At 34.0% G+C, this 72,089-nt stretch overlaps 1 long non-coding RNA gene across 1 annotated transcript; it reads left to right on the top strand.

Annotated features, from left to right (window-relative positions):
• Positions 1-38,694: 38,694 nt before the first annotated feature.
• Positions 38,695-60,547, top strand: LOC116419436. Its single transcript, XR_004229748.1, has 4 exons — positions 38,695-38,933; positions 48,201-48,302; positions 48,918-49,027; positions 59,801-60,547. It is a non-coding gene; the product is annotated as an uncharacterized LOC116419436 (long non-coding RNA).
• The last annotated feature ends 11,542 nt before the right edge of the window (positions 60,548-72,089 follow it).

The raw sequence follows: 72,089 nt of genomic DNA, 5'->3' as shown, positions 1-72,089 counted from the left end.
TTCCTTCTTAATTCTAGATATCAAGAAAAAAAATAATCAAGGGTCATTGAATTTTTTTGCTCTTTTTCTTACACTTTTTTTGTTGCAGTGCCTACATAAGCAAATGACAGAGAATGCTGAGGCAGGATCCATCTATAAAAACTTAAAAAAAAATAAAATCTATTATTAAAGAGAAAACTAGATTATGTTTCCCACCTCCTTAAATTCTATAGTTTATATTTATCTCTCAAGTGCTGTAAGCATATAGAAGGCTATAGACTCCTTGAGGGCAAGGATGGCAGAAACATGGTATGGTGGTCAGAACCCTTTATTCAAATCCTACTGTGATACTTAGTACCTCTGTGACTTTAGACAAGTCACTGACCTCACTGGAACTCAATGGACCACAGTTTTTTCTCTAAAATTATACCTAATGATTTTTTCATTTATTCATCTCTTTTGTTGTTCTGTTCCCTTCCAAGAACCTAGTGGGTCATTAATAAATAAATATTTTGTGAATTGAATGTTGTTTTGCTTGTTTACTCATGTCAATGAAATCCACAGGAAAATTTTTTTTAATTCCATTTTATGTGAATAAGTAGTTTAGTTGTAGCAGGTTGGTTATATAGTGAACAAGATTTTTCAATCAAGAAGAGCTGAATTCAAATCCTGCCTCAGATATTTACTGACTGAACAAGTTACTTTTATCTTCACTTTCCTCATTTGTAAAGTGGGAATCTTCTCCCCAGAATTTCCATGAGGATCAAATGAGATAGCATATGTAAAGTGTAAAAACCTTTAAGTACTATATAAATGCTAATTATTGTCATTATCCTACAATTTTCTTGTAGCCCCTTGAAAGTAGTCAATGGTACATCAAATTATACATTGATGCATTACGATTGTGGCTTACTGAGAGTTCAGCATTGTGTCCTTTGTCAAAGCAACAATTCAAAACTGTCCTAGAATGGGTAAATAGCTACTTCTTGATTTGTGGTTTGTTGAGGAATTTTAGGTAAAAGGTTTACCTTCATAATTCTGAAGAAAGCTGCCAAAAATCAAGCAGAAAGGCAGTAGCTGTTGGCAAGAAGGCTACACATGGCCCCAATATCTCATTTGCTCTGATAGTATTCATATTCTGCCTTTAAATGAAGAATTAGCCTGGTGTCATGGGTCAATGAATTTAAACTGTCTCATACATGGCAAACCATATAGTATGGATAAGAAGAAGAAAAGAACAAAGTGAGACATTTTTGTTGTAGAGAAAAGCTGCTGATTTGGATGGCTTTCTCAAGCTTTCCATTCCTGTGCTCTGTATACTTTTGCAGTTCCATACAGTTGATTAGACTACACACTGTAAATAAGTGGCTAGGTTTCTAGCTAATTCATAAGACATATGATGATTCCAGGTCACAGTGTCAGAAATAGAGACATCCTTGACAACACCTTGTGAAACCTGCCCTATTCTCTTTTATGTACTTGCATCAAGGTTACTGGGATGCTGAAAATTGTATCACAGAAAAGCCATTCACCAGAGGGCAGGGGTAGATAAGAAGAACATCATCAAAAGAAATCTATAAAAAAGAGCATATATAACACAAGCATTCATTGGACTCAGGGCAGTGAATCATCTCTTTTGTGAAAATGAGTTGAAGACTGGAGAAGGAATAAGATTACAAAAAATAAACTTAATAGATATCCAACAAGGGGCTTGGGTTTTAAAAAAGAAAGAAATTACTACCTACTGCTCCCTGTTGGAGAAAACTGATGTGATAAGGGTGGGAGCTAGAGATCATAAGGGATATTCAAAAAAATCACATATATCCCATAAGGACTAGTCCAGACATGAGACTAGAACAGTGAGTGAAGGAACAAAGTTCCATGGGAGAAGTAGAATCAAACAATGATCGTGAATATACTTCAGGCAAATTAGGTTGGATTGAAAAGAAAAAGTCAAGCATAAGAATAGAATTTCCACAACATAAGTCCTTAAGATCATAATGAGAAAAAGAATTGGGCAAGATTGATAACTAGAAGAATAGGGGATGCCCTTTTTTTGACTCCTAAGAAAAACAAACAAATAAACAGAAAAGAAGATTTTTAATAGATCTAAGAATTATCAGGTCTAGCTCCATCTTCATATGTGTCTAAATAATACCCCAAAATCGGCATATCTGAAAATATACTCATTATTTTAAGCCCAACATGCTCTCATTCTTTCCTGTTTATGTTAAGGCACTATCAATCTTCTCAGTTATCCAGACTTAAAACCATGGAAGCTTATTTGATTTCTTCAAACTAATTCTTCTTTCTCCTTTCTTCTTTATCCTTACAGGAACCACACTGGTTCAGCCCTAGGTTAGAGTCTCCTTTCTAGGTATGTATTCACATCATTCTAGCTTATTTTCTTACAATTTTGTGAATAGTTTTTTTTAAATTTCTTCATTCTTTTCATTTTCCTTGTTGCCATTCTTTTCATACATACTTCATTATCTTTTATTCTCTCCTCTTCCCATCTAATCCTTCATCCTTTTATCCTGATCTCAAATTTTGGTCAAGAGAAGTCTCAAATGGAGCAGGATTCCCATAAGAGCTTGAAAATCAGATTTCCTCAATCATTTTTCTTATTTGTAGGACACAATGTAAATTTAGAATATTAATATTCCCATCATAGCTTAACATGTATCAAGAGGTTCACTTTTTATATAACTATGATGAGAAAATGACACATTAACTAAAGCAATGCAATACAAATGCTAGGGAAGTTTCTAATTATAATAATTACATATAGTAAAACAGGATAATAGGTCACACTACAAACTGAAAGTATTGAAATTAAGGACTTTGATGTATCTATCCTTCAATTATGCAAAGAATTGAAAAGACAAATCAATATCTGCTTGCTTCTCCTTGCTGTATATTTTATTCTCCTTGTGATGAAAAGAGGAAGAAAAGAAGGATGCCTACATATTTGGCAAACTTAAGGAATGATATGGTAGAGAATTGCTTTCACTGAATAGGCAGTCATGAACAGATTGCTCATTGTATTGTTAGAAAGAGTTGTCCACATTGATGATAGGACATAATCAGATCATAGATATGAAACTGGAAGAGACTTCAGAGATCAGCAGACCAAACCACTAATTTTACAGATCAGGAAATGAAGTGCAAGGAGGTTAGGTCAAATGACAAAAATAGATACAAAAATAGAAGAGGTAGGATTTGAGCTTGTATTATAAATCCATTGAACTCTTTGAAGAATATAATTTCTCCTTCTTTGGATTTGTGTTATCTTCTTTTTCTTCTTCTCCTCCTCTTCCTTCTTGTCTTCCCTTCTTCCTCCTTCTTTGTCTTGTGTTTTTCTTCTCCTCCTTTTTCTCCTCCTCTTCCTTCTACTCCTCCTCCTCCTCCTCCTCCTCCTCCTCTTTCTTCTTCTCCTCCTCCACCCTATCCTTCTTCTCCTTTTTCTTTCTTCCCCTTAGATTTGTTTGACAGTGGATATTTGATTAAACATGTGCAGACCAATTACTAAAAATGCTAAAATAATTGTTTCCTTATTTCTTTTTTGGAATAATAACAGAAAAATAAGATCCTCCAAGTGCTAAATTTCTAAATATATTTTGTTTGAAATTTCTCCTCACATATGGTTATGTTCATGAGGTCATTGCAATGAAAAATCTAATAGAAAGTTTGAGAAAACCTTTAAAATCCACCTATATCCACATCTACCAAGAAGTATTTGTGAAGAACAACCTGTGTATTATCAAATGCATGAAAACACCTGGAAATTAGAGAGATAGATTTTGAGAAAGAACCTTTTTAAACTTCTGAGGAACTGAAAGATCCCCATGGCCTGATAATGTCTATATCCTGGGAATGAAATGCTGAAAGCCATAGGGCTGAGTCTACATTATACAATTGCTTTGTTTTCATGGGCACCAGACCAGTGACTGTGGCTGCCTAAGCAGCAAAAGTGATTTTGTCCTCTTAGCCCTTTTAGTTAATTGTGCTGTGGAAGATGATCTTTGCAAGTGGAATTCTAGTTTATAGGGAAGAAAATTGATGAGTCTGTAATGAAAATTCTGTGACTTCAGTAACCAGTTATTTGCCTTCTTGGAATTGCTTATTGCAGTGATGCAGTTCTTTTGTTTTCTTGGGAAAAAAAAAAAAAACTCCTGCCAATGAGATGCTGCTTTCTTTCTAGGTGAAGCAAGGCAAGACTTATGGAGGCAGATATATGGGAGAAATAAATGAGGTGAGATATAACAAGGAAAGAAGAAAGCAGACACTGGGAAAAGTATAAGTCAAGAAATTTGAGCTTTCCTTGATCTGGATCTTTTTCTTAGTTTCTCTCTGAAGAGTTATAGAAACATGATAAAACTCCAATAGAAGGTAAAGTTCAACTGGATTTCAGAGAACCCTTCAACTATTTTTCAGAATTTTGGAAAGAATATAAATATATTATCTTCAGTTAACTTATCCATCTCTGTTAGATTTCATATTCTTTTTCTCTTTCATTTTGTGGGTACAATAATTGCCTCTACTTTCTTTTCTCTTCTTAATTCTCTACTAGCTGGCTTCCAAAATCATTATTCAACTGAAAAGATTCTCTCCAAAATTACTAGCTGTCTGTTTATTGCCACATCTAATGATCTCTTTTCCATCTCATCCTTCTTGACCATTTCAGCCACCTCTGACAGTCCTAATCATATTCTCCTTAATAAGCTATTCTTTATGGTTTTTCCTGACACTACTCTCTCCTGATTCTCCTCCTGCCTATCTGTCCTCTGCTCCTTAGTTTCATTTGCTAAAATTTCCAGGTTATGCCAGCTAATTGTGAGTGTCCCATATGTTCTGGTTTGGGTTTTCTTCTTTTCTCCCTCTCTACTCTTTCAATTGATGGTATGATTAACTTCAATGGATTTAATTATCATCTTTATGCTGATGATTCTCAAATTTACTTAACCTAACTCTTGAGTAGTCTTGTATCTTTGAGTCCTTCTTGGATATATTGAACTGAAGGTCCCATAGACATTGCAAAATTAAGTCTATTATTTTCCTCCCAAAACTTTCCTGCTTCCTATTTTCTTTATTACTGTTGGAAATATCAAAATTTTCTCAGGCTGGAAAAGCTAGATTTCACCCTTGACCCCTCACCTGTCAAATCAATTCTGTTCCCAAAGCCTGTTGATTTTATCCTTGTAATTTTTCTAACTTGTAGGATTCTCTCTTTTGATAGTTTCCACCATGCTACATAACCTCATGTATGGACTATTTGCCTGCTGGTTATTTTCTCTGCCATATATACTATCCCACACAGAGGATTCTGGGAAGACAGCAGAGTAAGTCAGAAAATTTCAAACTCTCCAGACTTCCCGGACAAACAACAATAAACTGTGTCTCAGGGAGAATATGGACACAAATAAGACTTGGGAAAAACAGGGGTCCTCCTGGGACAACTCAAAGAAAGAACAGAGGACCAGGTTTAACCAGTGTGAAGTGTAAATATGTTCAGACTACCTCTACAGAGACATAAAACAGGGAATCCTGGGGCTACCTGGGGTCAGAGGGATCTAAGGGCTCTGTCCAAACTACAAGAATTTTCAGTTCCTGGACAATGTGAGGAGTTGGGGTTTGAGTCTTGAAAAACTGAGGAAAATTTGGCTGATTGGGAACACCAGGTCCTGCTGTGCTGTAGAGATGCAACCCTGGGTGAGAAGGAGGATTCACATCTGGTAAATGCAGAGGCAGTGGGGTAAGGGACGCAGCTGGTTGCAGGAACATGCAGGAGGGGACCAATTTTGGTTTGACGTTCCAGTTCAGAGGGGAAAGCTGACAGGAAGCTAGAGACACCATTCTCACCCCACAATTATAGGAGCTTAAACCAATATCCTTATTAAAAAAAATTAACTGGCCAAGAAAAAAGAACCCAGACATAAAAAAAAAAAACTTACTATGATAATAGAGAGGATTGGGATTCATCTTCAGAGGAAGACAGTGAAGTAAAAAAAAGACCCTTCTACCCCAAAGAGTTATGTGAACTGGGTCCCTGCTAAAAAAGACTTTAGAAATGAACTAAAAAAAGACTTGAAAAATCAATTGAGAGAGACTGAGTAAAAACTTCAAGAAAAAAATAAGAATCATCCAAATATTGTCCTATTCTAATCCATCTAGTTGACAATCAAACGGTTTCAGAAATCAACAATTTCAGTGTTGTAGGCTCTTCTTCCAAAATAGATCATTGTTAATTAGTGATGTCTTTTATAAATTCTATGTACAATGTACTGGAGATCAAACATAGCTATCTCTTATTTAGCTTTTCATATTTCAAAACAAATCTTATAAAGATAGATGCTGGGGATGTTCACATCTAAAAAAGGTGTTATGGATTTAATTGTCTAATTTTATTACATTTGGTTCTAAGATTATTTTCTTTCCTAAATACTTTTCTAAGATTTAAGAAAATGGGTACTGATATACAACTGTTTAAGAGTTTGATGAAGAAAATGGGAAAATGTATACAACTATGATGAAATAAAGGAAAATAAATGTATTCTATTTGCCCAATATTAAAGTCTTAGAATTAGAGTTACAAAAACTAGAAGTTTTTGACCACTTAATCATATGGTTGCACATCTAGAACAGGAAGGGACCTGTCACTTATCTAGTTCCTCTCTCTAATTTTACAGAGAAAGAAAAGTGAGGAAAAGAGGATTTATGTCTTTCTCAAGGTCTTATAATTAATAAGTACTAGAGTAAGGATTTGAACTCAACGTAGTGTAATACACTGAATCCATTGCAGTTACCATATCGTGCTTCCTCTTATGTTCTCTTGTAGTTTGAGAAAGTAACTATGTTGAAGGACATTTATTTAAGCCAGAAAAATACTAACTTGGGTACCTATAAGCAGTATGCAGGCATATGCCATGTCTCACCTACATAAGTTACTTCTTTGTATATGTGAAATGGGAAAACACTCTTTTAAAACCTCAGCTATGTAAGGTAAAGATTAATGGGACAAGCAAAAAAGTGCTTCTGAAAGAAAAATACCAACTTATCCCATACATTATACCTACTAAATGTAAGCTCAAGACAATAAGAGCCCAGCCTACCCAAACAATCTGTTTATATATTGTGAAAATTTATACATGTGTTCCTGTCCCCAAGAAACAGTCTCTGAAATCAGGTCTTTTCAATTAGTTTATAATTCACCCCAGTGCCAGTTTTACAGGCCCTTGAACCACTTGGAAGAGGGGGGAGGAAGGCCCCACTATTTATGCTACTGCCAAGGAAATTCAGCGCATCTATCCAGTATCTGGCTGCAGGTGACAGAGGTGCCCTGATGAACGAGTCACTTACTTGTGAAAAGAACCTACCTTTATCTTCCTCTTCATGTTTGTGCTCTGCACTGATGCCTTTTTTCATTACCTATTCCACCTTCCCGGGTTGAGTTTGACAGAAACCATACTTAAGATTTCCACAGGTCCTACTACCTCACAGTTAAATTATTTTTTTTGCGTGTGAAATACACTTGAAAATTACTACTCAATCAATCCAATTTTTTATAATTAGAGTGCTAATTAGAGACTTCATTCCACAGAAAATGATTTGTCTCACCTTTGTGTCTTATCAACTACCCTAGCATAGGCCTCGGCAGGGTTTTGCATGCATGAATATGAAAATCACAAGTTCTGAAAGCTGAGAAATTGGGGCAGAATTGCTTCTGGAAGCCAACACTCTCCTTTTTTATATAGCAGGTCCCCTTTTAGGTGGTCAAAGTGTATGAAAACCTGCTATTAAAGTTTGCCTGGTTTAGAACAACAACAGTATGGACAGGAAAACTGTATTTAGTGGCACAGTTTCATTTATTTCCTAAAATTCTTTTTGAAATCAGAATATTGAGAATATTCAGACAATAAAGAGTTTGGAAGAAACTGTGAGAACCCTTTTATAATCACATAATATGTGATGAGGAGAGTCAACACCCCATCAAAATGTGTTTTCTCCCTCAGTTTCTGAGGTATTTGTAATATGTGATCAAAATAAGTAAATTGCAACAAGTATCAGTTCTAAACAGGAATGGAGGATGTGCATTTCTTTTTTTAACAGGTCAGTCATTGAAGCCTAGATGTAGAAATGACCATCCATTTTGTCTTAGCAGAGGATTTGATTTGAGAAGGAGGTTATTTAATGACGATTTTGTGCCAGGCACTATACTTTGTGCTAGGGACACAAGAAAAAAATGAAACAATCCTGGCTTTCAAGGAGCACATATTCTACTTGATATGGTAGGAGTAGGAGATAATATATAAACATATAAGGTTTTTTCTTTTTTTTTTCTCAAAGAGGACCAATGCCATCATTGGGTGATGTATTGACTCATGGATGAATTGAATTTAAATGAGGCAAAATCGCACAGTCATTCACCCCATTCTCTTCAAGGGTCATCAAAGTCCAGTGACAGGACAGAAGTCAAGATGACTGGTACTAAGCAAGGATGTAATGATGACCTTGACATCTCTGATATATGACCAAGCTCTAATTGCTCCAGTGCCCAACATCCTTGATGGCCAAGGGACGAAATTGTTCTTCTCTATGGGAGCTGGGAGAAATCTTAACATGTTTGAGATACACATCCCCCTAACTCACTGACAGGTTTAAGGACTATCTGTTACCTTCAATCTGATTGGGTGTGTGATATAACTACAAATGAGCTTTGGATGAGAAGTGGGTAAGAAGTCCTGAACAGAAAAATTTGGCAAACCTTCATACCAGAGTTGTTAGTCCATATATATATATACACACACATCCCTTGAATCTTTTGTATCATATATATGTCTTATCTCTTATAACTGGTTATAAGCTCTGTAAGAGAAGATACTATAAGGGCAGTTAGATGGATTAGTACATAAGGGGCCAGCCCTTGAGTCAGGAAGACCTGACTTCAAAACTGTTTGACCCTAGGCAAGTCATTTAACCCCTATTACCTTGCCAAAAAAAGAGGAGACGATATCACAACTGATTTTGTATTTAACAAATGCATTGCAAAGAATTCATGTATGATAATTGTGTGAATTTATTGAATAAAAAACATTTATTTCTCTATTTTTGTGTGTTTGGGACTTTTCAAACTGGTAGTGCTTCAAGTTTCTCTCTTCTCTATTTTCTCCTTTGCATGAGCTACAAAATGCTCCTTCCAAGAAATTATGTACCCATGTCACTTCACTGCTTAAGGACTTCTTAGAGCTCTCTATAGTTTCAAAGGTACAATAACTTCCTTGTGCCTCTGATCACTTAAGCTTATGATTAATACTCTATGTAATCAGGTACCAACCTGTCTTTTCAGCCTTTTTTTTTCATATGACTCTCCCTTAAGGATTGTATGTTCTAACCACACTGACCTTCTTGCTATTCCTTCAATTCAACCCATCACTTTCTTTCTTCATGCATTCATTCAAGCCATCCTCCAGACCTAGAATACTCTCTTCATTCCCATCTCTCTGCTCTAATTGCAGGTTTCAAGTTTCAGTTGAGGGGTCATTTCTACAATGAAGTTTTCCCTGATTCATTTTGTCTTTGATACTTATTTCTTCTGCAAGACACTTTCTTATATCCTTATCCATGCAAATATTTCATGCTATATCCTTCTGTCTCAATGGAATGAAAGCTCTCTAAGGACAGGGATAACTTTATTTTTGTCTTTAATTTCCTCAAAGCTAACACAGTGAGAAGTAATGCAGCATAATACAATACAGAGTGCTTAGAATCAGGAGGTCGCAGATTCAGATTTTTGTCTCAGTTTTATGTTGGCTCTGTGACTCCCAAAAAGTCACCAAATGTCTCCAGGATTCATTTCATCATTTGTTAAATGGAGATTAGAAGTCCTATAGTATCTATCTCACAGGTTTGCTAAGAATCTCAATTGAGATAATTCACATAAAATCTTTAGAGATGTGAAAAAAAAGTTAATGTTTATTATTGTTTCAACAAAAAGGTAATGGAGACAGGTGTTTGGGGTAGCCGTGAGCAAGCCAAAATACTTTGAAATGAAATTTCAAAGAAATGAACTGAAGTATGTCACTAGAAATATGTGTCACTAGGAAAAGAAAGATAAGCTAGATAAATGACAAGAATCTGGATGACTAATTGATATTCACCCAATATCTTTTTTTGTTTCCAAGATTAAATTTCTCTATCTCAACTAGACTGGAAATATAGCAGTCACTCATGGGCCTGATGTTGCTATTGATTGACATTGAAGTTTTGACTTGTTCTGTTTACAACATGAAGGAATTTGATCCTCCTTAGGCAGCCTGGTTGCTCTCTGGTCCCAGAGACTTACTATATTTGTCTGGGATTTATTAGAGGTGTTTACAATTCCCAAACCTATAAAAATAGAGAAATAAATCTTTTTTTTCAATAAATTCAATTTAATTATTATGTATCAACTCTGCAAGTCATTGAGTGCAATACAAAGTCAGCTATGATGTAGTCCTTAGAGTTTATAATCTATTATGGGAGGTAAGATGGGTTTATGATATATGAGATTCAAGATGAATAGGAATGATTGAATGGAATATTTCTCAGTATTGAGTCACAGGATCCCTGTTCCCAGAGCTGGGACCCTGGAGGAGGTGGGGAGGGATCATATAAGCTCTGCAAAGATGAACTTTGATCTCTGGAGAGATGAACATTGAACCCTGGGACACAGGAAGTTGCAGGAAATGATGTGACCTGTGGGAGGCAGCCAATATTGGTGACCATTGGTCAAGGATGGTTATGTCCTTTTAGTGTATCCAATGAGAAGGCTTGCGTCTTTTGCTTTTAAACCCTGGAAGCTGGATGCTGGCCAGGTTCCATGTGCACAGGGCAGAGTTGGGATGGCTCCCAGGTGTGTCTGGGCTTCTCCCTGCAGGGATTAAATAAATGCTTTCTCATTGTACCTGATTATGTCTCTGATTAGTTAATTGGGAAGGGGGTCTTGCACCCAATCTGCCCTATACAGTTTATGGGGGCTTGTCCAGGATCTGGCTTCCCAGAGGGATGGCTGGGATCCTGATTCAAGGTAGGCTCCAGGTTGGGGTCTCCAACCGACCTTGAGATCAGACTCTCAGCCTCTCTCTCTGTGAAGAATGGGCCTAGGAGAGATGAAACACTCAGATACAAACAGAAGGCACACAAGTCTTCAAAAATGAAACCCAGGTGAGAGAGAGAGCCAGGTAACTTATGCATGTGTGATCCTAGAGGTACTGTCTATTAATGGGCCCTTGAATTATCCTTGTGGGCCCTGGGATCATCAAGCCTTGGGTGATCCAGATTAAGGAGTGAGGATCAGATTAAGGAATTCTGTTAATGGTACAGGATAGGGGCCTTCTATAGTTGGCTAAGAAGGTAGGCAACTCCTGACCCTGGTCTGCCAAGCCACTGGTGGGGGGGGCGGGGGGGGGGGAGACAGAAGGGGGTCAGCTGTACATTTGCTGGAGACCAGGGGTGAGATTGGATGCTCTGAGAGGGGGCAGTCCAACTCAAATCCTTGGAGCAAAAAGAAAAAAAAATACACTTGGGTATTTCTGTTATATGTGGGGAAATGGAGAAGTGATTTTTGTCCCTGTGAAGAATGTTTCTGTCATGTTTGTTCTATGAGCTAGAATTTGTTAGGAAAAAAAAAAAAGAAAAAGAAAGGTCTGACTTTCCTGTAGGCTCCAACTCTGGCCAAAGATGAACTTTGGGAAAAGTCCATTGGGAATAATGGTTGGGGAATTTAGAAATTGATCATTTCAAAATTCCAAAGCAATTTAAATTGGGGAGGATCATGCAGGGAGTGAAGATGGTAGTTTCTTTTTTCTCCTCGTTCCCTGACTACAGCAGGGCCAGGTGGGGTTAGAGGGAGAGGAAGAAACTATACTGTTTAATGAAATTCATTATTTGAAATATGATTGCAAAGCAGTTTTATAATTTTGAGAATTTAAAGCTGTATTTGATTGGATTTCAAGTTAAAAATATAGGATATTAAAACAAAATGCTGGTAGCTTACCTTAGGGGAGGTCCTGTTTGTATTTCCCTATTTAGTAGTATCTCCTTACTAAGATTACATACTTAGGGATGTATTCTCCCTACAGAAAGTCATATGTTGCTTTCTAGAAGTATTGGGTAATTTGTAAACTATGAGTTATGCTTTAAAATTTGTCAACTCTGCTGTATATATATATATATATATATATATATATATATATATAAGTTTTATGAAATTTGGCTCAAAGTTATTTATTTGCAAAAGCAATTAATAGTTTAAATGGAGCATCCAGTTAGAAGGATTTTTGTTTTGGGAGCATGTTTAAAGTATGTCAGAGAAGGTTTGAGCACGTAGGCATTAGGAGCAGATAGATAGACATGGGAAGGAAAAGATGGTGTGAGAGAAGGAGGAAGAGAGAGGGGAAAATGGCTTGCTGGAAAGGGACAAAAAGGCACAAGCCCATAGTGAATTTGCCCCATGAGGTCAGTCTCTGTCTTTAGCTGGCAGATTGGATCCCTGGGGATTTGGCACTCTAAAAAGGGCAGCTGTGAGAAGTGAAGGTGGGGAAGCATGGTGGACTTGGGAGAAATGCCATGTGGAGTGGGGCCTTGTCAGGTGACAATCTATTTCTCCCCCCCCCCTTCCCATAACTATGGCTGCTTTTAAGAAACTGCAGTTCCTTGTTGGTTCAAACATTAATTGCTTCTACTGTTTAAAGGAACAGTTTACATTTACAAGGTGTTAATAACTGAATTTTTATTTTTATTTTTATTTTTCAAGTCTATAGCTGATCTGAAAGGTTTGTTGTAACCATGAGTTTTCTGAAAGCACTTTATTTCTACTAAGGTATCCCATCTATCTTCAGCAAATTATTTAATGTTTAAGTGCATAATGGTCTCCTTGTTTAAGGAATATGATTTAAAAAAACCCAAAAACCTAGAGCAGAATTTTAATCTAATCTGATAATTTGATATGGTTATTTCCAAAAGTTTATTATTATTTTTTTTTAGAATGAAGAAAGTATTAATGCTAAATCTGAAAGTTTCTTTTATGTGGAAACAGGATGGACAATATGCAATTTAGAATTTTTCTATGTATTGGCTATTTTAAAAGCAAAATGATCTATGTAATGTTGAACTTAGAACCATCTACTTCTATATGAAAGATAAACTGTATAAACTGTGAACTTTCTACGATGAATCTCTTACTCCGATTCTTGAGAGCTAGATTCATCTGAAACTTTGATTAATGATAATTGCTGTGGACATAAAATCTATTGGGACTGTAGCTGATATTTATTTGGAGTTCCAAATTCAGGTATGACTGTCTGAATAGATCATCAAACCAGTGCTCTACTTTCTGAAAGGAATATGCCACAAGCTACTCAGAAGAAGCTGTTACAGGTGGAAGTTAGTATTTGAGAAAGACTTAGAAGGATGATCTTGGCCTTAGCTGAAGGTGGGATCCTATGTCTGCATCAGAGCAAGTGGTCAGTGGAAGAGAAAAAACACAATACAAGTATATAGATATTTTAATTTGCAGTCCAACCCTAGAGGACTTTCAGGTTGATGCTATTATATCTTTTAACTCTTTTACTTCCTGGGGCTAGTTTCTTTATCTAAAGACTTACTTTGCTCAATTATTTTTGGCCACTCCCACTTTGCCTTTTGTTCCTCGAGAGAAAGCAGACAATCTTATTATGCCCAGATTAGGCTAAGGTTTTTTTTTAGGACCCTAAAAGTTAAACTAATCTGCTTAAAATCTTTTATACCGTATGTTGATGGAAAGTGAGGCTAGGTCCTTGGGATCTCTGGAACCCCAATCCTAGACCCCTGACATTTATTAAAGAGCTATACTGACTTCAAATGCATTTTTCATGTTTTACATGATTATGGGGGGCTATATGGAAAGAAAAATTTTGACACCCAAACAATTCCCCATTAAATATGCAGAAAAAATTATTACTACCAGCTATCCATGGACCTAAAGAGGTTTCTGCTGTTTCTTAAATGAAGGGGAATTCACTCCAGGTGGAGGGAAGCAGGCTTACAGATCAGCAGCCCATGTTGCTGATTGTTTGCCCCTGACCATGGAAACTTTAATTCCCGGAGTCCTACGTTCCCTGGTATAGCTTCCTGGCAAGTAAATTCTGAAAAGGGCCTGAACATGTGCCCCTTGCAGGGACTTCAAACTGCTTTCTGTTTTGTTAACACCTGTACTAATGGGATAAAAACCTTCCCTTGTAAGACTCTAGCGTTTTTGTGGGAGAGATCATAATCACTGAAGGGCACATCTCCATTGCACCTACTCCTTTGAGGAAAGAACAAGGATTTGGGAAAAACAATTTTTTTTTTGGTTTCTATCCTAGGAAAGTTGTTTGGATGAGAGGCATTTATGATAGCCTCATCTCCTCCCCCTCTCCCCCCAGCCTTCTTCTGGGTGGGTTTCTTGGTTATTGTCCCTAGTAACCTCTTTATTAACTCTACTTTTGGTTTATTCTTTCTCTTTTACTCATATTTAGTTCTTGCATTTTAATATACTTGTGAGAATTGCTTCTTTCAGACTCTGAGCTGTGAAATTCCAACCATTTGGTCAACCTGAAATCAACTGAGACCTGATTCTGACATTTAGCACTAGTCACTGTCTCCCCTCTTCAGTCCGGATCCCACTAGGTAGGGACACCTCTACACCCCTTGTCAGCCTGAAGATGTTTTAGAAGATGAAACCTTTTTCCTTTTGGTCTAAATGAATCTGGGTCTGGGCTGCTTAAGGTGGGAATGGTGAGATAATGACTCTGAGGCCCTCAGGCCTCCACAGTGCTGTAGTTCTATGACTGCCAGATGCCAATCTGTTCTGTGATGACTGGGTTTCCAAGACAGATAGTGGGAGTTGATGGAAGCAGGTTCTGATTCCTGCTCATTGTTTTAAGCAGCAATACGCTGTCACCAGCTTGCTTATGCACTTAATTCAGTAGTTCAAGATTTACCTGAGTTCAAGTGTAGCTAATGTGGTTTCTGAAAGCTTCCACTGATGTACAGGTGTTGGTTCTAAATGATAAAGGGCAGATTATAGTTAGTACTGAAGAGGAACCAGCCTGAAGACCTAGGCCACAGAAATGCCCTAGTGGAAGATGTATATATTGGGGTGAGAAATCTTCAAACGGATGAAAAAGAGGTAGGACTGAATGGGACCGAAGTATGTCTCAGTATTGAGTCACATGGTCCCTGTTCCCAGAACTGGGACCCTGGGGAAGGGGAGGACATCATATGATCTCTGGAGGGAAGAACTTTGGACCCTGGGATACAGGATGTTGCAGGAATTTACGTGACCTGTGGGAGGCAGCCAACATTGGTGACCATTGGCCAAGGATGGTCTATCCAATGAGAAGATTCAGGTCTTTTGCTTTTAAACCCTGGGCAAGCTAAAAGCTGGCCAGGTTCCAGGAGCACATGGCAGAGTTGGGATGGCTCCCAGGTCTGTCTGGGCCTCTCCCTGCAAGGATTAAATACATGCTTTCTCTTTGTACCTAATGATGTCTCTGATTAGTTAATTGGGAAAAGGGGTCAATCTGCCTCAACTTTCCCCAAAGTAGAGTTCATCTGGCTATATATAGAGCATCACAAGAGCAGATGTTCTGAAATGGCGATCAACAAATTTTAATGTTTTAAAAAATATTTGGATATAATTAATTTAAATAATAATAATAATAGCTAACATTACATGGTGCTTACTGTGTGGGACATAAAAAGACACTTACCGAAAATGACTACTCAGATCACTCAAAGTAGAAAGTAGAAAGATTGTTTATTAATCCTCATGAGGATGAGTAGTCCCACCACAAGATAAGGGAAAGAGAAAGCTCAAGGTAGGAGGGCTAAAGAAGTAGTAAAGATACACAGCTTTTATACAAGAGATTACGTCACAAGTAAGAGAGCATTGAGAAAGGGGAGGGGGAGTTATCTAATTGGCTGTTGCTATCTTGAGAGATTATAATGGGATATTTCTGTTTCCCTGAAATCACCTGATCAGGCCTTCAGGCTTTATATAATTAAGCAGACAGTGTTTAAACTAATAGTCTAAATATCGATAGATGTCAAATAGTGATAAATGTCATCAGCTCAGGTTAAGTAAATATGTTTATAGCTGACCAAAGCACATATTGTACTTATGCAGGTCACAGAGACACAGACATAATAAAAATAAAATACAGAAAAAGAATTCACACATTCCTGTAAGTTCTTCACTTTATCTCTCTATTCCATACATTACTATCTGCCAGGGACTTTGCTAAATACTTTTTAATTATTATCTTATTTTATCTTCACATCCTCCCTAGGAGGTAGTATTAATGTTATCCCCATTTTACAGATGAGGAAATAAACAGAGATTAGATGTCCTGTCAAGAGCCACACAATTAGTAAATGTCTAAGACTGGATTTGAACTCAGGTCTTTTTAATAGTAGCCCTAGCATTCTGCACAGTGAGCTACCTAGCAGCCCGATGTGTATTTTATGCATTTTAAAAACATTATTCTGAAAAATTAGTCTATGTTTTTCACTACATTAAGATAAAGCACTACCATACACACACGCACACACACACGCACACACACACATACACCCACGTACATACATAACTCCAGAGGCCATTCAGTATTTGGAGTGAATCTTCTAGGGGAATTTATGGAAGATTTTGAGCTCAGAGGAAATTATCAAATGGAGACTAGCAATTTTTAAAGAATTTTATATAAAGGATTCCTCTACTAGAAGAGGTTGGAGTAATTGGTCCAAGAATTAATGTGGAAAGAGATACTGGAGCCAGATTGTTAAGACTTTAGATGCAATGAAGTGGTATGGTTAGGTCATGTATTTGGAAAAAAATTTCTCATTTGTGTGGAAGAGAAAATAAAGAGTAGAAAGAAAAGAAAGAAGATGTTTCAACAATGTTCTTAGCTTATAGTTTAAATAGAAATGTAATTTTTTTCCATGAAGAAATGCACATTTTTGTTCAGTAATATGTTTACTTAGAATCCTAAGATTTATAAAACCCTTCTCCATAAAAAAACCACAGTGCTAATATTGTTATGCCCACTTTATGGATGGCCTGGTAGAAGCTGAGAAAAAATAAGGGACTTCCTCAGGTTCACTCAACCAGTAGTTATCACAATAATAGATATTTATTAATCATTGAGATCATGACCTACAGAGGCCTATTTGTCAAGGCTAGTTGAAAATAAACTCTATATGACTTTGTACTACTAAAAGTTTTTTTTTTTTTTTTTTATCATTTATTACTCTCCAAATCAAGAAAGCTTAGCTTGATTGAAACTGGAGTAAACATAATTACTATGATCGAATGCCTGGAGGTCATTAAGGGAAATAAAATATATATATATATATATTTTATATGTATGTATGTATTGTGTATGTATGTATTATGTATGTATTATACATATATATGTGTATATATATATATATATATATATATATATACAAGCTGATATTTTTGAGACATTGGAGACAAATCAAAGGATTGTCTCAGTCATATCAATGTTACTATAAGCAATGTGAGACTGGCTGGTTATTTTCTGTCTTTTCTCTATAATTTTTTTTTTTTTTATCAGAGAACTTCAACAACTAATAGCATTTTCATTTAAGTTTTATAAATTTTATTGATGATGACTTTTACAACATATTTTCTTACACACTACTTTTTTATTCATAAAATCTTACATCATAACAAAGAAAAACTGGTAAACAAAATTAAAAGGTACAAATTAGTCATTCAATGAGTATTTGTTAAGTGATTACTATGTGTGAGGGAGTATCTAGACTATTCAGGGAGGCCTAATGCCTCTGAGGTGCTTCCTTGTTCAGAATTGCTCATCCACCTGTCATCCAACTCTTATCTGTGGTTCCAAGCAGCTGTAGTATGTGCAGCAGCTATACCCATATAAAAGCATCAACAGATGGGCTAAACCAGGCTGAAAGTAACTGACAGGTCTCCATATAGGTGAGTTTGGGATCCTCTACCCCAAATATGTGAAGAATTTTCCAGCTGGAATGAGAAGATGAGAACAATTTGTCCCAGTGGCCATGAAGGTGGCTGCACATGCTGTGGAATGCTTAGAGCTTGGTCAGATATCATATTATGTATCATAGTCCATCACCAGTCATCTGAATTCTTGTTTTTTCACTGAGCTCAGTATCTCTGGAAGGGAGAGTGAGACTAGTGACTCTGTGAAACTCTGTGTCACATTAAAACAAATTCATTTGAAAGTCAAGACATCACATGGCTTTTCCAAAATGAAGGACTAACAGTAACAAGTATGTATAAGGCACTGTGCTAAGAGCCTGAAATACAAGGGGGAATATAACAACAAACATGGCCTTTGCCCTCAAGGAGGTCACTTTATTACTGTTGTCTATCCTTTGTTCTCTAAGAGGACCAAGACACGAGGGTAGTGATACCATGATATGCACCTGAGGGAAGGCTGTACAAGGTCAACTGCCTCATTTTGTGCTTCAAAATCCTATGGGTTCAGTGGCCAGATACACATCAGGGCAATTGAGAATGGCCCTGGATGAAATGGGAGATTTTGGCTTTTCTAAACCAAGGTCTTCAACAGGTCTCAGTTTGACTGTGGTCACACCCATTCAAAGATTGAGCCTAAGTAGCAATTGAGGTAAGAAAAAAGAAAGGTCATATTCTAATGAGATAGATAACATGGAAATAACTAGATACATTTGAGATATATACAAACATAATACACACACACACACATATATATATACACATATACATATATATATGTACAAAAAATAAATTGGGAGGCAGTCTGAGAATAGATACTAGCAGTGCTGGGGTAGTTCATGGGGGAGAGGGGTAGAATAAAAATATCTACCTATAGAAAACAGGATTTGATATGAGTCTTAAAGGATACCAGGGAAATTAAGAGACAGAATACTTGAGGTATAGAAAGCAGCAAGATGTGAGGAAGTATAGACGTGAGAGATTCAATGTTTTGTTGCTGGTTTTGCTGGATTGTCAAATGAATATAAGTATAAAAGGACTGGAAAGATAGGAAGCAACTAGATTGGGAAAAATTTTTAATAGAAAACAGAAAAATTTTGACCACGAAGGTAATAAGGAGAGACAGTATTTTATTGAGGAGGGTACAGGGAGTAGATGTGTGTGAAATGGTAAGACTCATGCTTTAGAAAAAATTACTTTGGCAGCCAAGTGGAGGATAGATGGAAATAAGGATAGATGAATCAAGGAGATGAGTTCAATAGTCCAGATAAAAGGACGTGAAACCTTTTATAAAGATTATGACTTTGTGAGTGGAGAAAAGATGCTGTGAAGGTTAAAATTACGGTATTTGGCAAAGTGATTGGAAATGTTGGGGAAATGACAATAAAGTATCGAGTACATGTCTAAGATTTTTAAGCTTGGGTGACATGCAGAATAATGTGGCCCTTTTTGGGGAAGGTAGTAAAATAAAGAATTTCTTGACAAAATTCATAGGTTCCAGTTTGGGCATGTAAAAAGAAAGCTGGCAAGATGTAGGAAGGAAGACTATGGGTTCTTTTGGGACATATTGGCTTTGAGATATCTGTGGGGCATCTAATTGGAAATGTCCAAAGGATACTTGAGGGGATGCAGAACTAGATCTTAGGAGACAAACTAAGGTTGAATATATGGATCTGGAAATTATCAATAGTGATTGAATTTATGGAATCTGATGAAGTCACCAAGTGATAACAAATAGAAGGAAAGGGAAAGAAGAGAGAGCCTTGTGGAGATACTCAAGATTATTGGGCATATATAGATGATAAACAAGCTAAAGATACTGAGGAGTGGAGAACAAATAATGATACTGATTGGAAAAGTTTATAAGGAAATCCTAGAGAGAAGAGAGTAGCTTAGTGATCAACTGCCTATATATGAGAAGTCTCTTATCCATAAACATCCTGCAAACTACTTTAGAAGATAAAATCTTTCCTGAGAGGCCCCTTCCCAAGCTTGTATTGTTAATGGCCTTTCCCCCCTCCCCCTTCCCTTTAGTCATCATGAGTTTGTACTCCTCTCTTTAGGGACTGAATTATTCCAGTACAATATAAATTCACTGAGGCTAGGAGATATTTTCTTGTTTTGTCTTCATATCATCAGTGCCTAGCAAATAATTATCCCCTAATTAGCAATATTGACTGGAGTTACAGTTCACTATTTGTCCTCTGAAATATTAAGATCTGGTACAAAATAGGCATTTATTAAATTATGTTGATCAACTCATTGATTGAAACAAAAAATGATTCTTTACAGTTAATTTGAGTTTAATTCCTTTAAAACTCACATTTACTTAGAACTTCCTAGTTCATAAGTCATTTTTCTCATAACAAATTCCATTTTATGGGAGAGGACAAAAGAGGAAGGCGGATTGACAGAAGTCAATTTTTCACTTTTTTATGTTATTAGTGGTATATTGATTAAGGAAAAAAGTAAATGAAATTTTGAAATTATAAAAATTAATATCCAATAGTTCTGATGGTGAAACATTTTGGATATAAATGCTGATGAATACATGTTTGACAAATTTGATATATGTCAGACATTAGCCTGTGCTTCCCTACTTCATAATATGAGTAAAGCATTAAATACCCTAAATATGCTACCCATTCACTTAAAAAAACACTAGTAAAAAAAGAAACAAACCAAAATCACCAAAGAAATACGAGAAAACTCCACTGTTTTACTAGCAAGATACATTGCTGATGACATAATGGTAACAAAATAAAATTTGAAATAAAAAACAAAATGGTTCCTTCTTGTCAATATTTCAGTAAGGTATTTATTTTTTTGAGAACACATTTCTGTTCTTGGCTCCCTGAACTATATGTCAAAAGCACAGTGAGCATGAGAGCAAAAAAAATATGCAGAAATATAGTAGATTTTTCTTAATAAACAAGTCAGAGAAAAATATTCCTTTCATCCATTCCACACCGTATTGGCTAGGTCCAGGCATTTGACACGACAAGTAAGATAACTTTCAGCTTCCAAGTTTATGTTAATACAATGTTTTCCTCTTAAAATTGTGAAACTAGTATTTGACAATGTTTTTCTTCATTTCTCATCTCTAAAACATGGATAATAATAGCACTTCATTTGGTTGTGAAAATCAAACAAGTATAAAAAACTTTGTGATCCTAAAAACACTATTAAAATGCTTTTTTATCATCGTCTTCATCACCATGCTCTTACAAAGAACATCTCAAAAATATTTGTTATATCATGAGTAAAGACAGAAGCACCCTATTCACATGTTCACAAAGCATATGATTATCATTTTATAATATTCTATGAAACTTACTTTACTGTACCATATAATTACTATACTTTGATGAAATATAATAGACATATGGAAAATGATAGGAGTTTTGATGAAATGAACACCTGCAGCAGGCTACCTTAAAATGTAATCTTCAAGGTGACCTATTGCAATCCTTCTGCCTACACAAAGATATTTTTATTAGTTCCTATGTTATTAGCAGAGGTGTAAATAATTATATGGTAAATATTGCTCATCATGGATCACAATGGACTAATAAAGTGCTTCAATGATTCATGTCTTTTTTCAAATGTCCCTGGATGCATATATTATCTGATACCCACTTTAGAAAATCTGAAGTATTTGGATTCTAATATACTTTTTAATAACTAAGTAAAATTTATTTCTTTATTCTGAAAGTTTCAAAGAAGATCAGTCTCTTTGCTTAAATGTTTATGGTGAAGTTGAAGCATATAAAGGATTCCGACATCACATCACTACACTTTTGCCTATCATCTGTCCTTTTTTTTTTTGCTACATACATAGGAATTATGCTTCTGTAAAAGGAAAACATAAAAGGAATTAATATTTCAGAGAATTTGATTAGCATTTTCTTTCTATATCTGGTACTAATAAGTATTTTTTTTTTGGTCATAATGAAGTCAGCAAAGATAACCTGTTAAAACATGGCAGCTAGGAAAAAGCCTGGAGTACTAAATAGGGAACAATAGTTTGGCAGTCAGAACAGAATTCAGAGTGCTACTTTGGAAACTAACCATATGACCCTTGGCATATAACTTAAGCTCTGTGAGTCTTACTTTCTTCATTTCTAAGATGGAGATAATAATACCTGAACTGCCTAATACCCCACAGCATGGTAAGAAAATCCTTTTTATAACCCTTAAATCATTATACTTAGGTGGAGCAGTGGACTAAATAAGGCAGTTGGAATCAGGAAGAAATGTGTTGGAATATTCCTCAGACACTGGAGATCTGTATAATACTGCTGAGGCTCTTAATCTTTCAGTTTTCCAGTTCCTGATCTGTAAAATAGGGGGGAAAATAGCACTCACTTCAAAGGAGTATTGTGAGGCTCAAATGGCTTAATATGTGTAAAGTGCTTTGCAAACCTTAAAATACTATTATAAATATTTATCATCATCATCATGTTGTATGCAAATAAATTATTGAGAGGCAGTGCTAAGAAATGAAACTTTACCTGGAAAAATGTTTTCTTGATAATGTAATATGTACAAAAGGGGGCGGAGGCAGAGCTAAGATGGCAGAGAGGACACATGTTTCTCTCTGACCTTCTCTACAACCCTCAAACTAATTAGTAAATTCAGCCTCTGAAGTAGCTCTGGACCAGCAGAACACACAAATATTGGGAGTGCAACAAATTACCAGCAGAAGATAATTTCAAAGATCACCAGAAAAGTTCTGTTTTAATTGGAAACGGGAGGGAAGCAGCCAAGCACAAGCAGCAGAGCACAAATGCCAGAGAAAACAGTTCAGAATCCCAGGACAGTGAACCATGAAATACCAGAAAGTCATGAGGCCTGGCCATGCCCACCCAGCACTGGGAGTGAATCAGCACTGACCTAGCACAGCCGTGACCCCTTGAAAAACCTCCCCACCCTAAAAATAGTCCTTAACTTTTAAAAAAATGAATAAAAAATAAAGCGAACTCTGACAATAGGCAGCTTCTATGATGAATGAGAAGAACAGATTTCAAACCCTGAGGAGATTAAAGTCAGATTGGCTCCAGATGAAGTCCCAAAAGGTGATAAAATCAGATCCCCATCACACAAGGCTCTCCAAAAAGAAATTAAAAAGGATCTTAACAGAGAGCTAGAAGAAAAATAGGGAAAGGAAACAAAAATTGTGCAAGAGGGTTTCAAAAAGGTATATAACTCATTAAAAGATAGATTTAAAGTCAGGAAAAGACTGTAATAGTCTTTTATTACAGGAAATAGGAAAAATAGGAAAAGAAAGTAACTCCCAGAAAAACAGAATTTGTGAAACAGAAAAAGAAAATAACTCCTTAAAAACAGAATTTGTGAAATGGAAAAAAAAATTCCATAGAACAACACAACTCATTTAAAAATTCAATTGGATAAATTCCAAAAGAAGTTTAAAAAAAAAAAAAGTAAATGAAGAAGATAATTCACTAAAATTCATAACTGAAGAAATGACAATGAATGACTTAATGAAACAACAAGAATAAGTAAAGCAAAACCAAAAAAAAAAAAAAAATAGAAAACAATGTAAAATACCTAATTGGTGTTTCCTAATTGGGAAAACAACTGACCTGGAAAATAGATCTAGGAGAGACAATCTAAGGATTAGTGGACTCCCTGAAATCCACAATGAAAAAAAAGAGCCTAGACACTATTTTTCAGTAAATCATCAGAAAATTGCCCAGATGTCATGGAATCAGAAGGTAAAATGACCATTGAAAGAATTTATAGAATGTCTCCTGAAAGAGACCCCAGAATTAAAATCTCAAGGAATATCATGGTTAAATTTCAGAACTATTGAACCAAAGAAAAATATTATAATATTTTTATTATTATAAAAACAATTAAAATACTGAAGATCTACAATAAAGATTACTCAGGACCTAGCAGCTTTCATGTTAAAGGATCCAAAGGCCTGGAATATGATATTCTGAAAGGTGAAGGGACTTGAAATGCAGATAAGAATAAATTGCTCTGCTAAAATGAGCACTTTCTTTCAGGGAAGAAGATGAACATTCAATGAAACTGGTGAATTCCATTTCTTTTTGATGAAAAGACTAGATCTAAACAAAAAATTTGATCTCCAAATATAAATTCAAGAGAAGCATAAAAAGGTAAAAAGGAAAAAAACTCTTGAGAACTATTTCTGTTAATGTGTATGTATAAAGAATGCAGGTATAACTTGATTTTACTATTATTATTATATATATATATATATATATATATATATGTATGTATATAAAGATACTGCATATAGAAATGGGTTTGTAACAGAAAGGAAAAGGGTGAAGTGGAGTAAAATGATGGAAATTACATCTCATGAAGAGGAAAAGAAAACCTTTTATAACTGAGGGAAAGAAAGGAGGGTAATGACTATTGTGTGAATCTTTCCTCAGATATGTCTCAGAGAAAGAATATTAGATCTATTTGGTTTACTGAAAATCATTTCTCACCTTATGGAAAAGTGGGAGGGGAAAGGGGAAAAGGGAAGAGGGAGGGTAAATAGAAGGGAAAACAGAAATAGTAGGAGAAAGGTATAAGAAAGGGTGAGGTTCTCTAAAGGGGGAGGACTGCTTGAGGAAAGTAGTGCTCATAAGTAAAATACTGGGAAGGAGGGAAAGGAGAAAAGGAAAGAGAAAAGTATAATTTGGGGTTAATAAGATGGCAGGGAATACAGAATTAGTAGTTTTAAGTGTAAAGGTGAATAGGATGAACTCTCCCATAAAAAGTAACTAGATAGCAGACTGAATTAAAAGCCAGAATCCTACAATATGTTGTTTACAAGAAACACATAAACACATTTAAACAAAGAGCAATACATACAGAGTAAAGGTAAAAGGCTGGAGCACAATCTATTATGTTTTAGGTAAGGTAAAAAAAAATAAAAAAAAACAAAAAAACAAAAAAAACAGGGGAAGCAATCCTGATCTCAGATCAAGCAAAAGCAAAAATTGATCTAATTAAAAGAGATACGAAAGGAAACTATATCTTGCTAAATGGTACCATAGATAATGAAGCTACATTAGTATTGAAATAAATGCACCAAAATTAAGACAACTCTAAGATACTACTACACACCTGTCAGATTGGCTAAGATGACAGGAAAAAATAATGATGATTGTTGGAGGGGATGCGGGAAAACTGGGACATTGATGCATTGTTGGTGGAGTTGTGAACGAATCCAACCATTCTGGAGAGTAGCTTGGAACTATGCTCAAAAAGTTATCAAACTGTGCATACCCTTTGATCCAGCAGTGTTACTACTGGGCTTATATCCCAAAGAGATTATAAAGAAGGGAAAGGGACCTGTATGTGCACGAATGTTTGTGGCAGCCCTCTTTGTAGTGGCTAGAAACTGGAAACTGAATGGATGCCCATCAGATGGAGAATGGATGAATAAATTGTGGTATATGAATATTATGGAATATTACTGTTCTGTAAGAAATGACCAACAGGATGATTTCAGAAAGGCCTGGAGAGACTTACACGAACTGATGCTGAGTGAAATGAGCAGGACCAGGAGATCATTATATACTTCAACAACAATACTATATGATGACCAGTTCTGATGGACCTGGCCATCCTCAGCAACGAGATCAACCAAATCATCTCCAATGGAGCAGTAATGAATTGAACCAGCTACGCCCAGAGAAAGAACTCTGGGTGATGACTAAAAACCATTACATTGAACTCCCAATCCCTATATTTATGCCCACCTGCATTTTTGATTTCCTTCACAAGCTAATTGTACAATATTTCAGAGTCTGATTATTTTTGTACAACAAAATAACAGTTTGGTCATGTATACTTATTGTATATCTAATTTATATTTTAATATATTAAACATCTACTGGTCATCCTGCCATCTGGGGGAGGGGTGGGGAGTAAGAGGTGAAAAATTGGAACAAGAGGTTTGGCAATTGTTAATGTTGTAAAGTTACTCACACATATAACCTGTAAATAAAAGGCTATTAAAAAAAAAAAGAAATATATGCACCAAGTGATGTAGCATTTAAATTCCTGAAGGATAAGTTAAGAAAGTTGCAAGGAGAAATAGACACCAAAACTATAATAGTGGGATATCTCAACCTTGCTCTCTCAGAACTAGATAAATCAAATCACAAAATAAATAAGAAAGAAGTTAAAGAGGTAAAGAGAATACTAGAAAAGTTAGGTATGATAGATCTTTGGAGAAAACTAAATGGAGACAGAAAGAAGTACATTTTCTTCTCAGCAGTTCATGGAACCTATACAAAAATCAATCATATATTTGGACACAAAAACCTCAAATTCAAATGCAGAAAGGCAGAAATAGTAAATGCATTTTTTCAGATCATGATGAAATAAAAATTACATTCAATAAAAGGCCAGGAGAAAATAGACCAGATAGAAATTGGAAACTAAATAATCTCATCTTAAAGAATGAATGGGTGAAAAAGCAAATCCTAGACACAATTAATAATTTCATCTAAGAGAATAACAATAATGAGACAATATACTAAAATTTGTGGGATGCAGACAAAGTGGTAATAAAGGAAAAATTTATATCTCTAGATGCTTACTTGCATAAAATAGAGAAAGAGAAAATCAATAAATTGGCCTTACAATTAAAAAAGCTAGAAAAAGAACAAATTAAAAACTCTGAAATACCAAACTTGAAATTCTAAAAAATAAAAGGAGAGATCAATAAAATTGAAAATAAAAAAAAAAATTGAATTAATAAAAAAAACCTAAGGGGAAAAAAAACAACAAAATAGATAAAACTTTAGTTAATTTGGTTAGAAAAAGAAAAGAGGAAAATCAAATTGCTAATTTCAAAGATGAAAATGGAAAACTATCCACCAATGAAGAGGAAATTTGGACAATTATTAGGAGTTACATTGACTAACTTTATGCCAATAAATTTGACAACCTAAGTGAAATGGAGGAATACCTACAAAAATATAAATTGCCCAAATTAACGGAAGAGGAAATAAATTACTTAAATAGTCCCATTTTAGAAAAAGAAATACACAAGGGATTAATCAGCTCCCTAAGGAAAAAAAAAATCCCAGGGCCAAATGGATTTACATGTGAATTCTACCAAACATTTAAAGAACAATTAACTCCACAACTATATAAACTATTTGAAAAAATAGGGAATGAAGGACTCCTACCAAATTCCTTTTGTGACACAGACATGGTACTGATACCTAAACCAAGTAGGTTGAAAACAGAGAAAGAAAACTATGGACCAATATCCCTAATGAATATTGATGCACAAATCGTAAATAAAATATTAGCAAAGAGATTACAGAAAATTATTCCCAGGATAATATACCATGACCAAGTAGAATTTATAGTAGGAATACAGGACTTGTACAATATTAGGAAAACTCTTAGTACAATTGACTATATCAATAACCAAATTAATAAAAAAAATATGATTATCTCGATAGATGCAGAAAAAAGTATTTGATAAAATCCAAAACCCATTTCTAATAAAAACTCTAGAAAATATAGGAATGAATGGACTTTTCCTTAAACAGTCAGTAGCATCTATTTAAAACCATCAGCAAGCATCATATGTAATGGGGATAAACTAGAACAATTCCCAATAAGATTAGGGATGGAGCAAGGTTGTCTACCATCACCATTACAATTCAATATAGTATTAGAAATGCTAGCTTTGGCAATGAGAAGAAAAAGAGATTAAAGAAATTAGAGTAGGTAATGAGGAAACCAAATTATCACTCTTTGCAGATGGTATGATCATATATTTAGAGAACCCCAGAGAATCAGCTAAAAATCTATTAGAAGTAATCCACAACTTTAGTAAAGTTGCAGGATACAAAATAAATCCACATAAATCATCAGCATTCTTATACATCACTAACAAAATCCATCTGCAAGAGATATAAAGAGAAATTCCATTTAAAATAACTGTTGATAATATAAAATATTTGGGAATTTATCTGCCAAGGGAAAGTCAAGAATTATATAAACAAAACTATAAAACACTTTCTGCACAAATAAAGTCAGATCTAAATAATTGGAAAAATATCAAGTGCTCTTAGATAGATCGAGTGAATGCAATCTGGATGACAATACTATCTAAACTAATCTATTTTTTAGTGCTATATCAATCAAACTCCCAAGAAACTATTTTACTGACTTAGATAAAATAACAAAAAAAAATTCATCTGGAAGAACTAAAGGTCAAGAATTTCAAAGCAACAAATGAAAAAAAAAATCAAATGAAGGTGGCCTAGTTGTACCTGATCTAAAACTATATTATAAAGCAGTGGTTATCAAAACCATTTGGTACTGGATAAGAAATAAAAAGACTAGTTGTTCAGTGCAATAGGTTAGGTTCACAGAACAAAATAGCCAGTGACTATAACAATCTTCTATTTGACACACCCTAAAACCCCAGCTTTTGAGGTAAGAATTCACTATTTGACAAAAAACTGCTGGGAAAATTGGAAACTAGTATGACAGAAAGTAGGCATAGACCCACATCTAACACCAGGTACCAAGCTAAGGTTTGAAATGGGTTCCTGATCTAGTCATAAAGAATGATATTATAAACAAATTAGAAGAACATAGGATAGTTTACTTCTCACATTTGTGGAGGAGGAAGGAATTTGTGACCAAAAAAGAACTAGAGATAATTATTTATCATAAAGCAGATAATTTAGATTATATCAAGTTAAAAAGGTTTTGTACAAACAAAACTAATGGAGACATCATTAGAAGGGAAGCAATAAACTGGGAAAACATTTTTACATCCAAAGGATCTGATAAAGGCTTCATTTATAAAATATATAGAGAATTGACTCAAATTTATAGTAGTTCAAGTCATTCCCCAATTGATAAATGGTCAGAGGATATGAACAGACAATTTTTAGATGAAGCCATTGAAACTAATTGTAGTCATATGAAAAGGTGCTCCAAATCACTATTGATCAGAGAAATGCAAATTAAGACAACTCTGAGATACCATTACACATCTGTCAGATTGGCTAAGATGACAGAAAAAGAGAATGTCAAATGTTGGAGGGAATGTGGGAAAACTGGGACACTGATACATTGTTGGTGGAACTATGAATACATCCAACCTTTCTGGAGAACAGTTTGGAACTATGCTCAGAAAGTTATCAAACTGTGCATTCCCTTTGATCCAGCAGTGTTACTACTGGGCTTATATCACAAAGAGATCTTAAAGAAGGAAAAGGGACCTGTATGTGCAAGAATGTTCATGGCAGCCCTCTTTGTAGTAGCCAGAAACTGGAAAATGAGTGGATGCCCATCAATTGGAGAATGGTTGAATAAATTGTGGTTTATGAATATTATGGAATATTATTGTTCTGTAAGAAATGACCAACAGGATGATTTTAGAAAGGCCTGGAGAGACTTACATGTACTGATGCTGAGTGAAATGAGCAGGACCAGAAGATCATTATTTACTTCAACAACAATACTATATGATGATCAATTCTGATGGATGTGGCCCACTTCAACAATGAGATGAAACAAATCAGTTCCAATAGAGCAGTAATGAATTGAACCAGCTACACCCAGGGAAAAAACTCTGGGAGATGACTATGAACCACTACATAAAATTCCCAATCGCTCTATTTTTGTCCTCCTGCATTTTTGATTTCCTTCACAGGCTAATTGTACACTATTTCAAAGTCCAACTCTATGCAGCAAAATAACTATTTGGACATGTATACATCTATTTTATTTAACTTATACTTTAACATATTTAGCATGTATTGGTCAACCTGCCATCTAGGGGAAGGGGTAAGGGGAAGGAGGGAAAAAGTTGGAACAAAAGGATTTGCAACTGTCAATGCTGAAAAATTACCTATATATATACATTTGTAAATGAAAAGCTATATAATAAAAAAAAAAGAAAAAAAAAAAAAAAAGAAGGGAAAGGGACCTGTATGTGCAAGAAAGCCCTCTTTGTAGTGGCCAGAAACTGGAAACATGAACTGATGCTGAGTGAAATGAGCAGAACCAGGAGATCATTACATATATGGCAACAATAAGACTATATGATGATTAATTCTGATGGACGTGGCTCTCTTCAACAATGAGATGATTAAAACAGTTCCACTTGTTCAGTGATTAAGAGAGTCATCTATACCCAGAGAGAGGACTGTGGTAATTGAGTGTGGAAACAACAGAGCATTCTCACTCTTTGTGTTGTTATTTGCTTAAATTATGTTTTCTTTCTCAGTTTTTCTTTTTCTTCCTTCTTGATCTGATTTTTCTTGTTCAACAAGATAACTATATAAATATGTATACATATAATGGACCTAACATGTATTTCAAATATGTAACATATTGGATTACCTACCAGCTAGGGGAGAGGATGAGGGTAAAGAGGAGAAATTTTGGAACAAAAGATTTTGCAAGGGTCAATGTTGGAAAAATTACCCATGCTTTGTAAATAAAAAGCTTTAATAAAAAGTATATCTACAAAAGATCTTTTAATAATCATTAATACTTCAAAAAAAACTTGTTGCTGTCTATATGATCTGATGGAAAAGTTATGAACTTGACTACCTTTCTGGAGAATGAAGAATATAATTTTCAAGTGTTTCTATGCCCTGTTTTGCAGAACCCTACTTTTTTGTAGTAGAAAAGGAACTGCGACTTTAAATGATGTAGAACTATTAATTTTGGGGTTTTGACTGAGGGAAGGAGAAAATCTGGGGTTGTGATTTCATTGGTGTAGAAACATACATTGGCAATTCTTAAGTAATTTATAGTCTTACAAACTTGACTTGTCCATCATCATACAATCTGTACGTGCCAGAAATCTCAGGTCCTCCTGACTCCATGGCCAGATCTTTATGCATCAAATTAAGCTGTTTTATTATTGATCATTTTGCCTCAAATCTTTCCTTCTTACTAACTTTCCAATCACTGCTGAGCACACCACCATCTCCTTAGACTCTCAGGGTTTCATCCCTAGCTTACAAGTGATGTATATATTTGATTCTTTATTATTTTCTCATTCCCTATACCCAATCTGCTATCAAATTTTATTGTTATAATTTTATACCATATCTCATATAAATTTCTTCTCTTTTCTGATTAATATCACTCTTGTTATCTCACAGCGGGATGGAAAAATAGCCTGCTGTATGATATTTCTACCACAAGTCTTTCTTCATCCTAGCCCATCCTCTACTCAGAAAATACTGAATTTAGTTTTGGACATGCTATGTTCAAAATGTCTATGGGACATCCATTTTTAGATGTTCAATAGGGAACTGCTTTCCGATCAGTTCACAACTCTATCAACAATGCATTAGTGTTCCAATTTTCTCACATCCTCTCCAACATTGATCACTATTGATCACTTTCCTTTTTCATTCCTATTAGCCAATCTGATAGGTGTGAAGTGATACTTTGAAGTCATTTTCATTTATATTTTTCTAGTCCAAACTGATTGAGAGTACTTCTTCATATGCTTATATATAGCTTTGATTTCTTCATCTGAAGACTGCCTCTTCATAACTTTTGACTACTTATTAATTAGAGAATGGTTTGTGTTCTTACCAGTTCAATTCTCAATATGTTTGAGAAATAAAGCCTTTATCAGAAATGTTTTTTCTAAAGATTGTTTCCCAGATTTCTACTTTTTTTCTAATTTTGGTGGCATTAGTTTTGTTTCTGTAAAAGCTTTACAATTTAATATAAACACAATTATTTATTTTACAGTTCTTAGTTTTTTTATATCTTATTTGACCATGAATCTGTAGCTCGCATAACTTTCCTTTAAATTTTTAGATGCTATATCACTTGCATATATATTTAGTATTGGTATTACTTCATTTCCTGTGAAACCTTTACAAGATGTAGTTTCTTTCCATTTCTCTTTTAGGTTTATTTTTGCTTTTTTTAGTCTGAGATTGATATTAGTCTGATTTTTAGTGTTTTAGTTGAAGCATAATAATTCTGCTTCAGTCCCTTACCTTTATTCTATGTGTAACTCTCTGCTTCACATGTGTTTCTGATAAATAGCAAGTTACAGTATTTTGATTTTTGATCTACTCTGCTATCCACTTCCATTTTATGGGAGAATTTTTCCCATTCAAATCCATAGTTATGATTATAATTGTGTTTTTACCTTCATTTTATATTTCATTATTTGTCTTCTCTCTCCTTTTACTCTTTCTCCACTCATCAATGTTTTGCTTCTATCTGTCACTTCCTCTAATCTGGTCCCACTTCCTTTACTTGATCTCCTTCCCTTTTAATTTCCTGTCAAGTGAGATAGTTTTGTGTATTCAAGTGATTGTGTATATTATTCCCTCCTAGAGCCAAGACTGATGGAGTAACATTAAAGGGATGTCCATAGCTTGCCTTCCCATTGTCATTGCTTCTCCTCCCCTCTTTCTGCATCCAGTTTACTCCCCTTTCTCCTCTTTTAATTACTTTTATGTCATTCTACTCCAATTCACCTTATGCCCATACCCTTTGACTATGTATATTTCATCTAGCTGTACTATTTGTGATGAAATTTTAAAGAATTACAAGTAGTATCTTCCCATGTGGGGATGCAAATAGTTCATCTCCATTGAATCATTTACATCAGGGGTGGAGAACTTTTTTCTGCCAAGGACCATGTGAATATTTATAATGCAATTCAAGGACCATTAAAAATTTATCAACTTATAGAATTCAAGAAGTGGGAGGTTATTTTACTTGGCTTTAAACTCATCATTGGCCTGTGGTTGATTATGTAAATGATTTTGAGGGCCTTATATGGCCTGGAGGCCTGAGTTTCCCAATGCCAGTTTTGTTTTCTTTTCCCCTTTTATCTTTTTTTAGACTTCTTTTGGGTCCTAATATTGGTGATCATTTTTTGGGGGTAGGGTTCAATTTTGGTCTTCTTTTAAAAGTTTGAAATGAGTCTATTTCATGGAATGAATGAATTATTTTTTCTCTTGAAGTTAATTTCACTGGGTAGGTGATTCTTAATTGTAATTCCAGCTCCTTTGCTTTTGACATTATTATGTTCCATGTCCTCCAATCCTTTAATGGAAAAGCTGCTGTGTTTGTGGGTTCCTGATATTTGAATTGTTTCTTTCCAGCCACTTGCAGAATTTTTAGTTGACCTGATAATTGTGGAATTTACTGTAATATTCCTTGAAATTTTTGTTTTGGGATCTCTTTCCTGAGATGATCAATGTATTCTTTCAAAGCTTATTTTGCTCTCTAGCTTTAGTATATGAGAATAGTTTTCCTTGATAATTTCTTGAAAGATTCTGAACAACTCCACCTTTGGATTAAGATTTTCCAGTCCTTCAGTAATTCTGACATTGTTTACACTGAATCTATTTTCTAATTTAGTTGTTTTGTCAGTGAGATATTTTATATTTTCTTCTATTTTTTCATTCTTTTGAATTTGTTTCATGTATTCTTTGTTTATAATATATTCATTAGTTTCTACTTGCTAATTCTAACTTTTAAGAAGCTGTTTTACTCAGTTGCACTTTCTTTTTTTTTGTGCACTTTCTTTTTTGCACTCTCTTTTCTAGTTGGTCAATTGTATTTTCTAAGAAGTTGTTTTCTTCAGTGGATTTTTCTATCTTCTTTTCCGTTTGGTCAAGTCTACTGTTTAACCAGTTTCTTTTTCCAAGATGTTGACTTTTTTCTGCATAATTCTCTTGTCATTCTCATTTCTTTTCCCAAATTTTTTCTACTGCTTGAATATGATTTTATGCTGCTTTTTGAGTTTCTTCATCATGACTTCTTTCTGGACTTGAGATCACCTCCATTTTGGGGGGAGTAGGGTGGAGGTGGGGTTGCCCATGGGTGTTTTGACAATGTTATTCTCAATTTATGCCTTGATCTTCCCTGTCACCACAATAACTTTCTTTGATCAGGTTCTTTGTTGTTATTGTTTCCTCTTTTTTGGCCTTTTCTCTTTCTTTTAAATTTGAAGTCTGCTCCCAAAGTAGAAGGGATTCAATGCCAGCGGCTTTAGGCTCTGACTCTCTACCTGGTGCTGCAAATGGTATTCCCCCTCAAGTGCATGGGTAACTCTAATCACTTGTGCTGTGTTGAGCTGGCACCATTGGGGGCTGTAGGGATCTAGTAGTTTACCTGATGCTGAACTGGAATCCTAGTGCTGGAGTCTATTGTGTGCTAAGGCCAGTGGAGTGCTTCTGTACTTCCCTGGGACTATACCAGAGCATGTAGTTGTCTGGCTGCTGGTATTAACCTGTTGCCCTAAGCTTTCCTGAAGCACGCAAAGGTCTCACTGTAGAAACTTGCATCTTTGCCTATGACTATGCTGAAATATGTGGCAATTTTTGAAACTAGGATCTAACCATCCCTCTGTCTATGCCGAGGTACTTGGAGTGTCCTGGTATTTGCATTTGTCTGCTACATTACACTGAGGCTCAAAATCTCCTTCTGATTTGCTGAAATAGGGCTTGCTAGGAAGCTTCCTTTCCTGGACTATATAGTTCCTCCTTTACCTAAGTGAGACAGACTTTTATTGCTTATCTTCCAATTTTCTTAAAATATTGTTTCACTCTTTCCTTTTGCTGGTTCTCCTATTCCAGGATTTGTTTGGGGATGCTATTTTATGGTTAAAGTTATGATTAAGGCAATTTACTTCTTATTTTGTCATCTTGGTTCCTGAAAATGCGTTTAAGCTGTAGATAAAATGTTATAAAATTCCATCATTATGGACTTCATATCTTCAGTCCATAACACCCCAGGCACGCTCCTTCACCATCACTTTCACTTGACTTCCTTCTTCATTTCTGTCTTCTTGTGTATATCTAGAAAGAAGCTCTGACATTTAAAGGGTACATGAGACATAATTCCTGGGTAATTAATCATTTCAATAAATCACTAATCACATCACTAATAAAAAGAATGGCAAAGATCCCTCCTTGTTAGTTTGGTTTAGCCTAGTGTCAGGCACATAGTAAACACTTTAAATGCTGATTAATTGGCTAACTGACTGATCTGTACTCAGGATAAATATAATCAGATTCATGATATCAGTGGAGAGATTTAAGTTGTGGATCTTGTCTAGTTTCTGATCAACAATTTAAGTTTGTATATGGCCATTTTATATGTCCAAACCCAGTTTGTTTAGATCTTAAAGAAAGACTAATGAAGAAATTTCTGAGAGAGTGCCAAAGGCACATTTAACAGTATTCAATCAATCAATCTTTCATTTATTAAGCACTTTTTCATTATGAAAGACAGCCGAGAATGGTAGATTGAGGATTAGCTTTAGCCTCAGGAAGACCTGATTCAAGTGTTAAATATGATAGCAACTCTACAAATCATTTAATTTCTTAGTGTCCCAGTTATTGCTGAAGATTATTAGTTACAAACCATTTTCTGATTTGCACTGCTAGAGGGAGATCCTTCAGGAATGACATTGGGTCAGGGATAAATGCATATGTAAATAAAATGTAATCACTGTACAAGTGTCCAGGCATACATTGATGGTACAACATTGATGCTGTTCTCAAGGCACTCACAAATCCAATAAGAAGGAAGGAATTTGTAAATGATTAGGGATAGAAACTAGACTTGTGATTTTATTGGTAAGGGGAGTGTCTCTCTCTTTATATAGATCTATAGATCCAGAGAGTTCATAGTGAAGAGAAACTCTATGAATGTGGTAAATTTGACAAAGCTTTCAGATGGCCCAGGTTAATCAGAGGAAGAAAAGTAATTATATATATATATATATATATATATATATATATATCATTCTTTAAACCGAAGGCCCTTTGCATTCATGAGTATCCTAATAATATGAATTTGAAAAGAATGGAAAATGCTTGGGGGAGTGTGGAGTATCTAAATGGTATAGATGTCTAGATAACAATAGAAACCCCCAATTTGGCTATGGATCATATTGTTTCTATTTCTTTCACCCAAAACATCACTATTAGACTCTCTTCTAATTTGAGGCAGCAGAGTACTTCACCTGAAGTGAGAGGACCTTAGTTTGAACCCTAACTCTTCCACTCAGTGTCAGCATAACCTTAAGGAAGTAGCTTAACTTTTCTGGGGATAGTGACTTCACCTGTAAAATGAAGATATTTGACTAAGTCAGAGGCATCAATCATGAAGTCCATGGCTCACATGATCACTGTAATATTCCATAGCATGACCTGAACCAGATTAAATGTAACAGGGAAATGTTTAACAAAATAAATAAAAATACATTAAATTACATTAAAATAGATTGTTAACATATGTTTTTCTAATTCCATATGCAACTAACTGGAATACTTATATATGGCTTAGTGGCCCCTGTTTTTATTTGATTTTGATGCCCCTGAACTAGATCAGGGTTTCTTAAACTTTTTCCACTTACAAGTTCTTTTCAACTGATAAATTTTTATATGATGCCAAATATATATACAATACACACACACATATACATGTATAAATCATATAAATACATATATAGATACACATGTCAAAGAGATATATAAATCAAATATACATTGATAATAAGTCATAATTGTGTGATCCTCACATTCAATTATGAGACCTACAATTTCAAAAGCTGGGAAATAGAAAAAAAAATGAAAGACTAGTAATTCCAAATTGTTGATTCAGTGAATTGCTGGGGAAATATTTAATTTAAAAGGTGTTACTCTAAAATGCCAGGTATATAGGAGGAGAGCTGGGGATTCCTGCAAAAGAGCTCACTTGAAATGTTTGTCCACTAATATAAAAACAAATGGGTTCTATTTTATTATAGGGTAAATACTTATTTTTAAGTCATATATAATACTACATTATATATGGCATATATGACATATATATGGTAATTTGTGGGCACTTGGTACTTGAAACTTTTCTCAAGTGTATATTGAATTGAATAAATTATGTGCTTTGTTACTGATTAATGAACTCATAAATGCAAGTTAAGAAAGCTAAGAATTCTGAAATTTGAGGTAAATACACATATATAGAGCAAGACAAATTTGTTGGAAAGGAAAGAAGAATCATCATGTGTTTGCATCCTGTTTTCACTAATTATTCTTGCTAAGTGTTGGGCTCAATCGGTTTTATCTGCTAAAGTAATAGAATGGCTGTTAGCACCCTTTGAATTTTAACATCCTGGGAAAATTCACTCATGTTATGCCTTAGTTTTAGCTTTGGAAAGTCTCCAAAGTGTTTGTATTCAAAGTTAATACCATTTTAAAACAATCTGATAAAAACAATTTAAATGGATCTTGGTCACAGAGCAAGAAAGAAAAAAAAAAAAAGATGTGTTAATGCATCAGCTTCTAAGTTTGCAGTTTAAAGTCACCCATTCTCTTCCCCATCTGCTTACAATGTCAGACACATCCTGTAGGGCATTACTTTGGTGAAGTTTAATCATAAAATAGAATTCTTCAAAGTGTTCACTATGAAAGCCCATAATAGGCTTTGTGGATTTCTCAGAAAAGTAATTTAATCGATTCCTCATTCACGATGATAATAGGACTGGTGTAAATGGTGTTCATTCACCTCTGGGGTTGGAAGGTCACAGAGTCTAGCCCTGAAATAATTTGAATATGGGAATAGAACTGGTCAGCATTTCCTGGCCCACATATATACAGTGAGTGAAAATTCTTTTCTGTAGCTATTTTTAAATGGTTATCTAGTTACAACCAACCAAATGGGATCTAATTGACATGATTGTCTATGACTCACTCCTATAATGTCAGAATAAAATCAGAGCATAGACAATAAAAGTAAATTTTTTTCTCTGCTTATTTGCAAATATCTTTCCAACTGAAATTGAGTTTAAATCAAGTAACTGCTGTTTCCTGGCACAACATATTTTTAAAAAATTCCCTTTGAGGATTTGGCACTCAGTCAGAGGTAACATTTCTCTTTGTAATAAGACCAATCACTACTGAAAGATTCCTTGTGATCATTTATATGCTTAATGGAGAATCCTGTAAATAGGATTCAACATATCATTATGAGATGCATACTTATTTACTTTGACCTTAACATCTTATTTCCCTGTAAAATTTTTATGTTGCCAGATGGCAGATTTCAAAATCTACCTAAAGAGTCCTTTATTTCTAGCATACTTAATGCCTGTCAATAAGTTTATCTGTTCATGTATCGCAGCCTACTAAACAGAATGAAAATTCTTTGAGGGTAGAGACTTTTTTTTTTATTTTTATAACAGAACAAAGCAGGCGTTTCTTAATATGCTTTATGAGTAATTAATTAGTTACATAAAAATTCATATATTTTCCAACTCTTCTTTAATTTGTAAGCTTTCTGCTTGCTAACCTGAAATTCTCTGGTGAATGCTCAGAATGGGTTTTATACTAATTTTTCTTCAATTTAGCCTTTATATTTATGTGTTGAGTCCAGCTCCTGGTTAGTATAAAGCCATGCTTTCTCCCTAAAAATCTTGTAAGGTTGTAAATTAATCTTCAAAGTTTGGAGTTACTATTCCTGTCATATCCAATATTTTAGTTTCCAAAGTTTTATCAAAGCTTTCATGTATGGTAGGCCCCAGAGCTGATGTAACCTATATATTTGGAAAGTTTCAGGCTCTGCTTTGTACGTGACAGTTTGTCCTTTTACCTATTAATAGTTTGTTTTGACAAAGCAAAGTCACACAACCAGCCACCATGAGAAAAATCTCTTAAGACAGGAAGGAGAGTGGCCTTGCCACTATTTATCTCCTGTTTTTACCAAAAGATCTTGATTTGCTAATATGTTTTCAGTGCTCTTAACAGACAATAAGTCCTGGGTTATTCTGCAAACAGACAAATGAAATGTAAATGCAAAGATCAAGGCTACAGATACCATCTTGAAAAAGGGAGAAAAGGCATTTTCCAACCTTCTTTGCAGATGTGAGGTACTGTGGGTGTGGAACATTGCACTACTATCAGACTTAGTAGATATTGGTTAATTTTGCTGAATTGCCAATTTTCACTTTTAAAACTTCATCGTTGTAATGTTTGACTCTCTGGGGAGAGGAAAATTGATAAAAAAAAAAAGTTCTTTTTATTTGTTTTGTTTTTTAGAGAGAGATCATGAAAGTGCCTATAAGAAGTGATAGGAAAATAATTAAAATGCTTTTTTGACCAATAGTATACAACTTCCTCATCTGAATGAACTTAGCCTTTTTTCATTGTTGTCCTCTGTGGAGACTAATAAATGTAATCTAGTCAAATCTATTTATGTGTTAAGGCACAACTATTATCTTTTACTCTTGCTTAAAACTACAGAAATTTTAAGTTGTCCTTGAGCAATAAAAGATGTTTCAGGGGTTCCCTGTTAGCCCCTCAAAGGGTCCTTGTATTCAAAACTGTTTTTGGAATAATGCTAAAATACTTTAATTTTTGCCATTTTAATTAGTGGTAGACATAATTCATATCAACAAAAGTGTTGTGGGATCCTCTACAATTATTAAGTGGATAAAGTGGTCCTGATATTTAAAAGTTTGAGAATTATTGTCCTAGAGAATGATTACAGCAAAGATCAGATAATATTAGAACATAGCATGGCACTTGAAAAATTGTAATTACTAAGTTCTTAGTTGTGACAGGACAAACTGTCACATACAAAGGAACATGATTTGCAGTCAAAAGATGTGAATTCTTACAATTTTGATTCTTCTACTTTCAAGCTCTGTGATCTTGAGCAAGTCACTTCTTTTTGTTCAAATATTAAATGAGAGAATTGACTTAGATGAGCTGTGAGATCCCTTCCAACTTTATAATACTTTCAGGTATTGAACAGAATTTCTTCCTTTTGGTGGTTTTCCTGTATTTCCTATACTTAATTGTTAACAATGAACAATATGAACCTTTGTGTTTTCAGACTCATTATCAAATAAGAAGCACATTTTCATTGTCTGCAATAAGAAAAATTTTAGTTTCTCAATGAATAAATATGATATATTACTGTTATTATACTAAATAACTCACACAGCATCTTTGATAGATAAAAGTAAAAAAAAAATAGGTCTTAAAAGAAAAGGCATGTTTTACAGGAATTTATTTTTCCATTGTCTGCCCTTATTCTAGTAGAGCAGCTTTTGAAAGTCAATTATTGAGAAGTGGCTGCTATAAAATAAATGTTTTTATTGAGGTGACATGAGATTGGGATGTTGTCATTTATAGAACAGAGCTTCACAATTTACAGTTAGCTCTATGAGCTCACTATAATTGGTTAAAAAAAAATTCAAGATGGCAGGAGAAGCAAAGCAAAAATATTTATGGAAAACAAAAGGAAATGCTAGCTTTACAGGGTATGCTAACTACAGATAAATGTTGCAGTTTAACTGGAAATTTGATCATTGGGGGTTAACATGGTTATACGCCCATTGATTTCCCAAAGAGTCCTCTCTGGGATATTTTCACCACTATCTCCCCCACACCCCCATACTTTGCCAGTTATTGCCTACCAATTGCTCTCCTTTCAGAGCCAAATACAGGTAATGAGATGCTGATTGGAGATTCTAGAATTCACTTGCTGATGATTATGTGTTATTTTAACAGGAGAATGACAATAATTTCCTGTAATGCCACTTGTTAAGGTAATTATGGTATAATTGCCTTATCAAGGTGTCATAGAGGAGAAGGAAGAAACTCCAAGATTTCACAGCTGCTGTCATGCTCCTTTTAAGAGTTATCTTGAAAATGCATTATCACTCATCAAACTAAATTCCTTTCAGTTGTTTGAAAAACCCCAAACAGTGCCATTCTGGTTAGATTATATGACTCCCGAATTAGATAGTTCAATCCAAGATGATTCCCAAAGTTCAATCCAGTTTAATTCACTGAACATTTGTTTATTAGGCCTGTACTAGGTGTGAAAAGCTAGAGATAAAAAGAGAATGAAGACATATGCTGTGCCCTTAAGGGATGTGCAATGTGGAAGGAAGAAAACACAACTATAATTATAGGAACATATGTGCATATGTTGGTATATAGGCATGTGTTTATATGTACACATGCATATGCACATATATATGTATACACCTATGTTTATGTGTGTGTGTGTGTGATTCTATTATAATCAGTGCATCAAATCCACCAAAGCAAGATGACTAGAATTTTGAAGATGTTGTCAGGAATTCTTTTGTTCAAAGTCTGGCATTTATAAGCTGCATGCCCACTAATAAATGTCATAATATTTCTGAGACTGTTGGTATTCTTCAAAACCATGAGATATCAAAGACTTGCAAATCCGAAATGGAAGAAGGAGTTCCCAGAACAATGACATCACAGGCCCTAGATGTGTTGAAGTAACTTCATTAAAGAAGGTATTGATAGAGTATGATGAAACATTTAAGTCTTGTGACTTATCTGCATGCATTTCAATGAGAAAAGCAAAGGATTTGGGATCAGAGGATCGGTTTGGAAACCTTATCTGGATATTTGCTCTTTTTGTGACCTTAGGTAATGGTCTTTAAGATTTGTCCTTGTCTGCAAAAGGAAATGTTTTGGTCATAGAGGTAGCACTGGAAGGCATTTCAGTAGTTCTCATTTTGAAGATGAGGAAATCTCTCATTTTGGCAATGGGGAAACTAAGGCCTACATAAGCTAAGTCATTTGGCTAGGGTCACACAAAAAGCACCTGTCAGAATGTAGATATGAGCCATTTTTTCCCAATTCCTGAGTATGTGATTCATTCAACTACATTATGTTGCTTCCATCAATGCTGTTTGCAATTAGAATTCTTGTATTTACAAGAAATTTTCTGCATAGAGGGTGACTCATTTATACATGATTTAAGGGCATATGTGATTTGTAAAGATGACTAATAGGAAAAATAAAATTGAGAGAAGATTTTGATAATATATATTCTTTGATTTACATTCTGGTATGTAGAAGGGTGTGTGTATGTGTGTGTGTTTAAGGGAAGGATATGTATATTCAAAAATATAAAAGACAAATTAGCACCTTTATGATTAGTTGTTCTATTGTAAATGGTAATCATATTTTTAGTTAAAATAAGACTCTATGCTTGATTACAGCTGTCATCACTGTGGAAATATTTACTAAGTTTGGACCCCTGTTAAAATATGCATGGCAAAATTCAGACATATCAGTAAAATTAAATAACTTATTTGTGACAAGCACTAAAGATTAATAAATTTAGGTCAATAATTGTAATTGACAATAGAAGTGTAAATATGACTCTAATTAATGAATGTATCTGCATATTGGAAAAAGATTCCCACCTGATTCACTACTTTTTCATCTCTACTCTCTCTAGTTACCACCCAGAAAGAACAAATATTAATTGGATTCTTATTGTATGTACAGATCTGACAGATCCTTGTTCAAGGCTCCCTCAAGCCTCAAGGCTCCCTGTCTCCTTTCACTTGTATGAAAAACCCCAAACAGTGCTATTCTGGATAGGTTACATGACTCCCGAATTAGAAAGTATCAAATCAATTAGATTATATCAAAGATACCAAAGAAATCTGGCATTTTGAATCTCTCACTGTTTGACTGCAACCTATCTTTACTGATTGATTTCAAATGATTATCCTTTAAGTGTTCCTATTTCCACTCAACTGACCTATTTAATTTTCTCTGCATATAACATTCCGATTCCCCATTCTTCCCCTTGCCCACATTTATTCTTTCAGCAGGCTATTCTCCACTGCCTCCGATGCTTTTTTCTCTATAATCTTCTTGAGTTCCAAGTTCCTTACAGTTAGCACAAGAATTTCCTTATATCTCCCCTCTCTTATTAATATTGAGGCAGGAGAGAGATTAGAGAGCTTTTTAATATTTTATTAATTGGAGAGTATAATTGACTGGACAGGACTCTTGTCTCAAATTATCCAGTTAGACAGAAATAAAAATATACTGGGACCAAGGAATCCATGTTGGTCCCAGGGCTGGAGGAGACTGTCATCTCAAGGCAGCATCTAGCATACAGCCTCCAGCAATGAATGGGAGAAACCCAGCTTCTTAAATACCTTTTAGAAACAAAGAAGGGATAAGAAGCGTGGGAAAACTTCTGTCAGGATGGGGGGAGACCATAAATCCTAAGAACTCAGAAACAGGATGTCTGAGAGGAATAAGATATAAATTCTTGAGGACAGGGAAGATTCAGGAGGTCTGCTCTCTTGTTTATCTTGCTAACAATGTATAATCTTAGAGTAAATGGTCCCCAATCTTAATGGACCAGAGTGGGTTTTTCCAGTTTAGGGAATTGAGATAGAACAGTTAAGCAAACTGAGATAAGGGAAATTAGTACAGGGAAACCAACACAGTTAAAGAGAACTGTGGCATAACAATATAAATTAATGGTTCATTGAAATCAGATTGGAAAGAGAGATTAGAGCCTTATTGAAGGATAATCTAATTTGTATCAATAGGAAACACTGATGCTTTTTAAGCAGAGAAATAATGATGTAAAATTATACTTTAGGGGTATTGATTTTTCAAATTTATGGAGAATAAATTAAAAGGGAGAGAAATCATAAATATGGAGTAGTTAGAAGATTATTTCAGTAATATAAGAATGAAGTGATAAGGCACTAAATTATAGAAGTAGTACAGTGAATGGAGAGAAAGGAAAGATGTTAGAATTATTGTAAAGGAAGATCAATAAGACCTAGCAATCAGTTCCAAATGGGTGATCAAAGAAAGTGAAGATGTAAAGATGATTCTAAAGTTGTAAACCTAATTGTTGAAAAGAATAATTAGTTGCTAAGATTGAAATCTCATCTTTTCTTTAGGAGGCATTTCTTGATTCCCATGTTACTAATGCCTGCTCCTTCTTGTTACCTTTATCTGCTCTACATAGTTATTTACATGTCGTCTACTCCTTTGAAATGTACACTTTTGGGGGCAGATGTTGTTGTTGTTGTTGTTGTTGTTGTTGTTGTTGTTGTTTTGCTTTGTGTTTTATTATTTTTTGTCTTTTTTTATACCCTAGAATTTAGAAAAGTACCTGGTACATTTCAAGCATTTAATAAATGATAGTTGACTGAATGAATGTCCTGAAGTTATGTCTATACAAATAACTGACAGCCTATGAAATTATTCTTTAAAAATCATACTATTTCACATGGTATAAGTAAAATAATCAGTTGGTAGACAAATCACTTGTTGACTGATTCCTGTGACAGCATGGACATTGCCTAACTTTCACACTAATACTCCATTAGTAAATTCTGGAAGCTGAAATAATTCATATAAGCTTTGGATGTACCATCATGACATTGATTTCTCCTATTGTGAAATAGAAGTATGCTAAGTGAGTTAACACACTATTAGAAAATGCCTAACATACATCCTGGGAATAATTTATGTAGTGGGAGGATCTGTGCGAGTGAAGATAAATCTAAAGAGATTTAGGGGTTTACTTTAATTATATGCTTTGTATTTCCATTCTGCCAGCATTTTTATTTCTTCTTCTTTAAAAGTGGCGAGTTATTTCTCAAACCCCTTCAAACAATTGTTCTCGTTGCCTGCTAGGAAGTTTTTAGTACCAAAACTCATGTGGCTTGCTATAGAATGTGCATCATCAGTATTTAATATGTACTGAGAAGCCATAATGTACAGGGTTTTGAAGAGAGATTATTTTTTTTTTAATTAAAGGGTTTTTTTTTTGTTTTTTTACAAAACATGCATGAAGAATGTTTGTGGCAGCCCCTTTTGTAGTGGCCAGAAACTGGAAACTGAGTGGATGCCCATCAATTGGAGAATGGTTGAATAAATTGTGGTTTATGAATATTATGGAATATTATTGTTCTGTAAGAAATGACCAATAGGATGATTTCAAAAGGCCTATAGAGACTTACATGAACTGATGCTGAGTGAAATGAGCAGGACCAGGAGATCATTATATACTTCAACAACAATACTATATGATGATCAATTCTGATGGACGTGGCCAGCTTCAGCAATGAGATGAACCAAATTATTTCCAATAGAGCAGTAATGAATGAAACCAGCTACATCCAGCAAAAGAACTCTGAAAGATGACGATGAACCACTACATAGAATTCCCAATCCCTGTATTTTTGTCCGCCTGCATTTTTGATTTCCTTCACAGGCTAATTGTATACTATTTCAAAGTCCAATTCTTTTTGTACAGTAAAATAACTCTTTGGACATGTATACTTATATTTTACTTAATTTATACTTTAACATATTTAACATGTATTGGTCAACCTGCCATCTGGGGGAGGGGATGGGAAAAATCAATAATATTTCATCTATTTGGGAAAAAAACATATGCATGGGTAATTTTTCAACATTGACCCTTGAAAAACCTTCTGTTCTAAATTTTCCCCTCTATCCCTCCACCTCCTCCCCCGGATGGCAGGTAGTACAATACATGTTAAATATGGTAAAATATATGTTAAATCCAATATATATGTATATATATATATATATATATATATATATATATATATTTATACAGTTGTCTTACTACACAAGAAAAATCAGATCAAGAAGGAAGAAAAAAAACTGAGAAAAAACAAAATGCAAGCAAGCAACAACAGAGAGCATGAAAATGCTATGTTGTGGTCCACACTCAGTTCCCACAGTCCTCTTTCTGGGTGTAGATGGCTCTCTTCATCACTGAACAAGTGGAACTGGTTTGAATAATATAATTGTTGAAGAGAGCCATGTCCATCAGACTTGATCATCATCCAGTCTTGTTATTGCCAGGTATGATCTCCTAGGTCTGGTCATTTCACTTAGCATCAGTTCACATAAGTCTCTCCAGCCCTCTCTGAAATCATCCTGCTGGTCATTTCTTACAGAATAATGATATTCCATAACATTCATATACTATAATTTTTTCAGCCATTCTTCAACTGATGGGCATCCACTCAGTTTCCAGTTTCTTGCCACTACAAAAAGGGCTACCACAAACATTTTTCCACATATGGGTCTCTTTCCCTCCTTTAAGAAGTTTGATAATTTTTTGAGCATAGTTCAATCTGCTCTCCAGAATGGTTGGATCTGTTCACAGTTCCACCAAAAATGTATCAGTGTCCTAGTATTCCCACATCTACTCCAACATTTGTCATGATCTTTTCCTGTAATCTTAGCCAACCTGACAGATGTGTAGTGGCATCTCAGAATTGCTTAATTTGCATTTCCCTGATCAATAGTGATTTGGAGCACCTTTTCATATGACTACAAATAGTTTTAATTTCTTCATCTGAAAATTGTCTGTTCATATCCTTTGACCATTTATCAATTGGAAAGTGGCTTGAACTATTATAAATTTGAGCCAATTCTCTATATAATTTAGAAATGAGGCCTTTATTAGAACTTTGAATGTAAAAATATTTTCCCAGTTTATTGCTTCCCTTCTAATCTTGTCTGCATTAGTTTTGTTTCTACAAAAGCTTTCTAACTTAATATAATCAAAAGTATCTATTTTGTGATCAATAATGATTCTAGTTCTTCTTTGGTCACAAATTCTTTCTTCCTCCATAAATGTTAGAGTTAAACTATCCTATGTTCTTCTAATTCATTTACCACAGCATTCTTTATGTCTAAAACATGAACCCATTTCAATCTTATCTTATGTGTAGGCCATTGCCTAGTTTCTGCCATATTAGTTTCCAATTTTCCCAGCAGTTTTTGTCAAATAGTGAATTCTTATCCCAAATGCTGTTTTGGGGTTTGTCAAACACTAGACTTCTATAGTCATTGGTTCTTTTGTTCTGTGAGCCTCACCTATATACCACTGATCTATTATTCTATTTCTTAGCCAGTACCAAATGATTTTGATGACTGCTGCTTTATAATATAGTTTTGGATCTGGTACAGTGAGGCCACCTTTGCTTGCTTTTCTTTTCATTAATTCATTTGAAAGTCTTGATCTTTTGTTCTTTTAGATGTGGGAGCCACCTGACAGTGGCTGCTCGAGATCCAATCCAGACCTGCAGAATGGATCTCCCCATGTGAAAGAGTTATAGAAAGAGACCGAGAGGCAGTTGCTGGTCTCTGACCTTTCTGACTCAGAGGCCATTGCGTTGTCTGGTCTCTCTTCTCTTCCCTCTGCCTCCAATTCATTTTGTTCATTTTTGTTCACCTGTACCAGCAAAGGCTGCCCTACAACTCCTTCAGATGTTATGATCCACAGGTGTGGAGGCTCTTGGAGAATTGACATGTACCTTTATACAGATGAATTTTGTTATTTCTTTCTAGGTCAGTAAAATAGTTTTTTTGTGAGTCGGATTGGTATAGCACTAAATAAGTAGATTTGTTTAGAAAGTATTGTCATCTTTATCATATTTGTTTGACCTATCTAAGAGCACTTGATATATTTCCAATTGTTTAGATCTGACTTTATTTGTGTGGAAAGTGGTTTGTAGTTTTTCTCATATAATTCCTGACTTTCCCTTCATAGATAAATCCACAAATATTTTATCACATCAGCAGTTATTTTAAATGGAATTTCCCTTTGTATCTTTTGCTATTTGAATTTTGTTAATGATGTATAATAATGCTGATGATTTATGTGGATTTATTTTATATCTTGCAACTTTGCTAAAGTTGTGGATTACTTCTAATAGTTTTTTAGTTGATTATCTAGGATTCTCTAAGTATATGATCATGTCATATACAAAGAGTGATAATTTGGTTTCCTCATTACCTACTCTAATTTCTTTAATCTCTTTTTTTCTCTTATTGTCAAAGCTAGCATTTCTAATACAATGTTGAATAGTAATTGTGATAGCAGGCAACCTTGTTTCATCCCTGATCTTATTGGGAATGGTTCCAGTTTATCCCCATTACAAACAATGTTTTCTAATTGTTTTAAATAAATGCTACTGACTGTTTTAAGGAAAAGTCCATTTATTCCTATATTTTCTAGTGTTTTTTTTTTAATTAGGAAGTGATGTTGAATTTTATCAAATGTCTTTTCTGCATCTATTGAGATAATCATATTTTTTTGTTGTTAATTTGGTTATTGATATAGTCAGTTATGTTAATAGTTTTCCTAATATTGAACTAGCCCTGAATTCCTGGTATAAATCCTAGTTAGTCACAGTATATTATCCTGGGAATGATTTTCTGTAATCTCTTTGCTAATATTTTATTTATGATTTTTGCATCATTATTCATTAGGGAGATTGGTATATAATTTTCTTTCTCTGTTTTTGTCCTACTTTGTTTAGGTATCAGTACCATGGAGACACAATTCTTGCCAGCACAGCCTCCACTAAAAGAACCAACTTGGTCCTGCAAAGCTGGAGAATAGGACATAGGACCAGAAATAGGTTTCTCATTCATCAAATACTTGTTGACTGTTGTTAATCTTTTCACCTCTGCCAAATCATTTTGAATTTCACTTGATACAGAGAATCCTTAAGAGAATTTAATAAATGTCCAAGTTTTAAAGGACATTTTTTCTTCTTTATAAAACATGGACATTTTATTATCAAAGGCATAAAGACTGATGGATTTAGAAGGTTTCTCAGAGCCTGATAGTTTCACCAGCATCCCTACAGGGTATTTGCTGTCTCACATAGCACAACAGGGCTAAAAATACTTTGAGTGTCAATGAGGCCAAATAACAAATACTGACAGGACCTGGCCTTGTCTTGGGAAAAAAAACAAGCACATATTATAATTCCTTTCTCCAGGAAATCTATCTCTAAATTTTAACAATTCTGGACACTAACAAGACTTTACATCTTCTTGCAGAAAAGTGCAAAAGCAAAAGCAAATCATCTTTTAGAAGTATATTGTAAAGGACAAAATATTTACAGTTTCATAGTAACCCTCTAAATTCTCTAACCTTCCTATACACCTCCACATGTGCATGTTGTTCTTAGAAATAATTGTTATCAGTTTCACTCAGTGATTAAATTTCCTTTGGTATTTTTCTTTAGCTTGACCACCAAACTTCATCATCTTGTATAGTGATTAAGCATAGCAGTGGAAGTAAAAGAGATGGTGTCAAATGAGGCTGATTTATTGGATGAGAAGAAATGAAAAGAAGGTAATGGCAGCCTTGTAGCACCCTGATGTACCTAAATTCCAGTGATTCTGTCAGAACTCATCTCTAGAGTTGACTTCCAGAATTTATTAGTTTCATTTCAATTAACTCATGCAATGAGGAAAAAGAAACCAACTTTCTTTGGGATTACTTCTTAGACTTTTGAAACTTTGACTTTCTTCCAGTCTATATTTAGGAGACAGCATGGCATAGTGGGTGGCATGTTACAAATAAAGTAAGAAAGCCCTTGTTACAAACCAATTACTGATCATGTGATCCTACATTTTATTCCTTCTCAGACCAATGAAAGACTTGTTTTCTCTTAAAGCAAGAACTTTCCATGTACAAAATAGAAAGAGCAAAGATGCTAACAAAAGCAAATCACATAGACAAGATCTTGTCTTTTTTAATGATGGAAAATTTTTCTCCTGATAAGTAAAATAAAATTATATAATCTGAGATACTACAAAGTTGAATATAAATAGCTCGGATGATGTTTATAAGTATTTATATTTTCCTCCCACAAAGGGAAATTTAACATTCACTGCTTATATGTACTGTGATCAGTAATTCATTTCTCAAAAGGAATAAATATTCTATATTTGCATTTCACACACAAATGTAATGGATATGTTCATTGTTAAAATTATTTAGTTTTACCATTGCTTCTCTTTAAATTGTGTAGCTTAAACCAACTTACTTATCATCCTCTAAATATTTTAGAATCTTTCAGTTTTAAAATTAATAAAATTATATTTACCTACCAAATGAGGAGGACATCACCAATCTCCTCTGTAACACAGATCATCCCTGAAGAATGTTCTTTTTTCTTTTCAGTATTCTTTTAAATCCTAGAAAGGAAGGGGAACTACACATGAAAGGAGGTGTTTCTTGATTCACTTTTACATTTTCCCCCAATAACTCTCTTCACAACTAAAGATTGCTGATGAAGTGATTATTGAGAAACAATGGGCCTTGATTGCTATATCACTATAAAGTGAATGAGGAGAAAATTAATTTGTCAGTATTGGATTTAATGATAAATATTTAATGGAATACTGTGTCTCGAAACACTTAAACAATCTGCTTTGTTGAGGATATCTTGACACTTGCATGGTGTTAGCCAACACACAAAAAATGCCATTTTATTTTTAAAGCTGCTTGTCATTTTGTTGTTGTTATTGGGTAGAAGAAAATCGGTAACTCACAGGCCCTTTGGTATGAATAAAGATATTTCTTTTCATTCCAACTCATAAATTTTTTATTTATGCAGTTTGACTGAGCCCCATATCATTTTATACTTGTCTTTTTTACTAATCTGAAAAGTTTTACCTTCCTCATTTTCAGAATGATTCATCTACTTCAAAAAGTACTGTTTTATTCTTCTTCTAGCCTTCCAACCATCAAATTCCTAGCAGAGTGTTTTCATGGGATTATTAATCATTTATTTAGCCCTTATATGATGGTTTGTGATTGAATAATGTCAGATTCATTTAGACAGTGAAGATTTCCATTATTGGGAGAAGTCTATCTTGTTTTTACAAAGAAGCTCATTGTGGCAATGGAAGGTTGAAACATTCAACCAAAAACATATAGCGTTTTCTAAACCAGGATTCTTAATCTGTGAAGCTGTTTGAAAAATTTCCCAAAAATTTGCATTTCAAACTCATTTTTAAAATTTAATTTAATTTAAATTTTAAAAATAGGATTTTTAAAAAATTGTATGCCTTTAAAACATAATTCTGATAAGAGGTTCATAGACTTAACCATATTGCTAAAGGGATCTATACCATATAAAATATTAAGAACCTCCAATCTATAAACCAACTAAGCCAGGAATCTTTAAGTAATGCTCCTGAAAAATTCTTTCTATTATGACTGGTTTAATGTTGATGTTATTAAAAGCATTTATTGGCACAGATAATGATGGAATTGATAGTAACACTGGGCTTAAAGTCAAGAAGACCTGGAATTGAATTCTACTTCAAAAACTTGAGAGCTAAATGAAACTGGGCAAATTGTTCTTTCTGAAACTCAGCATTCTTACTGGGAAAACAGGAATAAAACAGGGTTGTTGTGAGTTTTACATGAGATAATGCATAGAAAATGCTTTACAAATCCTAAAACAATATATACATTTAAAGTATTGTTACAAATATAAGCTTTTTATTTTTTAGGCTTTTCCAACTCTCTGTTATCCCATTTAAAGTACTTGAATGATTTCTTATTTCCTTCTCTAGGGGAAACTGAGGCAAATTGGCATAAGTGATTTCCCCAAGTCACTTAACTCTCAAGTGTCTGATGAGGGTTTGAACTCAGTTATCCTGACTCTAAGCCTGGCAAACTTGCCACACAGTCAACTAGACATGTAAACTAATACAAAGCAAAGTTTCTAGGAAATGTTGCTAGTGAATGGAGTTTTACTGGAGTGCAGAGTATATGGGAAGGGGAAGCAATATTTTATTAACTCAGAAACTGAAGTCATATCATGAAGGATTCAGTGATAAAAAAAATTGTTATTTTAACAAAGAGGTAAGAGAGAGTTACTGAATGATTTTTGGCAAAGGTGTAGCAAGTTTATAAGAATATTGATTTGGGGAGAGGATTCTGTGAAGATGGCAAGTAGGTCCAAGCTCTCCAGGTTTCTCTCATAAACAAAACAAAATCACATCTCAGGAAGAACACAGAGCAGTGAAAAACAAATAAGACTTGTGGCAGAATAGAGGTTTGCTTGAGATAACCTGAGAAGACCTGAAGAAAGACCCCAGGACAAAGGTTTAACCAGTGTGAAGTGGAAACATCTCCAGGATAGCTCACAAGAAATAGCAAGAGGGAACCTTGGGGCTAGCTGGGTTTGGCTGAAGTCTCATCTGGAACCACAGGAACTTTTACTTCCAAGACAGTGTAGAGAGTCAGTCATCTGAGTGTAGGAAGACTAAGAGAATCTCTGCTGAATAGAAATGCCAAACTGAGCAGAGACTCCATCCTGGGTAAGAAGGAACCAGCATACCCAGTGAGAGCGGAAACACTGGGGCAGGGATATTACTGGCTCTGGTCATTTGAAAGAGGGAACAGCTTTTGGTTTTGTGTTAGAGGAAAGAGATGAAGCAAAGATAGAGGCACTATCCTCCCCACATCAGGATTCAAATTGCTTAGTCTTTTTTTTTTTAAATGAACATGCAAAGGAGAAAGAAACCAAACATAGAAACAGTATGAGAATAGGGAAGACAGGGTTCATCTTCAGAGGAGCACATTGAAATAAAAACAAAAAAGAACACAAAAACAATAACCATAAAACCTTATTAGTGGGGGAACGAGCAGGATAAGGTGGGATATAGAAGGATGTATAGATTTATGACAGTAAGATAAATTGTATAGATTAATGGATAAGTAGTAAAGGATAAGATGGGATGTAGAAGAATGTGTAGAGTAATGGGAAAGGGATAAAGAGAAAAGATAAAGTTTGGGAAATCCATGGGTAGAGAGAGATCAAGTAATTGCAAGGGAAATTAAAGAGCAGAATTAGAGTAGAAGATGTAGCATGGATAAAAAATAAATAAAACACTAATAAGGATCAGAGAGTAGGATTTATTAGAAAAAAAGTAGAGCTAATAATCATGGATCTTAGACAAAAATCAAACTTAAAGATTCAATCAAGAGAAAAATCTAATATATATATATATATATATATATATATACTTTTGTGTCTATATGTGTGGATCTGTGGGTAGATGTTAATATATATGTATATATAAATGTATCTGTGCTTACCTGTAACTGGCTTGAGAGAGATGGGATGGGGGGGGCAGGAATGAAAGGGAAAAAAAGAATAAAGTAAAATGTGCACAACAGAGAACAAAAGATTAATCTTCAAGAAAGCAAAGATGGGCACTCATGAATATAATTTCTCCTATCATTATATATACTTTCTTAAAAAGGAAATATGTTGTCATATATTCTGAATCCTCTCTGATGTTATTCTGGGCCCATGACAATGTTTGATTTTTTTTTTCCTTTTCTGTCTCTCTTTTTCTATTCTGTTTTTTTTTTTTTAATCTTGCATTTAGTTCAATAAAAACAATCTTAAAATACTGCATATCCTTTTAAAAGCTCACTTAAACACCATCACCTTCATGAAGAATTAACAGATTCCCATAATTAATAATCCTCTTTTAGCCTTTTGACCACACATAGCACTATACCTCAATCTCCCTTAAATACCTGTTATTATTTTGCATTGTGATACCTGGGTAGTACCTTTTAGTGGAAAAAATTCATGAGGGTGGGGACTAAGTTCTTTCTTTGCACTTCATTTAAGTAGTATTATTACTATTTTTACCTTTTCCTAGATAATATTGATTTTTAGAATCAGATAACACTCAACTCTGTCTTAATCTTTTTTTTTTGAGTTACCACATTATCAATCTTGAAATCATTGTCAATCTTGAAAATATGATATACATTTTTATGCACAACACATAATTTGTTCAAGTTGAGTTCCTTGAAATTAATTTTTGATCTTGGCTCTTATATGTTAAGTTCTCTATTAAGTTTGAGTTCATTGAAAGTCCTGAAAATCTAGAAGTCCATTGAATGTCTATTTTTTTCATTCAATATTATAGATAATTTTCTGCATATGATATTTTTAGCTTTTAGTTCTTTTGATTGTCAGTATATATTACTTCAGGCCTCGTGGTCTTTTTTGTGGCTGCTGAAAAGTCATGTACAATTCTAATTGTAGCTTCAGCATATTTAAATTGTTTGTTGGTTGTTTTTTGCAAAATGTTCTTTTAATCTAGAGGTGTTGAAATTTGACAATAATATTCCTAAGTGCTTTCCACAAAAGATTTCTTTGAAGTGGTGATAAGTAGATTTTTCTCTGTTTTTATATTCTCTTTTTGTTCTATCACTCTAGAACAATTGTCTTTGGTTGTTTCTTGAATTACTGGGTAATGATCATTTTTTTGGTCATAGCTTTCAGGTAATACAATTATTTTTATATGTTTTCTTCTTGATGTTATCTCCATCTGTTGTTTTTCTTATGCTTCAGATTGTGTTCTATTTTTTTTTTCATTTTTTAAATAATTTATTTTGTTATTTCTTAGTCTTGGTCTATAGCTCTACTTGTTTCCCTTTGCCCAATTCTAATTTTCTAAGAATTATTTTCTTCAAGCCTCTGTATCTCCTTTTCCATTTTTTTTTATTTTTTATGATCTTGTTTTTCTTGGATGGTTTTTATTTTAGTTTAGTTTTTAGCTTTTCCTCAATTTCTCTAACTTGATTTTTAAAATATTTTTTGAGTTCTATAAATTCTTTCTGATCAGGTAACCATTTAACTTTATTCTTTAGGGTTGAAGAGGCTTTGTTTTAATTTCACTATCCTCTTCTGAATATGAACCCAGATTTTCCCTATTCCAATAGTTACTATGGTTGTGTTCTTTCTTCTTTCCTTGTTCATTTTTTTTTCTTTTTAATAAAGATTATGAGTGTGAGCACTTCTAATCCTGAGTTTGAAGGTGATATGAGGATGGTGCCTCTAGCTTCTTTTTAGCTCTTCCCTCTGACCTGGAACCCCAAACCAAAAGTTCCACCCTGCTGCAAGTGCCTGCCCCTAGCAGCATTCCTCTCTTACTGCTTCTAAACTCACTGGGTATTGTAGATCCTTTTTACCAGGACCCCATCTCTGCAACATAGCTGGGCCAGGCACTCCTGATCATCCAAGGTTCCCTCAGCCTTCATAGAAACAGATCCCCAATTCCTTATGCTGCACAGAAGGTGAAAGTTCTGGCCATTCTGTCTATGATTCCAGTTGATTACAGCTACCCCAGAATTCTCTATTATGTCTCTGTGGAGATATCCTGGAGTTATTTCCTAGTGATTAAACCCAGTTCTGGAGTCTTTCTTGGACTATTCTAGGAAGACCCAGTCTTTGTTTTTCTATGTTCACCTTGAAGTGCAAATTTGTTCTGTTTGTGGGGGAAATCTCTGCCATTTTTCCAGAATCTTTTCTTTGTGAAATCTTTCAATAGCAAAGGAGTGATGGATCAGCTATTCCAGATATATGGAATAATATTACTTTGGGAACAGGAAGGAAATCAATACTATTATTGCTTTTACAAAATGTATGTCAGGTGCTCAGTGGTTCCACTAATCACTGTAACTTTTAAAACAAAACATCCTTCACTCCTCTACATAACCACTCCTAGTAGAATATAAGGTCCTAGAGGGCAGAGGCTGTTTTTGGTTGTCATATTTTGTGAACCTGTCATATGCCTGGCCAAAGTAGGAATTTAATAGGTTTTTTAATTAAGTTGAAAAGCTTGGAGTGAGGAAGGAACAAGAAATATGTAAGAGATACTAATTTTCCATTTCTATGCTATGGTTATAGCATAGAATGCAAAGTATGTAGAGAATCATGAAACAATGTTGGAAAAGTCAAATGATACATCATAGTGGTAAGCTTCAAGTATCAATGTTGCAAGCTTCAGTTTCCTGTGTGGGTAAAAAGAAACAAGGATAAGAATTTGAACAGAGGAAACACAAGGTTGGACCTAGGCATAAAGGAAATTAATCTAGAAGCAATGGGGAAAATTAAGTAACTTACTAAACATCATTTCTTATAAATAATACCAAAGTAAACCAGTCAAAAGAAGAAAGAAAGACAACAAATCATTCCCTTTTTAAATATGTGTGAAATTATAGGACTTTGAAAAGTGGGAAGATTATCTGGAGTTCATAAAGTTGTAAGAGCCTTTTGCAATTCTGCCAGGCAATAGTAGCTTAGTAGCCTGCCTGTGCAATAGGTTACCTTAATAGAATGGAATTATGCCTTTTGAAAAATTGATTCAGACAGATGCATGTAGCCCTATGGGCTGGTGGCCTTTTGCCAAGTTCTGACTTTGAGATACCTTTTATTAATTCCTCAATATGTCTTCCATATATCATTTGGCAATTCATATAAGTGGTCTTGTTATTAGTTCACATTTCTTTTGAAATGTTAAATGAGAACAAACAGTGATGCTAAGTCTTAATTATATATCAATCAACAAGTATTTATTATGGCCCTATTATATTCCAGGAACTCTGACAGTGTTGGAATACAAATATAAAGAATGAAACAATTCTCATGGTCCAGGAACTTATATTCTAATGAAGTAGGCTAAGTATATATAAAATATATACAGAATATAGAAATAAATACAAATAAGTAAAAAGTAATTATATATAATTAATTTAGGAGGAAGGCTAATAGCAGTTGAGAGGATCAGGAAATACTTCATATAAAAGACTTCAAATGTGTCTTGAAGGAAGAGAGCGGTAGTGTATAAAAATGAAGGATTCCTGTGAGACCCATGGAAACAGAAGGCAAAGAAAGGATAGTATGTAAAAATCAGAGAGAAGGCCAGGTTGGTTAAATCTTAGAATGAGTTAGAGGAGTAATTTCATTGAGATTAGAAATATAGGCTAAGGACAGATTGTGAAAGGCTTTAATAGCCAAACCATGGAACTTTCATCTTGTTCTACAGGCAACATATAGTCATGGGAATTGTTCTGGATTTCTACAAAATTTGGGCAGTGGTGTATATGATGGGCTGGAATGGAAAGAAGTTTTCAGGAAGAAAACAATTAGATGTAACAATCTAAGGATGAGGCAAAGAGAGCCTTAACAAAAATGATAGTTCTATAAATCAAATAAGGGACAAGAAGCATGAGATGTGAGGTAGGTAGAATCAGCAAGATTTGGCAAGCACTAGTGAGAAGTAGAACATAATACTGAGGTATGGCCTAGAAGACTTGAAAGATGATGATACCTTTTACAGAAATCACAAAGTTTAAAAGAGGGGAGTATGTATGTGTGTGGGTAGAGAATTCATTTACTTTTGAACACATTGGGTTTGAGGAGGTCTCTAATATGTCTCATTTGAAATGTCCAGTAGATTTGGCAATGCATAACTGAAATCCAATATATATATATTTCTTAGAAATGAGAAAGTTATAGAAACTGTTAATGTTATGAAGAGTGACTGAGATAAAGGATTGCCTGTAGAAATTAAAAAAAAAAAAAAAAACTTCTTGTATCCTGTGACCATTTATCTATTGGAGCATAACTCTAAATCTTTAAACAATTCCATACACACACACACACACACACACACACACCCAGACCCCTATATATATATGAGTATGTATATATATGTGTATATACATACACAAATATATGTATTTATATGTGTATATGATAGTAGATCTTTGTCAAATAAAAAACAAACAAAAGAAACTTTGCCCTTAATGCAAAGTTTTTCTTCTTATTATCCATCAACTTTTTTTTTTTCAAATTTTAGCTATATTGGATTTTTTTTGTAAAACATTTTAATTTTTTTGCTAAAGAAAATTATCCATTTTATCTTTTGTAATCTTTTCTACCCCTCATTTTGTCATAAACTTGTCTGTCTAGACATCTGAAAACTGATCTTTCTTTGCTCCTTTGCTTTGTTTTTGATGTCACTCTCTGTGTCTTATATATCCACCTGGAGCTTATATTGATAGATGGTCAATTCATCTATATATAATTTCTTCCAGATGGCCCTCCAATTTCCCGGCAGTTTTTGTCAAGCAGTGAGTTCTTGATTCAGAAAATGGGATAGTTGTGTTTTTCAAATATATTGTTGTTCAGTTGTTTTCAGTTGTGTCTGACTCACTGTAATCTCATTTGGGATTTTCTCAGCAAAAATACTGAATGGTTTGTCATTTCCTTCTCCAGCTTTTATAGAGAGGAACTGGGGTAAACAGGGTTAAGTGATTTATCCAAGGATACAAAACTAGTAAGTGTCCAAGTGCAGATATGAACTCACAAAGATAAGTCTTCCTAACCCCAGTGCCTGCACTCTACTCATGAATTGTGCTATTTAGCTATTCTTATCAAATATAAGGTTACTATGGTTATTTGCTTCTTTTTTGTTCTATATTTAATCTGTTGCAATGGTATATCTCTCTATTTTTTAACCAATAAGAAACTGTTCTGATGATTACCACTTTACAACTTGATATCTGGTATAATTAAATCTCCTTCTTTCCCACTTTGCCCCTTTATTTCCCTTGAGGTCCTTGACATTTTGCTTTTACAGATGAATTTCATTTGGAATAATTGTAAAAAATTAATTGCTCAGGGTTAGGCCAAGCCAATATAATAATGACAATATTAATTTTCTTATTCAAGACCACGTTAATAAAACTACTGATGGATTTCTTTATAAAATTAAACTGGTATGGCATTGAATAAATACATTAACTCAGGTAATATTGTAATTTTATTATTATATTGGCTCTGCCTACCTATAATATGCATTTATTTATTTAGGTCTTTTTTTTTTACTTTAACAAGTTTTTGTAATTGTATTCATATAATTTATCTTATCTTTGTAGGTGAACTTGAAGATATTTTATATACTTTGTAGTTATTTTGAATGGAAGCTTTCTTTGTTATTATTGCTAGGTTTTTCTAGTGACACAGAAAATATTAATGATAGATGTGAATTTATTTTATGCCCTAAAACTTTTTGAATTATTAATCATTTCAATTAATTTTTACTTTATTTTTATTTTTGCTGAGGGAATTGGGGATAAGCGACTTGCCCAGGGTCACACAATTAGGAAGTGTTAAGTGTCTGAGGACAGCTTTGAACTGAGGTCCCCCTGACTTCAGGGCTTGTGCTTTATCCACTGCTCCACATAGCTGCCCCATTTTTACTTTACTTTTTTGAGTACTCTGAACACACAATCATGTCATATGCAGAAAGCAATAATTTGATTTTTTTCTTTACATATACTTATTTCTTCAGTTTTTTTTCTTGTGTTATTGCTCTATCTGATGTGTCTAGCATGCAATGAAAATAATGAAGCTACACTATAATGAAAAGTAATGATGATAATAGATATATTTTTATTTATCTACTTAGTAGAAAGGCCTTTACTTATTATGTAATTATTATTACACGTAGTGTTAGTTCTTATTTTTAGCTAGTGGCTTATTTTAAAGAAAGATCCATTTGTTCTTGGGTTTCCTAGTGTTTTAATGAGTGTTATATTCTATTAAAAACATTTTTTTAAAGTTACTGATATAATCTTTTTTTTTGGTTCTTTTTTTCTCAATATGGTTTATTATATTTATAGTTTTTTCTGTTTCTATTTTGCATTGTTTTTGCATTCCTAACATAAATCCCAAATTACTCTGCAATGTAATCTTTTTGATATATTGCTATTTTTTTTTTTTTTTGCTATTTTAAATGTTTGATACAAGGCATTTTCTACAAAGAAGAAAATAATGAGAAAGAAATGTGATCAGATAATTATTGTACTTTGCTTATGCTGCTCTGCCCTTCTTTTCCTTATCCTAATTCAGACACCAATGAAAATTTCTTACACTTTCTTACTTTTCTTTTAAATTTCCCTTGTTGAGTTACATTTGAAGTTAAAACTTATTTTGCTTCTGACTAATCCCACCCTTACTCTATCTTGAATCTTGTTCTGTACTTTATACTGTTCTGTTCACTCTGGTTTTCTTGTTGAATAAACAAGTTCTGAACATATTTGTATTCTATTCTCCATTGACCAGTTCAGATAAAATTGACAATCAAATCTAACCTGATCCTTCTACCTTTTCCTCCTTGTATTGTATAGGCCTATATACTAGTAGTTTCTCTCAGATAGTGACATAAGTTGTCCTAGACTTCTTACTCTGACTACTTTTTTCTTCTCTTTTTCTTTCTTTTCATCAAGATTGTGAACACATAACAAAACCTCAGGCCCTCTCATAAATGAACATTTGCTTTGATCTACTGTGTGCCAAGCATGATGTCAAATTCTGAGGCTATAAATTAAAAAAAAAAATTCATGCTCTCAAGGAGCTCATTGTTTCATGAGAGAGAAAACAGGAAACCAACTATAAACAAATGTGCTATGTACAAGAAAAAATATAAATAATCTGTAGATTAAAAGCACTAGATTTGATAAGGTGTATTGAAAGAAATGCTGTATAAGATAAAATTTTATCAATGACTTGATTGAAGCTAAGGAAGCCATAAAACAAAGATAAGGAGAGAAGGTATTTCAAATATGGGGGACATCCAATGAAAATGCCCAGAGTTTGGAGATGACGTGTCTTGTTCAAGGAATAGCCAGGAGACCAGTGTCATCAAATTGTAAAATATGGGATGAGGAGATGATGTAAGAAAACTGGAAAGGAAAAGGAACAGGTCATAAAGATTTTTCAGCAGAGGATTTTACATTTGATCTTTAAGGTAGTAGGAAGCCAATGTGGTTTATTGACAGCTAAGTGGCGTCTACTGAAATAAAGAGACTTGGAGTATAGAAGTCAAGCAGGAGACTATTGGAGTAATGTATGCATGAATTCATGAGGGCCTTCACCAGGATGCTGCCAAGTTTAAAGAAGAATCATTATATACTTCAACAACAAAACTATATGATAACCAGTTCTGATGGACCCGGCCATCCTCAGCAACGAGATCAACCAAATCATTTCCAATGGAGCAGTAATGAACTGAACCAGCTATGCCCAGAAAAAGAACTCTGGGAGATGACTAAAAACCATTACATTGAATTCCCAATCCCTATATTTATGCCCACCTGCATTTTTTATTTTCCTTCACAAGCTAATTGTACAATATTTCAGAGTCTGATTCTTTTTGTACAGCAAAATAACGTTTTGGTCATGTATACTTATTGTGTATCTAATTTATATTTTAATATATTTAACATCTACTGGTCATCCTGCCATCTAGGGGAGGGGGTGGGGGCGTAAGAGGTGAAAAATTGGAACAAGAGGTTTGGCAATTGTTAATGCTGTAAAGTTACCCATGCATATATCCTGTAAATAAAAGGCTATTAAATTAAAAAAAAAAAAAAAAAAAGAGACCAGAGCTAAAAAGAAAAAAAAAAAAAAAAGAAGAAAAGGGAGCACAGATAAGAGATGCTATAAAGGCAAAATAAGTCTTGGAAACAGAAAATTTTATACACACACACACATACATATGCATATATATATATATATACACATATATATATTGAATATGGTGTAAAAGATGGAGGGATTAAATATGACACCTAGGTATCAAGCAGGGATAACTAGAGGAATAGTGGTGCCCTCAATAGTAATAGGAAATGTTGAAAGAAGGGACAGTTTTAAATGGATATGAGTTCAGCTTTAGACATGTTAAGCCTTATGATGTGACAGAAATAAAGTTCTTAAGGAACACTTTTATTATATTTTTATTGGAAAATAAATACATCATCCTTATTTAATCCTTTCCAATATTTTGTTCATTTACTTTTTTTTAATGCTTTTTCATACTGGTGTTTCCACACTATTTAATTAAAATTCATTCCTTCTATTTAAGATTATTAATCAGTTTTGATGAGTAAGTTTTTCTGGGTTGGAAGATTACATTGTTTGTCTTTGAAATATTACATTCTCAGTTCTCTACTCTTTAGCAGGAATAGCTAAGGAATCCTGAGGAATCCTAACTGTGACTTATGAGTACTTGGATTCTCTTTTTGGGTACTTGTAGTTTTTCCTTTGTTCCAGAAGCTCAGTAGATATAAATATAGGTTTCTTTCAGAAAGAGATTAGTAGCTAATTCTAATAGATTTGCATAATTTTCTTTCATAATTTGTTGAAATATGGAAATGCTTTCAGACATCCAGTGATTCTTAAATTATCAGCTCCTGATCTATTACTGAGGTCAATTGTTTTTGATAGGAGATACCTTACATATTCTATGTTTTCAGACCTTTTGATTTAATTTTAATAAGTGAATCATAAATTCATAAAATCACATTGAATCATAAATATTTGTTTGGCATTCTAAATTTAAAGAAGTCTAATTGTTTTAATAAACTATTTGTTCACCTTCCAAGTCTATTCTCTATCTCTATTATTTATTTTTCATTTTTTTCTCTAGTATTCTCATTTTGTTTATAAGATAATCTTTTATCTCTTGGTTCATTTCCCTGAGAATTCAAATTCAACGGGTACCTAACCCATGTTCTTTCTTGAGGCTTTAAGAATACATATATTAAAATCAATCTCTTATACTTTTCTGTTTTGTAAATTATTGTCACCATTTTAGCTCATTATAGTGGTAGTCTGTTTCCAAAATGGGAACACTTATGAAGAGAATATATTTACTTTTTTGGTCCTGGGACATATTTTATAAGTCCTGCTGCTGCTTTCTCTAGTTATTAAGCTCAAGATACAGCCTACAAGCTTTCAATGAGTAGTCCATAATTTGAATAGTCTTATTTTTTCCTTCTGGTCTGATCTATGTAAGCTTCTGATTATAGTGTGGGTCTTGATAATAGAACTAAACACTTACCCCTAGAAAGATCTCTAGTAGTCTGTTGCTGTCTTCTGTAAACTAAGTAAGAGGCTTTTCAGGTTTAGAGAGGCAGAACTTCTAGTTCACCCTTGGTCTGATCTCTCTGCACTGGTTATTCAGTTGCAGAACTTGACCCATGCTAGCTGTTGAATAAAGGTATTCACTTTTGTTCTTTATCTCCTTCCAGTACAGCCTTACATCTACAACTATTGCTGGTTTGATATGGTCATGGGTCAGCCACTCCAAAGTACAGGTCCTATTTTCAATCCATACTCGGTCTAGACTCTGGCTTTGAGATTTAAGCAACAGAGCTGCCTTTTAGTTTCTGTTGCTACTTTCTGCATAGATAGGTCTGTTTCTTTTGTATCTAGGACCACTTTAAAGTTCAGGTCCATCTCTCAGCTAGAAGGGTCCACTTAGCACTGTCCTGGCTAGGCCTTATCCTAATACCTTCAGGCCTTTTTTTCTATCTCACTATGCCTCTCTGGCCAAAATGATTCATGTTGATTTCCCCTCCTTGGGTTTATGTATCATAGCTTTATCTCATATTCTTTCTAGATCTTTGTTCTAGAATTTTGTTAGAATTGTTGTGGGAGGAGAGCTAGATTGTACTACTTCTTCATCCCATTTACTTCTCATCTTTTTAGTTGAATTTCAGATAGAAATCGGTTTTGAGGCATTACTACCATGCTATTGTCTTATATAAAATATCCCATGGGTTCTCTCATATTTTTAATTTATTCTCTGGTTCTGATAGATTTGCATAGTTTTCTTTCATAATTTATTGAAATATGATATTCAAGCTTTTTTTTTGGAGGAGGGTAGAGATAGTAAGCATATATTAAGTGTCTATTATTTGCCAAGCAATGTGCTATGCATGGGAGATACAAAGAAAGACAAAAGGTAGACCTGACTTTCAGGGAGTTCACAGTCGAATGGGTCAACAGCTTCATCTCCATATTATGATCATCATTATTAAAGTAGAAAATATAAGACATGCAGAGCCAAAGTAAATAGAAAAATAATACAAATGTTCCTTAAATTTCCTCTCTTAAATCTGTATTAAAAAAGGAAGAAGGCCAAACCAAGATTGAGAGGTAACTGAATCACTTTATACAATAGCATAGAAGGTATGCTTATAAATAGAAAACTTGTAATCAGTAACTTGACAGGTAATAATTTTCAAACATGTAGCAGGCATATCATGTAACATATCTATTGAATCTTGTTTGTTCAAGTGAATTTGATTTTAAAGTAATACTTCCAGGTAGAAATTTTTCTTTCAAGTTTAGGCATTAGTAAGCAATGTCAAATAAACTGAGAATTAAACCAAAGAAGTTTGTGGTCCTGGTGTTATGCCACAGTTATCAATTTCCATAATTATCCTGACCCAGTCCTGACTCAGTTTCACTGCTTCTCAAAGCTCAGTCCTGCAAAACCTCCCCTCCCTCTTTATCAGAATATTTGATAAGGATAAAAGATCTTATGTTTTAGAATAGTGGTTCTCAAAGTGTGGTGCAGTGAATCCTGGAAGGTCTCTGAAATCCTTTCAGAGGGTCTACAAATTCAAAATATTTTTCTTTTCTATTTATGATAAATATCTATTATGTAACCCATATAAACAAAACTCTTTGGACATATTCTCAATGATTGTTAATACTGTAAAGACACTGAGAAAAAGAGTTTGAGAACCACTGTTTTAGAATATCAGAATGCCTCTCCTCATCCCAAGCTGTAATGGGTTGAAGCTCCAGTTGATGCACTGAGGTCCCAAGCATGAGAGGCTAAATTGTAATTGGACCATACTCTATTAATATATATGCTTGGAGAAAGAATGACCCTGCCCACTCTTTGAGCAAGTCCTGATGTGTTGTATAGGAAATGACGATTTTGGTGGATTGAGGCAGAGGGGCAGGGAGAGAGGCAGGGAGAGACTGCTGGCTGGCTGTCAGACAAGAATGTCGCAGCTGCTTACATTGCTATTGCAATCCCCCTTCACCTCTGATCCTTCTTCACCTCCACAAAGAATAAAGATCAAAGATTTTCCCCTAACCTGAATTCCTGACTCCGGCTGATTTTAAATATGCGATCATCACACTAAGCTAGTAGAATGTCAGATACTGTCTTATCAAAATGCCTCTCTATCTCCGGGATTCCTCCCCTCCATGCCTCCCCTCACCCTGTCAGAACCAGATTGTCAGTCCCGTTCCTGCTCTCAGCACCCTGACTCTGCCCCCACCTCAGTCTACCCCCCTGAGTCATGTGTATATAAGTCATTGAGAACTCTCATTGTTTGCTGGATTCTTGGAGATGATAGTTTCATTCAGCCCTGGGACCAAACTATGGATCCATTTGGTCCCAGTAAATCTCTCCCATTTAATAAATCATTAAATACTCTCAAATCTCTATCCTGCCTCAGTTTCTCTGGCATTACACTGGAAAACAGATCAAACTCTCATGTGTCCTGTTATTCAGAGTACATGTATTTTTTTCACTGTTTAAAACTGTGTTAACAATAATAGCTAAAATTTCCATAGCACCTTCTATGTTCTAGGAACTGTGCTAAACACTTTACAAATTTTATCTCTTTTGATCCTCAACAACCCTGAGAGGTTGGTGCTATAATCAATCCAATTTTACAGACAGGGAAATTGCAGCTCACCAAGATTAAATGATTTGTCCAAGATCACAAGATTGGGAACTTTTGAGACGAGATTTAAATTGGGTCTTCCTGAATCCAGGCCTGGTGTTATTCATAGTGGATGTTAATCTTTGGGGTCAATGATTCAGAAATCTATAACATAGTTCACCTTGAGATTCTGACAGCATCAGGTATGTCCTTAAAGACTATCTCATGGTGATAATATAATAATAAGTATTATTATAAATGAGTATGATAACAGTACAGTTTAATTTAAGAAAACTTACACTTATAAGAAAACTTATAAGAAAACAAATAGTTGTTGCTATGTGAAGATAGTAACTACTGGTTTGTGATTGAATTCATGTCTTTTGCTTCTAATTTCCTATTCCTTTTGTCTTTTATTCATTCATTCATTTGCTTATTTATTTATTCTTACATAAGTTCAAAAACAGAGGATCTTAAAAAGCACTTTATGAATTTATATAGTATACTTATATTTATTAAATGGCATTATGTTAGAATACTTATGTGTAAAAATATTTGTACAGAGATAAACAGATAACTATATTTCAAGATGATCCATTTTCTTTGTAATCCTGTATATTTTATGAACTTAAAAGCATTATTCGAGAGAAGGGATTCATAAGCTTCAATAGACAGAGTCCATGACACAAAATAAGATTAAAAGCCACTCTAAATCTAAATTCTCAGGTTTATGGGGGTAAAGATAATTTCTTGATAAATTTCAAGGTTACAGTTAACTCATAATCAGATTTCCCATTAGTCAGTGTGGTACATAGGAGAGAAGACTGAATTTGTGGCTCTAATCATGGTTTGCATAAGTACAAATTTAGGTCAATCCCTTAATTTTTCTAGGACTCAGTTTCCTTAATTGTAAGATCTCTGCCAGTTCTAAATCAGTAATGTACATTCACAGAAACAATTCTTTAGTAAACAGTAACTAGTAGTTAGTTTCAGGAATTACTGCTATAACAATAAAGAAATGATTTAGAACTCTTTTGCTCTTTTATGTTGACCTTTTAGAACTTAAACCATAGGAAGTACATGTAGAGGTCATAAATTTGATATAGTCAGATAGCAGACCACTATGAGCAAACCTTTGTTCCTGCAGTCAGGAAGACCCAAGTTCAAATGTAGACTCAAACATTTAATTACTATGTAACTGTGGGATTGTCATAATGTCCTTTCTCCTCAGTTTCTTCATATGTAAATTGGGCAAAATAATAGCGACTACGCTTTAAGATTTTGTGGAAGAAACATTTTTATGTTACCTTATTACAACACATAAATGATTTTTGTTTTATCTTTTATTGTTAGTATATTGTTAACATTTGTACTTTGTTGTGACTTGTCAGAGTTTATATTACTGTGGCACAGTTTTTAATAACTCAGGACCATTTTTAAGATGTGATAAAGTGTGAAAGTCATAGTTTGTCTCTCTTATTTTATATAATTCACCAGTTAGCAGAACAGATTAGATGCTTTTCTTTTGATCTTTTGATAGAGATCAGACAATATCTACAATCCTTTATTAGATCTTAACAAATTGAGGTTACTGTATACTTAATTAGAATTATTTCACTTTCCTAGACAGTTTACAAAGACTGATAGATGGTGACGAAAAACAAAATGTTACTGGTTGCTTAAAAGCAAAAATGGTATGTGTATATATATATATATATATATATATATATATATATATTTGTATGCATGTATGTGTATATATATGAATGCATATATATATGTGTGTGTGTGATTGTGTGTATGTACATGAATCCTTTTCATCTGCAAGTGTGTACATAGGTGCACATGCGTGCATAATTAATAGTGTTTCTTAAAAGAAGAAAGCTCTTTCTATATTGGCACAACTCCTTCAATAACAGATTTATGCAACCAACAGTTGTGGTGCCATCAAATCTTCACAACACTGAATAGTTTTCAAAATTACAAAGGATGAAACAACTTCCCTACATCTCATTTAAAAATAAACTCTAAATTAAACTTTCTTCCTTTTATGGATTGGAATTTGTTAGCCTAAAAAGTACTTTAGAGCTGACCTTAATGTTTCTGCACCATTTTCCTTACACATGGAACCCCTTTTACAGGGGTTCTTGACTTAGAATCATTTAAATTTTTAAAAAAAGATTTTGTTAAATATATTTCAGGTAATTGGTTTCCTTTATAATCCCATTTAGTGAACTGGATTTTATTTAATGTATTTAATTCATTCTTTTGAGAAAGAGGCCACAGGCTTCATCAGACTGCTAAGGGTTTCATAACACAGAACAACTTAAGAACATCTGCATAAATGCTTAAAGAATTGAATTGAATTGAATTGTTTGGACATCAGTGCCTAGATTAGATTGGAAGAGATGATATGCAAAAGTTCTTCCTAAAGATGAAATGGCATACAAATCAAAGCTATTATAATTATTAGACATTGAATGTTACCTATTTTTCAAAATAATTTTTTTTCCTGAGAAACTTTTTAAACATGAGAGATTTTGGTGGAATAGTATTTCAACAAAGTAGAGAATTGCCCATGAAATAGGAGACTTTTAAAAAAATCTCCTCAATTTTTATATTTTTAGTGAATATGAAAGTTATTCCTTGAAATGTGATGTTAAGTAAAAATTCATCCTGAAGTGTTTTGTTGCTCCTATCTTCCTACCCATCAACCTTACACATGTCAAAATGCTCTCTTGTTATACTTAACATAAAAAGAGAAAACTTGATGGGCCCATTGGTCCTTAAAGATCACATTTTTGAAGAACAGGAGTTTTTACTTTTGTCATCTGCCTTTCTTATCTTTTTATCTTTGTTTTTTCCCTAACTTCCCGATAGTGGAGGGATTAAACAAGTAAAACATGCATAAAGGTAAAAGGAACAGAATAGATCATTCTATTTTTTTTTTTTAGTAGCAGCTACATTTTATACTTTAAAAATCGTAAATAGCTTTATTTCCTGCTAATGGAGTAATTTATATAGTACCTACTATCTTCATTGACAGTGCCTTTTACCCAGTAGCAAATGTGCAGCATTTACTGAATCAATTACTTGAGTTATGAAGAGGAGCACAAAGCTTCATTGCCACTCCATTCTTCTCAATAACAAAGGAGAAAACACATTAAAAACTAGCATTGATGGGTTGTTGTGAGATTCAGTCAATGAGCTCTCCCAGAGTTGAAATTAAAAGGCAGTTAGGAGAAAATTGTTTTCTCTGGTCATCAGTCACAATGTGAAAGGCCTTTTTCACAATGATTAATTAAAAGCCAAAAGAGAGAGAGAGAGTGAACTTTAATAAAGTATCTAGCTGGTTTTCAGTAGCATCATGAGTTAATGGACAGTGGTTTGCCTTGACTAAGTGTTATTGCTCCAGTCCATAATTTCATCTTGAAAATGGGCAAGGGAGTGAATCTTCCTCCTAGTAATTGAGTATTGATTTGAAAATAAATGGCAGTGAAACTCCCACTGAACTGTCAGGATATATTCTGGACAGCACTGACAATAAATGATTTCTGGTTCATGTGAAAGTTATGGATCAGCTTGATACTTAAATACATAGAGGGCTCCTGCAATCAGTCTTCCATTTTATCAAGTTTCAGATGGTCAATAGATGACACCACATAGAAAATAGCATTCAGGCAACTGGGGCTCAGCTCCCTCCCTATTATGATCTTCCTTTGTAAAATGTTTCCTTGAATTTAGGAAGCTTTTTTGAAAAAATATCAGGTCCAGATGTTTGGTTCACCTTCCAAATAATAGTCTTTCTCTAAATACATCACTTAGAGTACTTTTGAATGCATTTTCAACGGAAAGGGTTTAAAACATCATTATAAACATTTCAACTTGTTTCATAGATCCCTTTCCTTTTCCTGTGCTAAGTGGTAAAATTGGTTGTGAACTGACCAAGCACTAAAATTGTGCCACTTTCTAAACTGTATTTTATCCTTTCATTTAGACTCGGTATAGATGAAGTTACCTAGGAAATGGGAAACTATTAGGGGAGGGCGGTTGAAAAGTGAACTCAAAGAAAATAAAATAGAAAAATAGTGGAGTAAAATAAAGACAGATTTAAGAAAAAAAAATCTTAGATTCATTTTAATATATTCTTTCTCTGCAAAGCCTCTAAAGTTGTTTTAATATATAGTTTTCTCTACAAAGCCATGTAATTGACAGGTCCCTGGAATAATCAAACAATGTTAATTACAGTTGGAAACCAGCAGCTAACTCCAGTTCATTGATATTCACAATAGCTGAGCCTTTACTGTCTACATGCCATCCTGCCATCCTGCCATTATGGCTTCCACTCACATACTACCCCCACAACCTGCCCTGATATTTAACATTTCCACATTAGCAATTTTTATGTTATAATAATAATAATAATAAAAAGAACAAAATAATAGCAGGAGGAAAATACTGCTCCTTATCTTCCTTTCTATTAATTACCAAGCTGTGCACAGCTGAGAATGTTTTATTAACGACTCAGGAGGTCTATCTAATGTATCTTCTGATTGTTAGAAAGATTTCACAGATTATTTTCCTTATTAGGAATGGAGGGGTTGCTGTATCCTGTCAATTTCAGCTCCAAACTCAGAAAAATGCAAGAATTTTATGATAATGGTGCTATCTGAATTATAACTATTAAACTAATAGACACAGATTAAACTAAAGGAGAGGGATTTTACAAATTATGCTTAAATGATATCTCAACAATAGCAATCACTTCTCCAAAAGCCCTTTTAGCATTCTTACTTTTTTCTTTCAAAACATATAGATGACTGCTTTAAAAGATATAATCCTGGACAGTGGCATGAGAATACAATGAGAGGTTAAATACCTTTCCTGAAGTGATACAATTAGTATGTGTGAAATGCAGGACTTTGACTCAAGCCTTGGAGGTGAATTCACTCTCTATCCATATTTTCTTGTAAGTTTTTCTTAAAAATAGAAAACATGTTAAATCTGCAATGCACAAATACACAATTTATTTCAGTTTTAACAAAAGTTGCTTTCAATGTTAGTTCTCTTGTAAAATTGTGACTTTCAAACTAGATTATCCTTTTTGTGCCTTTAGATTACTCAGTTGAACCATCTTGAAAAGGTCAGTTAGTTCTAAAATGAAAATGTACTCATTATCATTTGTAGACAATAGTTATTACCATGGCAAATCCTAGATATTACAATTTGACTTGGGGAGTCTAAAGTTGGAATTGATCCAACCAATGATCTATGAAATCATATTTTCTTATGCTATATTCAGCATATTGTGTCAAAAACAAAGTAGTCTTGTCTCAATTATCTTATATTTACAGAGAAGGCCAATGGGGCACACATAAGTAAGTAAATAAATGTATATATTTATTTATGTATGTATATGCATATATATACATATTGCTACTATATTTATACAACATACTATAATACTCTAAACACATACACATATATCCTATATACACATATTTATAGATAGATAGATAGATAGATAAACAAGTACACCAGTTTTTCTGGAACATGAACATGAATCTATATTTTATTATTAGCTTAAAATAGGGTTTATGATTGTGAAGAAGTGTATTTTTAGGAAATCCCAAATTTAGATCAGTGTGGTCTACTTAGCATTTTATTCTGTTTGGGAGCAATTCTTCTGATTCAGAAGAGTGATACCCACAATCCCACTTAAATCCCAATTCAAATGGCATAGATGTGATTTATGAAATCTTGACGCGTTAGTTCAGCCAAGAAAAACCACTCTGGATTTTTCCTAAGTGACAGCTATAAAGTAATTCTGGAACTAGGAGAATTTAACTTTCTGTATTTGTTTAAAGTTATTTTTGTGTCATAAAATCAGAAAGATTAATGGATAAAAAGAATTCAAATTCTATTTTAATGCGATCCAACTTCTCCTCATCACCACTTTTTTTTTGACAGTTAATAGTAAATAGGATGATTATATTGGAAAAAATACTGCCTCTGGAAGCAGGATGTCATCTGGATCTGGGTTCATACCCCACTTCTAATGAATATTACCTATGTTAACATAGACAAATCACACATTCTGTCTGACTTTCAGTTTTTTCCTTTGTAAAATGAAAGATTGAACTAAATAGTGTAAATTCTGGATTTGCCCTTAGTACTTTGTTTTTTGCTAGAGAATTCTGGACACATTTTAAAGGTACTTTTGAAAGACAATTTGTACTTTCCTTCATCTCTAATTGTAATTTGGTATAGAACTAAGAAGAATCAATTCTCTTTTTTGAAAATGAAGCAAAAATTTGGTCCTCTTCCAAAGTAACTCCTTCTAATCCCAAAGATTAAGAAAATTCTAATGCACTTCCTTTTATCTGAGATTTCTCCAACTAAATTAGAAACTCATCTTTTCTTGTTTATTCTTTCACTGAAGCCAAGACAATCATCATTTGGTGGGGCTTGATATATTTGCTAAGTTGTTCTTTCTTTTAAAGTGTAAAAACTTCATTGATTCATCTCCATTTTCACCAAGGAATTCAGAAGAAAAAAGTATTATTTTAAGTTCTATTTTCATATGTGACAAAAGTTTATTTTTAAATGATTTGGGGAATAAAACTACTAAGATGTGAATAGGAACTACTTCTAAATGCAAATTATCTCTCAATTATATTCCACCCTTGCATATATTTTCTTTTTCTTGAATTATTTTATACAAGAGAAGCAAAATACTAAGTCTGTATGTATGTGTATATGCACATATGTGCATACACATAGGTTTTTTGAGAGATATATCTATGTGTATATATACAAATAGGTTTATATATCTGTGCATATGTGTTTGTGTGGGTATTTGTCTAGTACTTAACTTTATAAATATTTTTTAAAGGGAAAAGACAATTTGATGGAAAAAATAGTATTCCAAGTCTAAGTCAGCTATTTAAGAGAGAGATTTGAGAATATAAATTGAAGGATAGGGATTAGTAATCGTATTGCCATAATCATCAGCAAATATTGAGCACCCATATTCAGTACT

Source organism: Sarcophilus harrisii, chromosome 5 (assembly GCF_902635505.1).
Source record: "Sarcophilus harrisii chromosome 5, mSarHar1.11, whole genome shotgun sequence".
NCBI classification, from domain to species: domain Eukaryota; kingdom Metazoa; phylum Chordata; class Mammalia; order Dasyuromorphia; family Dasyuridae; genus Sarcophilus; species Sarcophilus harrisii.
The sequence above is the reverse complement of the archived record's forward strand: the minus strand, read 5'-3'. Positions and strand labels throughout refer to the sequence as shown.